The sequence below is a fragment of the Falco biarmicus genome, chromosome 9, assembly GCF_023638135.1.
Source record: "Falco biarmicus isolate bFalBia1 chromosome 9, bFalBia1.pri, whole genome shotgun sequence".
NCBI classification, from domain to species: domain Eukaryota; kingdom Metazoa; phylum Chordata; class Aves; order Falconiformes; family Falconidae; genus Falco; species Falco biarmicus.
This window is the reverse complement of record NC_079296.1, coordinates 7,412,232-7,484,088: the sequence shown is the minus strand read 5'-3', so window position 1 is coordinate 7,484,088 and position 71,857 is coordinate 7,412,232. Positions and strand designations below refer to the sequence as shown.

Here is a 71,857-nt window from a genome sequence, read left to right as displayed (position 1 = left end):
AATTTGTCAATAGGCTCTGGGTTATGAGATATATGAAAGATATTCTACACAGACCAGAGAGTTATGAGCTCTCAGGCAGATGAATTATTTAAGTTCTTTTCACTTCTATACAAAATAAATAGAGAGATGGCCAAAACAGATGCCATAAATCGTGGTTTTGATGTAGGATTTCCATTTTCTTGCCTGTTCTAAAAAGCCTGGGGTCTTTGTACTGAAAATCCTCCTACCGTTTGCATCCATGCAGGGAAAGACATTATTATACACTGAAATAGTGCCCCATGAACCAGACTTAGAGGTGAAGACTTACTACGCTTAAAAACTGAGAAGCAAAAAGTTGCAGTTCTGGCTGGAATCTGGAGTCTTCCCAGGTTGAAGCCCTCTCTTGTTCAGGAAGGGTGGCTTGCGACCCAACATGGGTGTGCTGCTCTCTACAGCGAAGTAAAAAGCACTGTCTTCTACCAAAGAACTCTGGCAGCCATCCCCCAGGACATTGCAACAGAAAATCAGGAACAATACTACTTCCCAGGACACTTCTGGCCCCTGATGTGTAGCCCAGGGAAGGGCTCCAGACCACCAGTGCCAGCCCAGCCCAAGCTGCTGGGTCATCCAGGGAACTGCAGCAGCTGGAAACCTTTCACTCCCTCCCCCTTGCTCTCTCCAGAAAGACTCACAGCTCCTGTCCCCAGTGTACCACAGCCAAGGAAAAGGCAAAAGGGCAGAGTTTACCTTCCATTTTTTCCTGACAAGCTCCCCCGTCATCCCTGCCTCTCTGCCATAGTCCGGAGATTACCTGTCCCCATGAGCTATTGTAAAGAAACCTCAGCAAAGGAAACTGTAATTCATTGCAAATAGACATGAGTTATTTGAGAATACAATAAAACCTGTGTAATCCAGACAGAGAGCTCTTATGTGCCCATGGTTTGAAATCTGTCCTCCAGCCTGCCCCTTCTCTTTGGCTTTAGTAATTCTCTCTAACCCTCACACACCAGTTCAGCAGAGTTTTCTGCCCTACCACTCCACTCTGACATGATCTGTTATTTATTCTTAATATGCTCCATGTAAGTCATCAGCATATTCAATATTTTTTCTTTTTTTTTTTTTTTTCATTTACACATGTGCTCAGAAGAGCCAGGGCAGAGAATGGAGCCTCTTTGTTGCCAGATGCTGCAGAGACATTTAAGCAGAAGTGGAGTTCTTACATCCAATCTCATGTATTAGGATATTGCTTCCTTTTCCCCACCAGCATGTGCATGAAGCATTCTAAGACAGCCTGCTTTGCCCTTGCTGTTTCCTTACCCAATCCACTCTAGTTAAATACCTTTTTCATAAGGAGTTTTAAATTATAAGTCTAAATGAGGCCAATAAATTATGCTTCATAAAATCCTGTGCACATCATTTTCTCGCAGAAAAGGCTCCAAAGAAATATTTTCCATGCCACCACCTATGTTCCCATCCCTTTGCAATATAACATTTATTCTAATATTAAAATGGCAGCTGCTCTATAAATTGTGAATCATTAGCACTCTTCATTGATTTTTCCCTTGCAGCCTGCAACCCTGGGCAGCAACTGCATGTGAATATCAGTCTATTGGATTGAGATTCATATCCTATTTGAGGGTCAAAGACCGAGACCTCATGAGCTTGAACTTCTATCAGCCTAAAGCTGATCAATACTTGGAGATATATTTGATCCTGGCTGCTAGCACAGATTAAGTGGCCATAAATACAATCAAAAATGTGAGGCTGCTGGGATAAGTGGCTGGGGAATGAGAGCACAACCGCACACGTGCCAGCTCCAGTGGGCTTTCCGGGAGCAGGGACAAGCCTGCGAGTGTTTCCTCAGTACAGCACTAGGTTCTGCACTTCTGGGGAGGGGGCTGGAGGCTCAGCTCAGCACACAGCACCACCGATGGAGGAGGAGGAAAGGGGGTTTTGTAACCTCAGGGACCTCAGAGGCAGGATGCCACACTGTTTTCCAAGACTGTTGTTCATGCTTCAGCTTGGGAATCCTTCAAGTTCCCACACAGCCTGCATCCAGGGTATCCCAGGAGGTGAGGAGGAATGCCATCCTCCTGGCGTGGATCAGGGCCAGCTGCACAGCCACCACTGCACTCCGCTTGGCTTAGGCACACCATGAGGATTAACTTGAAAACATGAAACTGATAAAAATAAGTTCCTCTTTTTCTGTCTTCCCTCTCATCCTCCTCCTCCATCTCCAAGTAAAACTTTAAGTACATTTATTAAAATGACCTATTAAAGAGGAGAGACTCATTCCATTTGAGTATATTAATAGTGATTCCGTGCTGGCTGAGGAAGGAAAAAAGTCCATAATCATAAGCCTTATTAAAGAACAATATCCTTCGAGGGCTTTTTGTTTTCCCCTTTAGATAGTGTGAAGCTTTGAAAAATAGACATAGAAACAGAAAGAAATAGAGACATTGTGTTGCATTGCTACAGAGACCATGGCACTCGGGGAAATTACCTTCCTATTTTTAGGCATGTTTACAACATGCCTATTTGCAGCATTACCTTTGATCCTAAACTCTAGTTTAAATGATTCTTTTAAATGCTTGGGAGATCCAGAGTGGAAATAATTAGAAGTGACATGAAGTCAACATGAGTCTTTGAAAAAGCGACGGACTAACTCTCTGCATAAAGTGGTTGTAAGAGGTGTTGAAGTAGGGTGTAAAGGTGCCTGGACAAGCAAAGGGCACAAGCCGTGCCTCGCCACGTGTCAGGAGGGTCCCACCGCACCTCTGGGGCATGCAGAGGGTGCAGCCTCCTACACCAGCACCTCCTCAACTGACTTTAGGAGAGAAGCCACTGTCTAGCTACAGTCAAATGCAAGCTGGTGTTTATGTTTACATGGCTTCATGTCCTTGTGGTGTCCTTGTAGGAAGAGACTTCATTATCATAAAGAATATGTTTTTATTCCACTACATAAGTACTACTTATTATAGTCTCATATATTTTCTGACACAACCAAGGGGTCTTTATTGTTGTACATCAAGGTCACTGACAAGTAATATATCCAATCTATTAAGTTATTAGGGAGATAAATAATTTGGATGCAAGCTGAACTCTGAACTTTTACCTTTTCCCCTGACAGACGGGTAGTTTCTTGGCATTCATACTAATCTTGCCTGTGCTTGAATAGTAATTCCATTAGGGTTATGACTGCAGCTGTACATATGCAATGACCTCAAATACAATTTCTTTATGGACATGGGCAATAGGAATATTAAAATTTTAAGCCAAAGAGGATGTAATGTAACTTTACATTATTTATTGTAGACACAAATCCTTTATAATATTAAAGGATAAAGAATTAATAAAAGAAAGATCCCATAAACAATCCATAAAGTCAAGTGTAGTTCTTGATTTAATGCAATTGCTTTTTAGTGTCTTCTGGTTACAGACTTGCACCTCATTAAAAAGTCTAGTCAAGAATCAAGAGCATCCTGACTAACTTCATGGTCCCTGGGTGTTTTTGAAAGTAGCTTTTCCAACCCTCTGGTTCTGCTCCTATCCAGAGATATCAACTCTTCAGCACGTTTGTAACTGATCTTAATCCAGACATTCCAGTTAATTAGTCCCTGAAACTTGGACCTCTGCACATACTAAACAAGGTATCACTCCCTGCGGGACCTTGGAACAGGCCCATGCAGGCCAGACCTTCACACTGTCAGGAGACCTGGGGGTAGGCTTTAACCTGGCAGTGCCCCAGGGAGTATCTCCGGTATTTGGGAGCTGTGATTTCTCCCCACCCTCATATTCTACCAAACAGTTTTCATTCCTGATAAACCTAGCTGCAGAAACTGCGTGTCTTTGAAATTATAATGCGTGAATGTCATGTGCTCAATTCCGGGAAAGAAAATGAAGCATCATCCCTGAACACAGTAGCAAGGAGGCTGCTTCCACATCAACACAAAACTCACTCTCTGGGATGCAGAGGGAGAAGCCAGTCACTCTCCTGACATACCCCAACTCAGCCATGGGTTTTGCAAAGGACAGAGAATAGAGTGCCAGATGCCCTCACCTGGGAAAAAAACCAAAAACCAAACACAAACCAAACAAACCCCAAAACCCAACAGCTAAAGTGAGCACCACAAAGTAAACCCCTATCAGCCTGAGTCCACCATGGTGCTGAGCTGCCAGGATGGGGTTGGGAAGGGCAGGTGCAGGAAGCTGGTGCCAGGGGAGCACAGAGGGTGGCTGCAGCAGGAGAAGTCATCCTGCCTTGTTCAATCCCTGCTGCTCTCCTCCATGCCTTGGTCTGACACCGGGGGAGGCCTGCCAGCTTCTGAGCCAGGCTGTGGAAACCAGTTGCACTTTAGAGTTTTAAAGTGGGATTTCCAGGCTACAAGGACTCCCATCACTAACATCTTTTTCTGGGCTGATGTCATATTGCATGAGATTGCAATCTCAGTATCAAGAACATCAACTATGCCAAAATCATATCATATATTTAATAGCTGTTGACAACCAATGTGTTAAAGCTGTTTTCATGTCAATTCTCTTTCTAATTTAGACTTACGATGTCAAGAGAATGTTTTCAGCAAGGTTTACATCGTAGTCTAAATAATTAACTAAACTTTGGAACAAGCTTTTCCTCTAATGAGAACAGAATCAAAGTGAGGAAAGTCTTATTGCTTTTTCCCACCGTGACTATTAATTTTCCTATTGCAAATACCAGTATATTCAAATATCTCCTTATTTTAACTAATAGACTACTTAGTTCAATGAAAAAAGGAATTTGAATAATGAAAGATACCTCATTAAATTCTAAACCCCCAGATGCTGTCAGTATGTGTCACCTTTTGCTGGAAATCCCCAAAATCCTATTGTAAAAATTAAACAAGAATTTTACATCCACGTTTCTAAGAAAGCAAGCTTGCCACTCCTCACATTCCTACAGCAGTTTTCATCTCCTCGCTCTTTGGAGGAGAAAGCAGAAACCTTTACCTGCCTGAAGGGTGCAGAGGTACCCAGCTGCCAAAGAGCAGCGTTACAGTTTTATTCCCACATTTTCTTCAGACTCCAATCTACTTGGTGCAAAAGCAGACACGTATCTGAGCCACAGCCTGCAGGACCACAAGGCAGGTAAAAATTTGTCATTCTCTCTGTGTTGCCAAGATGCTCGTGGGAACATGGGGCAGCATAGCAATCAGGGTCCTCAGCTCTACACATGAAATGACCTTCTCTCAGGGAATTTGGAATTGGGGTAAAACATCTGCAACACCGTTCAGGGGGAGCTTTGTGTGCAGCTGAGATGTCAGGCAGACGCCTGGTGAGGAAGAAGCCCCTGCAACCATGAGCATGGACAGTAAAACACTCCTCTTCCAGGCTATTTCCACAGCACTTGAACATGGCTTGCAAAAGGAAATTTCCAGGCATGAGAACAGCAGGTGGTTTTACTTGGACCTTAACACCTCTGTGGGACTTCCAGCAAGGGGAAAGCCAGGGAAAAGGAGCAGATTTTTAATTTGGGGATCACACCCTGGGCATGGCCCAGCTGGCAGACACCAGCTGGTGGTGATGGGGGGTGGGTCTGTCACCCCACACCAGATTGGAGCTCTCCCTGGCCTGGGCACAGAGACATAAAACAGCAAAAGCCACAAATCTGAGAAACTCCAGAGCCAGCGAGTATCCCAGCTGCAGTCTCATTCATGTAATCCTCAGCATCATTACTGGGTAGTCACATGCTGATAGGATTCATGTACTTGGTGCTCTAATATGAGACAAGAAAATAGCTGTGATTATTACTTTTTATTCTGTGTTTATTTGGCATTGGAGTTGTTTTTACACGAGAAAGACTGTTCTAATTACTTTGTGGGGTTTTTAGAACTATCACTGTTAACATGTTTTCTTTTTCTCCCCCGAGAACTAGCTGTGCTGATCCTGCCTCTTAATTGTCACGGGCGATGTTTTATTCCTACTGCTGAATACAGAAGTCAAACCCATCTGCGGTATAATGCTACTGCAGTCAGAGTTCAAGCACTTCTTTTCACATTCTCCATTCTTGCTTCTTTTTTTCCTCCTCCCTCATTTATCATCCCCTGCCCACACCCTTTCACCACTCCTCAGTGTCTTCTCCTGACTAGGAAATTGCTCAGGGGCTCAGAGCAAGTTGCTCCCCAGGCACCTGCAGCCCCCCACCCCAGCTGTCCCTGGGGAACCTGGGCATGAAACAGCTGCCCCGGTGCCCAGCTGATGAAATAATTACCCATTGATTATAAGAGACATTTATTGAAGATGAATCATACCCAGTATATTACACAGCTGTTAATCCTCCCCTGGCATGCCTTAAATAGTTAATTGGTGCTTACTGAACTTGCAAAAAGAGTCATTAAGTAGTTAGACTGCAGTGAAGCTGTTCTGCTCAGCATCGCTTTGAAGGACCAGTGGGCCCTTTCTTGGGAGCAGACCCAAAGTCAGCAGAGCAAAGAGCTCCAGCACTCTCCCACAGCAGCTGGTGCCTTACCCAAGTCCACCGTTCAATAAAGCCGCATCACATCCATGATGGATGGGTCTGTCAGGTGGACACAAACCCTAAATAACACCACTGAATTCTGTAGACTAGCTGTCCGGATACTCCCCGTGTCATCAGGATAGTCTCCAGTCTTTTCAAATGAGCCGTCCTGACCAAGGAACAGGTCTCCTCCTGCTGGGGTGTGTTGGGTTATTGCTGCAGCATCCTGGGGAGCACAAGCCCTCATTCTCTTAATGAGGGAGGGACACATGAGGGTTTAGCTTTGCTGTTGCAAATCAAAAGAATGACATGGATTTGTGGCCTATCATCTTTGACAGCCGCCTTTAAACTGCTTATTTTAAAACAGGATAAACAGAGGATTAATAACCTTGCAGAACACAGAGTCTGGTTCCTCCCAGGGCAAAGGGAACATGGAATCCTCTGCAGCATCCCTCCCTGGCAGCTGGGTAAAGACCTCATCCACCTCCTGCCCCTGCCCTGCACCCTAGAAATCGTGTTCCCAGAAGCAAGATGTGTCCCCCTCAGCCTGAAAAACCATTCTGCAGGCTCAGGGTAAGCTCCTGATTCAGTTATAGGAATAAGGCAAGACTGAAGCTTGACTTTCCTCTGCACTGCTTGAATGAGGCAGGGAGAGGTCTGTGTAGTAAATCAGAATTTTTTCTTAATGGAAATAAAAATAATTTCAAGGTCAAGCCATGTTTCTACACTGAGGAATAGAGTCTTTGCTCCTCCTACCCACCGTTCAAGTTTGCTAGAAATGCTCATTCAGAACATACTTGCAAGTTAAAGCTGTTGAAAAATACAGTTTCCCCACAGTAAACACAAGCACACATGTATTTACTAGTGAGTAGCTACATTGAACAGCATAGGGGGGTTATTTCATCCAAGTCCCCAATGCCACTCAGTCATTTTGGGGCAGATTTTCCATCCAACACTGCTGGACAGCCCCCCAGAGCCTGCGGGGTGGAAGGGTAAGTGAGTCAGGGAGAGCAAGAAGGTCCTTTCACACTTCTGCAAGACCTCGCTGACTTGAAAATGCCACATTTTCCGCAAAGCAGCAGCACATCTAATAAATCACATCTGTACACTGCTTTATTCAAAGGCACTGACAGTTTAGGATTGACGACACCCAGGGCAACCTAGTGTCAAGCACTCCTAATGAAAACTATCCCATTTTGCTCCAGTAGTAGCAGCTGCCAACAGACATAATCTACTGGCATATGGAGAAGGCCATGCTAATCCCTGCAAGGTCATTAACAAGAGGGTGAAAATTACATGCAAAGCACCAGCTGTGGCATCCCCTGCTCCCTCACACTTGATGTAGCAGGGGCAACAGAGGTGAAAAATGCAAGTACATCTCAGCAGGCCAAGCATTTCTATTAAGAGCACAGCTATTTTCACCCCCTTCCCCAAAGCAGGGTTCAGTACTGTTGAAATTCTTCTTACGTGGAAGAGCAGAAAGCCTTTCACAACGGTCACCTGTTTTCAGTCAGAAATGACTCCAGGGGCAATTAGCTTCAATTCAGCCTTGCTGCAGGACAGCTGGAGCAGACAAGCTAACAAGAAGGTCTTGGCCCACCTCGTCACAGGGGCTGTGCTCCAGCACTGGAGGAGGCAGGTAACCACGTCCCATCTTCCCTGACAGCCTGTCACCGCTGGCACTATTGCCCTTCGTGGAACAGACGTGGGGCTTTCCCTCATCAGGTGCAAAGAGCATTTTTACACCCTTCTTTCCAAGCATTTTTCTTAAGCCACACTGACAAGCCTGAACCTTAATTTTTAACATCCAGCCCTTATTTCCAAGGCCCCTGCTGGCCCATGCTCCTCAGATCAAGGGACTTCATCTTCTGTGTCCATGCAGCATTTTGTACTTGTATTGACACCTGGCAGGTAATAGGTGCCAAAACCCCGCAGCAGACCATTCGCATCCTAGTCAACCGGGACACCAGACAGACATCTGAACCGCAGCTTTGCATGGCTCCTTTGGCCTGGGTCTTTGCAGAGAGCATTAGCAGGTACAGACTTTCTGCCACACTGCCAGGTTCGCAAAGCACAGAGATCCAGATGCCCTCACAGCAGCGAGGAGCAGCGCTAGAGGTGGCTAAGGGGAAACCAAGTCTACAATCTATCTTGCCTCCAAGCCCTGATCTACAAAATAAGGACCCTGTCCCTTCAGGCTCACCTCTGGTTTATATACTTTAACAATTTACACGCACATACAAGCTCCGCTTCCATAATCTCAAACTCACTCCTCAAAGAATATTCTACCCTCGTATTTGTGTAGGAATTCAGGATGTGGTTTTGTCTTTTCATTAAATCATACAAACATTTGTATAAGCAATAAATCAAAACATCTGTTAAACCCTCCCAGCAACAACTACCTAAAACAAATCTTTTTCAATTTAAGGCCCAGCCTGCATAACGATCAATCCCATAAACCCCATGATTGTTAACATTACTTTGGGTAATGTTTAAAAACATTAATTTCAAAAAATGTAATAGGAAAAAAGCTTTTTAAATCGGCAAAAAGATAAATGGTCTTTAGCAGCATGACCTTTTTCCATACCACAGTGACATTGAATCATTTTAAAGTTATTTACATTTTCATTCTTCCTTGGAAAAATGTTGACAAGGCTTTCACAGGCCATAATGGCTACTCAGCAACATCTATGGAAAGTGTAACTGCATCAAGAGCCCTTCCTCAATTCCTCTTCACTGCTTCACACCAAGCAGCTTTAATTAATGGAGGAGAGGTGACTTCAGAGTGAACCTTCTCATTAGCACGACTGGCTGATCTGTGGGAAGTGACAGGGCTCCCCAAAACACAGCTAATGCAGCCTGCGGTGGTTTTTAACCACCGGCACCCTTCTGCCTTGAGCACGTGCACCTTCAACCCCGCTGCTCAAAGAGGAATTTCTCCTGCAGGCTTGTAATTGCCATCAAGCTGCAGGCTGGTCTGTGACAGCTGAAAAACATCCAAGGTAAGTCCTGGCTTTACTTTTCCAGCCAAAGCAGAGCATCCACCTGCTGCCAGCTCACTGGTGAGAGGCAGCTTTGTAGCACACACACAACCCATGGTACCGAGCATACACAGTGTATGTGTTATATATGATGCACTTGTAAGCACGTATGGAGCTCTAGGTATACAGCTGATAGAGCTCAAGGAAGAAAAATCTTTCAAAGACACTTGCACACAAGTGTGATGGGACACACGTAACACCCAACACATTCACAGGGTCTGAAGCAGCAGATGGTAACTGTGGCTCTGCCCTAGGAAGCACTGGTGCAAGAGGAGAGCTTTGCTAAGCCATTCCCTGGGGCAGGCTGGAGTTCGACACCTTCCCTGCACTCACTCACAGCAGGAGCAAGGATGGCCTTAAATAAAGACAACTCTGGTTTTCCCTTCCTCCAGCCTCTGCTGAGGATTTGGGTCTTTCGGCCAAGACTAGCAGAGAGTAAAGCATCTGCCTTGCTGGAAGCAGGAGGAGACTCCCGAGTGACTCCTGTTCCCACAGACACAGGAAACCAGGGGTGAGGGGGCCAGGCACAGTCCTGCCTCATGAACCTTCAACAGACTTCCATGACATCCCTGCAGCCAGGCTCACCCCGGGTGTCCCATTGAGCACAGCAGGGAAAGCACAACTGTATCAAGGCTCCATGCACCGCAACCTGATCTCTGCTTGGCTATATAATATTAATGACAAGTAATGTGTCAAGCCACAGAGCCATAAAAGCGATCATATTCCAGCTGGGCTACGCCTGAAGGACAAACACAGACTCACCTTAACTCCAGGGCCATGCCAAGGGCCCAAAACCCCTGCGAACACACAGGAGTGCAGAAGCTCCTTGCACCCGCAGCCCTGCCCCTGGCTCTCCACAGCACCAGGAGTGCTGGTGCTGTGAGGAAAGGAGCAGACAGCTCAGGTGGAGCAGGGGGACCTCACCCAGCTCTGCATCTGTCCACCAGGCATGGAGAGGCTTCCTGCCCCCAGGAAAGACAGTAGGGCACGAGGACATGTCTTAAAACTGCACCCCGCAGCCAAGCAAAAAAGTCAGAGCTGAGCACTTTGTTATTTCAGTGACAGCTCCTGCAAACGCTGCTTATTGTGGGGTTGCTCAGGAGCCCACTGCATCACGCTGCGCTTGGTCTGAACAGTTAAACTTGCACATTGAACATAACCCACTGTCCTTTATATTGAAGTAGGAATGATATATGCCACCTGATCAAAGCATGTCCAATTAGTATTCTTCTACGTTAATGAGATGCTTCAACTAACACAAGGGAATTAATTTCTGAAAATGATGATTTTCCTGTTGGCAAGTCTTGTGATAAAAAACTGCACAAGTCTGTATAGCAGTGAATCTGGGCTACAACTCTGTCTCCAGACTGACTCGTGTGGTTACACTGCCCTTGTTGCTGCAGCACAGCTAATATCAGCATCCCACAATTAACATGCAGCATATTAAAATAAGCAGGCCTGCTCCTCTAGTCCAGAAAAACACTTAGGGGACCAATTCTGTATTTCCAAGTGTATGATTAGTACAAATTAAAACCAGAATAAGTTTTAATTTTGCCACATCAGGCAGGTTCATCAAAACACCCTTATCCCCCAGAGCCAAGTCCCAATGAAGGCATAACAAGGGGTTGTTTCAACAAGAATGATTAGGATAGTCCAGGAAAATTAATTTTGAAGTTCATGGCAGCCTCCTGTCAGAAACAGGCCACAGTGAGGAGGGTATGTTCAGAAAATGAAAATGAAAAGGCTGTGTTAAGCGCTGCTGGTGGCAAGGAACAGAAGCAGGACCTGGCTCTGCTCCTTCCCAATCGCTCACATAAAAACCCCATTTAATATGAAGCCAATTCAACGTGATAAACTCAACAACTGGAGCCCAGTTCCCAAACATGGGGGTCTGCTGTCCAAATCCTCCCTCATTTAGCTAAAGGCTCCCCACGGCTCTCAATTAAGGCTGGTCGGAGCCATCAGAGCAGTTGCTGCTGGAGGTGCGCCCGAGGGGCTGCAGGCTGACCAGCACGAGCAGAGTACAGAGGACTGCACTGGATATTTCCCTTAACTTTCCAAAAAGCATAGTTACAATAAATACCTTTTTAACACTGCTACCACCACACCCCTGCCACCTCCTGCCAGCCTGGGGCTGCCCAGCACACACCACCTTGCTTTGCTCCACTGTTCAGAGATGAGCCCAGCAGGCACCATCCCACCGTACCCAAGAAAGCAAGGGTTGCGGCGTGATTCCCAGTGTTGAGGCCTTCCTTAGCCAGAAGGTAACCACCATCCCTCCTCTTCCACACACACAGACACAGTTTGTTTGGTCCCTCTTATTTGTCAGGAGCCTCCCATCCCCAGCACACAGAGACCCCCTCAGAGACAAGGCTGCAGCAGACCCAGGGCAGAACTGCCTCCAGGAGCAGGCAAACGGGAACTTCAGCATCCATTTGTTCCACCTTTCAAATCAGAATTCGTATTTGAGAAAACAAACCCAATCCAAAAAAACCCTAGTCCAACTTGGGGCACACAGAAGGAAAAACAGCCACAGCTCAGCATCATGTGGCCTCACAAAAAGGAACCAGCAGATAACTCCAACCCCTCAAACCCAGGCTGGGTTAAGTAAAGGCTTGTACATCAGGATGATATCATCTGAGGCTTGTTTTGGGTTTTTTTCAGTTGAGAAGAGAATCACATCTTAGGAACCAACCTCCCTATGGATATAAAGAAACACATACTGCTTAGTCTGTGACCCCCACAAATGCCAGGACAGATCCTGAGGAAACACCAAGCATCACAGTCTGGAGACAAGATCAACCCTGCATCCCATGAATTCACAACAACCTCTCCCAAACCCAGCCCACGCAACTGACCTTCAGCACAGAGGAAAAGCTCAATCCCAGGTCCCAAGTGGTCAATACAGAGCAACCCCATGATGTTTGAGGGTAGCCAGAGATCAGCAAAGACACAGCCCTAAGAAAGGAGCAGCCAGGAGTCATTAAATAATTCCCCTGGGGCCTCCCCTGCAGAGCCCAGGTGGGACTCATTGAGGCTGATCCCCCTTTACAGGCAGGTTTGAGTAAATCAGCTGTTTGAAGTGGAAATAAACCTTCCACCCCAAACCCTGCCCAGCCCTGCGTGGGGTGTCTGTGTGGGAGGGAGCCCCCACCAGCGGGGGACACAGCCCCAAGGGCCCCTGTTTTGCTCTGCTGCCTCACACCCCTGGGGGTTTGAATGCCCCCTGATTTACACCATGATAAGAGAGGGGAGCCTGGCCTTGCACCCCCTGTGCCCACCGTTAATAAGCATTCTGATGTGCAATTTCCATAGATGGAGAACAACATCCTCCATTGGAAAAACAGAAGTGATTCCTGAATTAATTTAGATTTCCCGCTGCCTTGTTAGACCAGCTGGATATGGCACGCTTCATCTTCTCTGCAAACAGTGCCGCCGTCCCTCTGGGACACTCAGCACTTTATAAACCTGTCAAGCCCTTAAAGCCAGTGACCGTGAGGCTTCACAACAAAACGTGTTGAGGTTTATGGCCACACACACACCAGCCAGCCCCGGAGAGGAGAACCAGCACGGATGGTTTTGGAAGCAAGGGGATGTTGTTTTGTGCTACGGTTTCATTTAAAAACAAGGAGAGAAAAAAAAACATGTACTGCATGATTTATTTTAAAGCATCCAAGCTGCTGCAAGCTGCAATGCTTTGAGAGCATATGTATATACATGGGAAACAGGAGATTGTCTCCAAAGTCATTTGCATTCGTTCCCCTCCCTCCCTCCTTCATGCAGAGAGTGTTTTTAAAAGGCCTTATCCTGGAGACAACTGGAATACCTGCAACTTCTGCGGAAATCAGAGACTTCTGGGTGCAGAGCACCTGATCAAGCTGGTTTTCATTTACAAAACATATTGTTCTGCCGGTCCCCGTCCCCCCCAGCACCTCCAGCGCTGGTTTATTTTCTCTACTCTTCCAACAAGCTTTTATTTTCTCTACCCTTCCAACAAGCTTCAGAAGATTTTATTTTTTTTTTTTTACACAAACAACATTGATCCAGCATCTCTCTGACCTGCCTCAGCACTCCCTCAACATGCAACTCCCAGCAGAGCAGCACAGGCAGCACGGGACCAACGTGCCCTCGCATCCCCTGGGCTGCTCCTTCTGTTTAGACCAATGCCCATCCCCGGAGCATCAGGCCACATGGTTGTGGGTTCAGAGCCGCAGGTTGGTCCCTGCAAGCTGCGCTCAGCTGGCCGACGCTGGCTGCCTCCCAGCTGGAGGGGGCTGCAGCTCCCAGGCGCTCCGCTTTCCTCCCACATGGCAGTTTGCTCAGCCTAACAAGTCAGCATCTGATGAAGTCTCTGCCGTTTGAGTCCCTCAGGGATTATAATATGACTGCAGCAGGTCCCAGCTATTCTCCGCAGCCCAGCATGTTGTTGCTTCATTAAACGCCAAATTGTTACATTAATTCTAACTGCCCTGTAGAGATGTAGCTGTCAGGAATGATTTACTCGCCTCCAGCTGACTCGGAGACTTTTTACAGGCTCCTGCATAGGAGCTGGAAGAGGCCAGTGCCCGGGTGGGAGTGGGACGCAGGACGTGTGTGCAGCCAGATACTGGCAGCAAGTGGCTCTGCCCTCCCCAGAGAGACAGAGACGCTCTTCAGACCGCAGTGGAAAAATAACCGGGGAGCTAAAAAAAAAGGTGCGGAGCTTGGTTTTGTCTGAACTGTGGGCTGCTGGTCACCAAAGTTGCCCGTTGAAATGCAGCATCTTTGCTGGAATATTTACTGAGTCCAAATCTCTGGGATCTCTCCATCCTACCAGGCAGTTCTGTCTGTGCTGCCGGAGGAGGCTCTGGGTCATATATATAAGTGTCAAAAAACATCTCTGGTGAGTCAGGACTGAGTCAGTTGTTGGCTTTCCTCTGTTTTCCCTGGGTTCAGAGCAAGGACCTCAGTGCTTCACACACAGCAAATCGGTCAGAAGAAGGGGAAGGGACCCAGGTCCCCTCCGTTTGGATACTCGTCCCTTGGGAACATCGCCGTTACCAGAGCCCCAAAACAGCAGTGAGGGGGTGTTGGCCAGTGCTGGTCCCAGCAGCATCACCACCTGGCCCCAGAGCCCCCAGAGCTACACCAGGTCTCCTTTATTCAATTGTTAGAAATTACCTGTAAAGAATACAAAATATCCTGATAGCAAAAATGCAGTTTTATTGCTTATAAACCAGAAAACACCATTTTGATAGCATTGTCCATCAGGGGATCACGGTCTGTGGTTTCTACAGGCAGTACATCCCTGACAGTCCTCACACACACACACACACACATATATATATATGCATGTGTTTATTCTGCAAGAGAAATAACGTGCAAAAACTGACTGCATTCTGACAGGGACAGGTTGTTTAAACCCAGAAGCTGTGGATATTTGGCTATTAAATTATTTTTCATCCCCAGATTGCAAAATGCTAAGCACAAAAACAGTGCTTTTGCATTCTAAATCAACGTTTTCCCCGGGCTCTGTTCCTTATCCACCACACCTGTATGCCAACAAACACACCTGCAGGTGTGGTTTAGTGCAAAATGCACTCACACCTAGACACACAATAAAGATGTCAGAAAGAAGTAAAAAAAACCCTAATTTAAACACCTTTGCTTTTCCCCCAACATATCTTTGCTAGCTTGGTTTTCTTGTCAGGTTTTAACAAAGTCATTTGCTGCCTTTAAATGTTATCTCAGTGTATAAATTGTGCAGGTCTCTGCTTTCCTGCCTTGTTCCCATGGACCTTGATGCAGGCAGGGAGAGGCATGGTGGGATATACGGGGCGGTGAGGGCACCTTGGCTCAGATGCTCTGACACACCTGGGAAAAGCCACCAGAGAGGAGCCTGAGGATGACCCGGCCCCAGCCACCTTCCCTGCTCCCCATGGGCGAGCAGTTTCACCTGGCCCACGTCCCCAAAGGGGCAGTAGTGTCCCCAAAGCAGCACTAAGGTCCCCAAGCCCCTTGCCCCAGGGAAGCAGGCTGCCCCCAGTCCAGCGGTAGCGCCCCAGCCAGTGACCACCCCCTTTCACCACCTCATTCCCCTGGATCAGGCTGGATAAAATCCTCATGTCCTGGCCCTGTTTGGCTCCGTTCACACCAGCTCCAGTTGTAGCTCTGGTAGAAGCAGTACGAGTGGAGCCAGGTGGATTAGCTGCCCTCCCGGCACATGGCTCCCGCTGGCCTCACTGCTCCCAGTCGGGTCCACAGGCGGTGGGTTACTGCCTCGGCCGCTGCAAGAAACAGGTTCCGTCACAGAGCTTGACACCCCCACAGAAGCCACAAAAAATATTTAGCAGCAAGGTGGTGTCTGTCCCTCCTAGCATGAGGGCTTCCATTTCGTTGGCCTGATAGAGGAAAACAGAATAAGAAAAAAATAAGTTACTTCTACTGTTTGACACAAAATCTAATCATTTCCCGTGTCTGTAGAGAATGCAAGTTTCGGCACAACTGTTTTCAAAAGAATGAATATGCTATTTGGAAAAAAAGATTCCTCCATTTGATTTCCCTCACTGAGAACACAAAAAATTTCCTGCCTCCCATGTCATGCACTCACGCAAATCAGCAGAGGCTGTAAAGCTCACCTGCAAATTGAGCCATGCAAAACCCCTCTTCCTAATTCTGTTTGGGTTTTACAAGCTGTCAGTCAGTTGGATCGTGTTAGTTTTATTTGCTTCTTCCAAATTGGTTTTCTTTTTAACGGGAAGAAAGCATTTATATTAATGGAATCCCTGAGCTTCAGCCCTGAAAGGAGAGGCTGAAATGTAATCTCTGAATTTTATATCAGGACGTTCACGGAGCTCTTCTCCACGTTCAGACGAGCACAAGTGCCGGCAACTTTCAGCCCGTTCTGCCTTTCAGAGCAAAGCACAAAGGCGGAGGGGGAAATTTCCATTTCGTCCTTTCTTAAATTCAGCCATCCGCTGGGAATTCCCAGGGTGAGAGGAACAACAGTGCTGGTTATTTGTTGGGAGGGAAACGATGAAAACAAGATCTATAAAATATGTGTTCAATTACTACAGTTTCTAGACACCGGTTTTATAACAGCAGCATTATCCTAAAATCAACTACATTTCTGTCTTTCTGTTGTTCTTTCTTTCTTTTTTAGGAAATACTAGTCTTTTAGAGTCTTTTTTTATTCTTTTATCGGAAAATATTATCTATACATTAACTGCCAAAATGTTTTGATGCAATACACCCCGGTTTGGTGAGTTTTTTCTAGAATATAAGCAAGAGATTAGAAAACATAGAATTTCTGAGAACACAAACTCTTGTTTTCTCTTTGGGTGAAGTTCCATAATCTGCTTTTTAAATATCCCATAATTTTCTAATTACTCCATAAATTTCAAAAAGGACTGTCCCTGCACTGTACCTATGGGCTAGCAGCAACAGTTGTCCCTTTATTATTCAGTTCTGCAGAAGGAAGAAAAAGCAGCTCCAGACTCTTGCTGCCAAGCCCAGCTCTGGGCTTACTCAGGAGCTTGGATGTGAATGAGGCAAATTTCTGCCTTGGCTGCCTTCACCTGCCTGAACAATCCCCCCTAGGAGCAGACACACCAGCAAATGTGCAAGCATCACCCCCAGGTCCGAGCTGGTGTGTGGTTTTACACCAAAAGCCCCATGGTGTCACACAGTGGGGTTTCTCCCTTCCCTGCTGTAGCTCTTGGACTGGATCTTCTAGGAAAAAAAAAAAGAAAAAAAAAGAAAAAAAGAAAAAAAAGAGTGAGTTTCACTGGTGAGTGGATGTTGCAGCACTGAGGCAGTGTGCATGCACCCATTTTGCTCTGGGCAGGCTTCTGCCAGCTCACCAAGGGCAGGAGCTGGGCATGTCCCCTCTCGCAGGGTGTAATGCATGTGTAACAGGAGGGGGCAAAGCTGTCCAGGTGCTTGCACAGCACTGATGGTTAATGAACGTTTTGCAAATTTAAATCTTCTTGCAAATATTGTCAATACCTCCTCACTTCTGGAGACGTTGGTATCCAACCCTCGTTGAGCAAAGGCCCAGGAGGCAGCAAGCGACAGCCACATGTCATGGCAAGCAGACATCCCCCCCAGCTGCACAACAACCAGGGTGGTTATTTCAAGGGACCAGAGACAACAGCACAGCCCCCGGCTCCAGCAGTGGCCCCGGTTCCAGCAGTGGCGAGGTGTCCTTTAGAAGAGGTAAGAAATAAAAGCCTGGACTTCCCCGGTGTCGCCGCCTGACATCTGGTGAGTCCCCCAGGCAAGGCGCCATGCCGGGGCCCTGGCAGCTCCCGGGGACACCACAGCTCTTCCCCTGGGGTCCCCTGCGAAGCGTGGGCTGGTGTGTGCCACCGCATCACCCATGGCACTGGGCACAGAGCCAGCTGCACCCCCACCCGCCACGCTGCCTCCCTGCCAAAGGGTGCTGCTGCTCTCAAATCCACACGCTCTCAAAGATGCTTGACGTGTGGAAGACCCTGGTACAAATATTCCCCAACCTCCCAGGGGAGTAAGAATCTGGAAGCCCATGTGCTTTAAAAAGCGTCTCCCACCCGATTCTTATACCAGAGACTTCAGCAAAGTGCCTCACCCTGCTCTCAGGAGCGTGACCACAGACATTTGTATACGAAGATACACATGTGCGTGCACTTCTCGTGTGTGCACACACACAGAATGCATATGTTCAGCCAATCTTAATTCCTTAGGAGGTTTTTTTCGTTTCTTTCTGATTTCTCTTTGAAATGGTCCAATATCTGACTTCTAGTGTTTCACGTGCACAACTTTCTGTTCACAGACAGACAGTATCAGACTTTATTTTCTGTTGCTTTATCAGCACAGATTCCTGCTTGCTGCTGTTCATCTGCTTCGTGATGAACGCTGAAAAATAACCATGACCCATCAAAAATAACCTGACTGTGATCAAAGTGTGTGCATGCGTAGAGCAACACTGATTTGGCTCTCTCAAGGATTGCGAGCCTCCAAAACTGTCAGGTTTTCTTATCAAAGCATCTTTACATCGGTGGGATTGCTCCTCCACTGAAAGGGACAAGTGTTGAATCACAGTGTTGAGTTTTGAGGGCTTTTCCCAAGTCTCAGGTATTGTATTTACCTACATGGATGCTTTTGATGTGAATTTAGCAAAAGACTATGTAAAGTTTAGCTGACAAATTTATTTGTAATCTTGAAGTATTTGATCATCAGAGAGAAAGCGAGAATATAAATAAAAGACACTGGACATTCACATAATCTACAGTAAATTCAATAATTTTTACAGAGAACAATATACATATTGTCTTGCCTTTCCTCACAATCAGCTCGCACTATATCTGTGGAAATACACAAATGCCTGGAACAGAGAAGTGTCACCAGGAAAGCGTGTGCTCGCTCTGACACGCTCCCAGCAGTGCCTGGAGAATGGCTCAAACTAAACCAGCCGAAACCCTCTGCTGAGAGACGCCCCAGGAAGGGATTTGGCAACAAGACATCAGGGTGATTTCTGAGACACTTTGCAGTAAAATATTTGCAAAGGAATTTGAAAGAAAAGCATAAGATTCACAACCCAGAGCTGCTAGTCTTCCTAGGTCAAGAAAAATCACCTCTTGACCTTGTGATAAATGTGTAGTTATTTGGTAATAAATACATCTATTCACGGTTTAATGCTTATATGGAAGAATAAAACTAGCAATCTACAAATTAAAAAGATGAGAAGCAGATTTAAAGTATGATTTTCATTTTACAAAGGAAAAGTGTTGTTGATAAATGATTGGCATATTAAAGACCATTTCATTTTAGAAAAGTTAATGTAAATTCAAAATAAAACAAAAACATACCACATCTGTGCGCTTTTTAAAAAATATGCTGGAAGAACAGAGAAATTTTCTACCATGGATTTCTGAAGTGATTCACTATTAACATTTCTCCTATAGAAATATAGACATTGTCACACCTTTTACCGTGGATGAGGACTTTATTTTCTCTTAAAAAGGTTTCAGTGTGGATGGGTGATGAAGCAAGTCCTTGCTTTGAAGAATGTACTGACAACAGAAAGCAAAATACCTTATATCAAATCTGTAAAGCACAAGTCTTGGTGTTTAGTAAAGACACAATAATCAGTTTCGTTTAGATGCTCCGTATACTAATCACTGTGGTGCGACTGCCTTTGCCCACCGTCCTCAGTCAACCTTGGAAAGCATGCCCACTCTCTCCGTGTCGTCACGCTTTCCTGCCCCACTCAGCTGTCCCAGTCTGTCCATCCTTCATTCCCAAGAGTAGACGTTTAACAGCACCGAGTCCTTTCCCTTCCCACTGCGTGGTGATGGAACCTGTATCAAAACTGAGCGTGGTCGACTTCATCCAGCCAAGAGGCTGGGCTGGCAGGGAAATCCGGGTATCCCCCGCTGCTGCCGGTGGAGAGGTCGGAGCTGGGTCCGTTCCCAGCCAGGACCCTCATGGACTGGGGCACACCTTGTCCGCTTTGTCCCATGATGCCCAAGCCGTTGTCTGGGTAAACCAAGCTGGAGATTAAAGGCTGGTGGCCTGGCAGTGCTTGCAAGGAAGCTGGTGACTGGGGTATCCCATAGGGGCTGTTGGATCGCAGGTCGTGGTACTGGTCCTGAGCTGGGATGCCACTGTGATCCAGAGCAAAGCTCCCGTTGGTCCCAGGCTGTCTCCCCAGAGCAGGGGACGCTTCATTGAGATTGCTGTAAATCCCATTGGAATGGCTCATTTCAGACATAGAGGGCTCATCTGAAAGGGAAATGGACTGGTTTTACTGGGAGGGCAATGGTCACGGCTGGCAGCGGTTGCATGGGAATGCCTGCAGGCTCTAGGTATAAATAGATTAGATGGATGGGAGCTGAGCAGCCACACACTGGCCACTTGTAATTCCTTATTACTCCCATCCTTGTTGACGGCTCTTCATAGAAGGCCACGGGATTATTATTTTTTCTGAGTACAAACATCTAATACATTTTGGATTTTAAAAATGTGCATGAAAATTACATATTAAAATATAAGACTGGGATTCAAAAATAATCCTTTACAGGGGAATGTAAGTTCAATGTCTTTTTACCTTTTATTCTTCATTTCTGTTTGGCTTTGAGGTTTATCCTGAATTTTTATATCATTTTTAGGAGCCACCTAAACACTCACTGAAGCAAGAAAAACTCTCCATCGCTCAGAAAAAAATATATTAAATCTCAGCAGTATTTGTCTGCTCAGGAGCAGGCTAATGAAATGTATTTGTGTGACTTTAAAACACTTCTGAAAAATGAGCAATATTTTTCAAGCTACGAGCAAAAATTGTTTGCATTCGTTAGGGGCTCTGTGGACAGTGAGAGCTGCTCTGTTGCCTAGGATACAAACCTGTTTGTGGCATCAAGCTATCAATAATTGTTCAACATTTTTTAGTTATTATTTATAGTATATTCATATTTAATGATGCTGATGCACAGTGTGTATAAACAGACTTGAAAATCAAATAGTTTTTAGGAACACGGGAGAGAAGCTAAGACGCAAAGCTGAGTGTGTGTATAAACATACGTGCATTTATAGACCTGTGTCTGTCTAAATATGTACACGGAGTTTTGCATTTCAGCTTTTCTCCTGTATTCTTAAAACCGATACATGCACACACACATGGGCACGCACATTTGGGCTCCGCACTAGCACAGACCAGCCCCCTTAGCCCTGGGGCAGTTCGGGGCCGTGCAGAATGTGCCCCCGAGCAGCGCTGCAGGCACTGACCTCCGCCCCCCCCCCCCCCCCCCCCCCCCCGGGCACAGGGCCGTATTCTGCCTCTGCAGCGGCTGCCGTGGGGCTGGAGAGTGCAGGATAAGAGCTAGTGGAGGTGTCTCCCTGGGTTAGGCAACAAAAATCTCTGCTCCAAAAATGAGACCCTCGGGTTCAGAAACCTCCCACCACGCAGCAATCTCCCTCTCACAGCACGGTGGGGAAGTAACAGCTCCCACAGAACCGGGGCGTCTTAACTAGTAACTATGCAAATAAAATCACCCCTAAATAGGATGGAAAAAAAAAAAATGTTATACTTTTCCCCACAGAAACGTTCAGTGATTGTGGATTCTCTGATTTTCTTATTTCCAAGAGCCCCTGGACAAGGCTGTGTATGAGCAGCGGCTCTAACACCCGCCGCGCCTGCCCGGGGAGCTCTCCCTGCTCTCCCCGCACCTTTCCGGACCTGGCACAGGCCCCCCCCGGGGGAAAAGCAGAATTTCCTCAGCCCCGGCTGCCCCCGCAGCCCTGCCAGGGTTTACCCCGCGGTAAATCCCGGGGCTCCGCGCTTCTCCCGCCCCGGACACTTGTTGTCACTCATTCCGTTACGGCTGAAAATTATTAACGTGGCCCGGGGTGTGTGTGAAAGCAGCCACGGCACGGACCGCAGCTCGGCCGGGGGGCACGGACCGCGCTCGGCAAAGCCCTGTCTGGCACCGGGGCGCCGGGGACCGACCTGTGAAGGAGACCTCGGCATCGCTGTCGGGCCCCTCCTCCTGGATGCTGTCTTTGTCGGACTTGGAGGTCCCCCGGGATCGCTTCATGTTCCTGAAGTACTGACCCCACCGCTGCCTCCCCGCGTCCTTCTTCAGCCTTTTCTCCTTGGCCCTGCGGTTCTGGAACCAGACCTGCAAGCAGGGCAGGCCGGGGAGCTCTCTCTCCGCGGGGTCGGCTCCCTGCCCGCCGCCCCCCGCCCCGCAGCCCCCGCAGAGCCGGTGGGGGGCGAGGGCCGCCCCGTCTCACCTGCACCACCCGCATGTCCAGCCCCGTCTCCGATGAAAGCTGTTCCCGGACGTGCCGCGCCGGTTTGGGCGAGTTGTTATAAGCGTTTTTGAGGGTCTCCAGCTGCTTGGCCGTGATGGTGGTGCGCGGTCTCTTGGCCGTGGACTCAGCCTCTGCCGACACGGTGGGAGTTAAAGGTGAAGTTACCGCGGAGCGGCCCCAGGGACATGGGACCCTCGTCCCCCCTCCAGACACCCGCCGACGGCAGATACTTCCGGCCCCCCTTCCGCCCGGCCCATGAGCGTGTCCCGGAGGGCAGGAGAGCCCCAGGCCGCATCCCTCCTGCCCTCAGGGGATGCGAGGGAAGGCGCAAGGGGTACCTCTCTGCTTGGCCGTCTCGTAGTCTGCCTTGCAGACCAGCCTGCTGTCCTCCATGAGGTAGAACTCGTCGCCGGTGGCCAGCTGCCGTTTGCAGACGATGCAGGCGAAGCAGTGCAGGTGGTAAACGAAGTCCTGGGCCCGGCGCACCACCTGGGTCGGGGGGATGCCCTGCTGGCAGGCGGCACACTTCGTCCCGAAGCGCCTGAGCGGGGGGGGGGGGGGGGGGGGGACAAGCGGCGGCCGCTGAGCGCGGCAGGGTGGGCTGCCGGCCCGGCCCGTCGCTGTCCGCGGTGCTGAACCCGGCCCGCGGTGCTGAACCCGGCCTGCCGCTGTCCGCGGTGCTGAACCCGGCCCGCGGTGCTGAACCCGGCCCGCCGCTGTCCGCGGTGCTGAACCCGGCCCGCGGTGCTGAGCCCGGCCGCCGCTGCCCGCGGTGCTGAACCCCACGCGTGCCCCTGACACCCACCCGCCCCGGCACCCCCCGGCTTCTCCCCGGCCGCCCCCGGCCCGGCCCCACGCACTTGAAGAAGTCCTCCTTGCAGTACACGCCGTCCCCGCGGCTGAAGCACTTCTCGGCCAGCTGCGTCTGGCAGTCGGAGCATTTCAGGCACTTGCTGTGCCAGTGCCGGTCCAGGACCTTGAGGATGAACCTGTCCACGATGTGCTGGTTGCAGCCGGCGCACAGCGGGATCTCTGCGGGGAGGCAGCCCCCGTCAGCCACCGCCCCGACGGCCCCACCGCCTCCCGAGACCGGCCCGGCCCTCCGCCCCCGGGGTTTGCTGCCGCCCGACGGCCGATCCGAGGGTGGCCCGGGGAACGGCCCGAAAAAATGAGTATTCGTTCAAATTCGTTGGCGCGGCGCCGGGGGAGCCTCTCCCCGCGCCGCAGAGAGCAGCGAACCCCCGGGCCGCACACCGGGGGAAGCGCCCGGGAGCAGCGGGGAAAACAGGCAGGGAAGGGATGGGAACAGAATTAACCCCCGGGCCGAGCCGCCGGCAAAGTTGCAATGCAATTATTCCAGGCTCTTTTTCCTTTTCCTACTCTTTCAAAATTCACCTGCAAATAACGGCGGGGTAGCCCGGGCGGGGTGAGGAAAGAGGCTACCAAAAATTACGAGAATTGCACTGAAAATAAAAGCGCAGTAGGCTTGTCCCATCGCCCTGCAGATATCCACAGAAATGAAACAGAAAGAGATGATACAAGGACACAGATACAGAGAAATAGAAATATAAAAATAAACAGATACAGTAGATAGAAAACGAAATGTACAGATATATAGACATAAATATAGAGAAATCGGCATATAGGTATAGCTATTGACAGGCAGGTAAAAACGTAGATATAGAGGTACATAAATATAGATACATCGGGATGCATACAGAAGAGACATCTACAGACAGGGCTGTATAGATATAGATAGATGAAGACATAAGGATATCTATATGTAAAGATAACTATAGAAAGATATATAGAGATGCATAGCCGTGCGTAGGGGTAGAGATGGAGATGATATCGTTATACGTATTAATCGTCCTCTCAACAATTCATCGCGTCCAAACAAATAACCCAAATAACGGCACCGCTAAAGGCAGCGGCCCAGGCCCCGGGCTGCCCGGAAAGGACAGGGCACGGCACGGCACGGCCCGACACAGCACGGCCCGCGGCTCTTACGCTGCATGGCGGCTCCGCGGGCCGCGGCAGCGCCGCTCCCTCAGGCGGGCCGCAGGCACTGGCGCATCTTCCGCGGGGCCACCGCCCCCCGCCCCGTCGCTGCCGGGGCCGGGCCGGGGGTGCGGAACTGCTGCGATCCCCTCCCCGGCCCCCCCAAATCACGGCGGCAGCTGACCCCCGGCCGCTGCCACCCCCGCGGCGCCGGGGATGTCGCTGGCTGAAGCGGGTTATTTTTAGCACCCGCCCCGCCCCGCCGGTGCGCTCTGAAGCGCCGGGCAGGGCATCGCCGCGCGCTGTATTTAACAACCCCCCCCGGGGCCGGCGGCACAGCCCCCCACCCACCCCGGCCGGCCACGGCGGGAGGGCGCCGGCTCCGGGGCGCCCGGAAACGAAACCCGGGCGGGGGCCGCCCCTCGACGGGCCCGGCGGCGGGCGGGGGGTTCAGCCGGGGGTGGCGGGGGGGCAGCGCCGGCCGCTGCCCCGAGCTCGTTGCGAGTCGCAGACCCCGGGATTTGCCCCCGGCCCGGGGAAAGCACCGCGCGGCTCGACCCCTCGCCGGTACGAACACCCCCGCCGGGCCTGGTCCTGCCGCCCCCCTGCCCCGGTGAGCCCCGCTGCTCCTTTCCCGCTGCCTCCGCGGGCCCCGACGGAGCCCGGCCGGGGACCGCGGGGCCGTGAAGGAGCGTCGCGTCCTGCGGGAAAACGGCGTTGTCGCGCCGCTCCCGTACCGGGGGGTCGCTTTCGGCGGTGTCGCCTCTTCCCCCCGCAGAGCATCTCCCGACTGCCCGGTCAAACGCGCAGCTACCGCGGCTGCGATGCCCGCACCGCGGAGAGCCCGGAGAGACAAACCGGGCGCTAAGCCCGGGGACACCAGCCCGACGGCGCGGGGGGGCTGCCGGGCTGCCCGACCCGCGGAGTCGGTCCCGGTCCCAGTGTCCCCTCGGCCCCCGCGCCCCGGCGAGGCGCCTGCCCCGGCTCCTCGTTGTTTTGTTTTTAAGCCGCCGTCGGTCGCGGTCGATGCTGACGAGAACCGGGACGGCCCCGCACCGGATCCGGCCCCCTGCCCCGGCCCCGGCTCTGCCAGCCCCGGGGAGAGCCCCGGAGCTCCGGACACGCCAGGGCAGCGCGGGCCGGTTCTCCTCGTCCCGGCAGTGCTGCCTCCGTTCGTTAAACGGGAAGGAAAAAAACCGAACGCGTTTAAGAGAGGAATTAACGGGAGTTTTTCCAAAGCGGAGAAAAAGCCGGGGCGGAGCGGGGCGGGGTGGCGCAGGGTGTGCCCGCCGTCGGGGGGGAACCGGCGGGCAGAAATTCCCCGTTCCGTCCCTGCCCTCGTTGCGCTGGGAGCGGCGGGACCCCGGGGCAGGAGCCGCCGCTCCGCAGCGCCGGGCAAAGCCGCCGCCGGGGCCGGGCAGCGGGGCGAGCCCAGGGCAGCCGCCGCCTTTCCTCCGGAAGCAGGCGGGGAGCCCCAGTCTAGACCCGATGGGCCCCGAAGGGGCGCCCGTAGCAGGCGCTGGGCCGGCGGGGCAGGCTGTGATGCGGGGACAAGGCAGGGAACAGCGCGGGGCGGGCGGGACGGACCGGGACGGACCCCCCGGTGCCGTCGTGCTGCCCGCGCTCCCCTGCAGCCCGCCCCGACCGCGGCCCCGACGGCGTCCCGGGGAGCGCGGAACGGGCACAGGCTGAGGCTCCCGCCGGGGCTCCCAGAGCCGCCACTGGCGCCTCCGCGGGGGGACGCGGAGGTTTCCGCGCACCCACGCCCCTCACCTGGGCTCCGCGGGAAGGGGCAGAGCTCCGCTGCCTTCTCCGAGCCGGCGCGGACCCGCTCCAGCAGCATCGCGGCCCCCGCGGGCGCGCCGGGCGCCGTCCGAGGTGCGCGGGTGGCTGCGGAGGAGTGGCGGAGCGGCGCGGAGGGGAGCGCAGGGAGCGGCGCGGGGGCGGCCGCCTCCCGGGGCGGAGCGGGGCCGGCGCGGGGGGGCGGGCCGGGGGCGGCACCGTGCCGTCGGGCCGGGCCGCAGCTGGGCCGCGCTTCACCGCGGGGCCCTTCAGCATCGCGAAAGCGGCGGGGGGGAGCGTCGTCCCCCACGGCCCACGCGTGGCCAGGGCCGCCGCGCCCCACGCCTGGGCTCAGGCTGCAGCCGCCGCCCTCGCGTGTAAAGCGGCCCCGGGGCCCCCGCAACGCCCCGAGCGGCGGCACGGTGGGAGTCAGGGGAGCCGCCGTCGGTGGGAGCCTCCTCCCGGGCCCGGCCGCCCCCCGCCCGCCCCCGCTCCCGGATTTCGTTTGCCCCCGCGGCGCGGGTCTCCGTCGACGGCGGCCGCGGGGAGCGGGGTGGGGGGGGCCGCTTCCCTTCCAGTAATTAGTTAATGAGAGCGGAGAGGTAACTGGTGAGGACTCGTGTCTGACCCATGGCAATCAGTGCCCTGCGGCTGGCAGAGGTTAATTGCACTAATTGAGGATGGGGCGGACATGGGATGGGGGTTGCATGTGTGTTTTTGCATGCACATGCGGGTGCATACAGGTGTGCATGTGTGTATTTGCAGGTGCATGTGGGTGTGCATGTGTCTATTTGCATGTTCATGCGTGTGTTCATGTGTGTATTTACAGGTGCATGTGGGTGATTGCAGAAGCACATATGTGCGTATAGGGGTGCAGGGACATGCATACGCAGGGCCGTGCACTTATTCATACGCAGTCTGTGTGTTCATTTGTGCGTGCAAGGGGTGTGTGTGCCAGCCAGTGTGCCCATGTGGGTGTGCAGGTTTGTGTGTGTGTGCACCCGCAAGTGTGTGTGCCTATGTCTGTGCCTGTGAGCTTGCGCTCTGTTCCGTGGGTGCTTGCGTGTTTGTGTGTGCAGGGACGTGTGGGCACATTTCCGTGCGCTTGTGTGTGTGTGTGCACCGGGGTGGAAGCCCCGTGCGTGTGCACACCGCTTGCCCCAGGCAGCCGGAGCTGATAATTGTGGTTGTTACTGTGAGCCCGTTAATCCCCCGAATCCCTTTACCTCCTGCTCGCAGGGGATTACAAATTAATAAAAGCAGCTTAGGGGCGGGAGCCTCCAAACACACATATGCTCCTGCCGGGCGGCAGCACAGGGACTTTCGCCCGCCCGTGGGGGCAGTTGGGGAGCCCAGCACTGAGCTCCCGAGGGCCCCAACTTCATGCCACCTGCACTGGCCCAGCACCACTACTGAGCACCCCTGGGTGCCAGGCTGTGCTCCTGCCTGCTCACCTCCCCCGGGTCCTGCGGGGGCCAGTGGCTGGGTCAGGACTGTCCCCTCTGATGGTTCACCTGGCCAGGGACAGGTCCCAGCCTGGGGGCCAGCTCAGACCTCTACGGTTGGAAAATAACACAGGGAGACATCATGGGGAGCAGGATCTGGGGTCCCCAAATAAAGTACCTCGAAATGTCAGGCTGGAGCACAGCTGGGTACGGGCAGAGCGCTGGCACGGCGTGACTGGTACCGTGCCCCAGTAACACCGGGTACCACGGCGAGTCCTGCTGGGTACCGCCAGCACCGGCTGTGCTGGGGCACCTCCACCCTCCCCAGGGCCATGAACAGCTTCTGGGGGGAGCAGGTGATGACCCACAGAGTCTCTTTTAAGCTCAGTTTTATAAGTGGATTTTTAGTCTGATCCTCTAAGGAAGCAGTTTAAGAAAGCGTGTGTGTGTGTGCTGGTGCCTGTCCTGCCAGGGCTGCGGCTCCGCAGGACGCGGGGCAGCGGGGACCCGCTCAGGGCCACCAATGGCACCTGCCAGCCCTGTGCAGCCTTGTGTTTTCAGCCCCAGGGTCACACACCGGCACCATCGCAGCAGGTTTCCACAAAAGCCCCTTCGGGTGCCCTCCTGCTCGGGTTGTGGCAGGCATCAGGCCCTGCCCGCAGGCTTACTCACTGCTTCTGCCACCATTAAAAAAAACCACCACCAAACCAACCAAAACGTATCTTTGTTACTTTTTTTGTCTCTCTTCCCTGGTTCAGAAGATTGCTTAGCAGCCCCCGAGAAGTCTGAACTTAAACACACTCCTCTCCCCTTTCCCTTCTGTCAGTTCTGCAGACAGACCCAGGGGCTGCACCATCCCTCCTTCCGAGGAACCTGCGCCAGGTTTGCTATGACAGCCCTTGTCCCCACCGCCGCGACAGCGGAGCATCAGACCCTGCAGCGAGTTCCCAGGACCTGGAGCACCTCTATAAAAGGAGGCAGCAGATGGATCAGGTTTGGGTGGGATGGTCAGGGCACGCCTACCCCTGCCCCAGCAGGGACCATGTCACATTCCAGCTTGAGACATTTCAGGCGAGGAGCCCATTCTTCACGTTCCCTCAGGAACATCACCGTTTTCCAGGCAAGATCGCAGGGCAGCTGGGAAACGCACATTTCCCTGGAGAAGCGAGCTGCAGCGCCCAACTTCAAAGAACCGTATCTACAGGTTTAGAAATCCTGCAGGTTTCTAAAGAGATCTTGGAGTACTTCTGCAGGGAGGGTATTTTTAACAAGTCACCCATCCCACCACCTCAGTGGCACTGCGGGTGACAGCGGAAGGATTCAGGAGCATTCAGTGGAGCTGGCACCAGCCTGGCCACAGAAGAGATGTTCAAGTTCAAGGGGAAGGCTCAGAAATCACCCATTTTCCCATCACTCCTCACCAACATTTTATGAAGTTATGGGATAACAGTGAAAGAAATGGAGCAAAGTTTACCTGGTACGTTTCAGAATTAAGTACCCACATAAAATGACTGATACGGTTTGAAATGGATGTGTATACAAGCTATCCTTGCGATACAGTTTTTACCTAAAAGTAACTTGAAAATACAGGTAAAAAGCCAATACACACCACTTTGCCCAAATGTTTGCGATTTATTTTAAACAAGCACATTAGTTTACAATTTAGTACAAAACACTCACTTTTCCTTCCTAGAGAGGTACCAGACTGAGTAAAAAAAACCCCAAAACTAAACAAAACAAAGCAAAACAAACTTGAAAATGTCAAGTTATTGAATTAAAATAAATAAAACATTTAAATTACTGAAATGGTATATTCACAATTTTCAACACCTCATATGCAATGCACAGACCTACACAATACACCTTGGACCTTCTCTTAAGATGGTAGTTCCCGTGCAGTTCTGAGCCGAAATAGCTAAAAATGGAAGAGTTCTCAGGAAGAACTTCATTAGGTTTCTTTAGCACTTGCAGCTTTTCTTTCTCTGCTGGCATATTCCACAGCACTCCTTTTATTTTCTGTGAAGGTTTAATAATTCCCCTTTAAAAATATCCGAGGAGCAAAGAAGGCTCCATGAATTACAAAGGGCAAAAAAATCCTTCTCGGAAACAACTGCCACCAATACGGTACAAGCCACAAATGACAGTGGAATCGCAGAAGCTTCTGTGGTACAACACAGCACAAATAAAACCTCCAGGACTGAGGAGATGGTGGTTTGAGGCAATTTTGAAAAAGGAAACACTTTCTTGTAACTCACCCAACCAATAACACACCACAGCAAAGCAGCATCACACATTCCCCAGCAGACATGAAGTATCTTTACGGTCAGAGTACGTAAAAGGATATAATTTGTCATCATAAAGATAGAAAATAAGAACAAGTAAACCAAGATTTACAGAACCAAATTCAAAGTCAACAAAACTTTTCCAGATGAGGTCACTACCGGCATTAGAGTGAGAGACTTGGCCAGTTAACTGGCAACAGAATTAAGAGCACCAACATGGATAATCCACATCCTTATTTCACACTTTTACACTCCTAAGAAAAAACACTCGAAGTTTGAGTATCCGTTTGTTTTATCATGTTTCCAGGAGGGTCACAGCAACATGAAAGTTAACAATGTGTAGCAAACCAAGCCAAACCTTCAATCCAAACCCACATTTGCTGGTGTCCTAATGGCAAAATTATCACTACAAACCTTCAAAGCCTTCAGAACAAATCAAAGCTAACAAACTGGGGTCTATAAACATGGTAAACTGCAGAAGCAACAACCAGCTTGAAATTGTGCAACAATACTGACAGCGGGAAACTCAAGTCCCACAGAAACTGGCCAAATCTTCCAGATCCAGTATTTGCTATGCTGTGGGTTTGGGTTTTCAGTGTTTGTTGGGGTTTTCTGCATTCGATGTCCTTGCTTGTTGGCTGACATCAACATCTCCCCAGACTAGTCACTTAAAAGTTGCCTGATTTCTAAAACTAAATGTGGGAACTCTGGGCTTTCCTCTGAACAAGCCTCCTTCTGGGACCTCTCACTGGATTCTAACACAAAGCAAGTGGCACTGATGAGCCAGCCCGGGCCACCTTCCACCACGAGTTCACTACCTTTCTAGTTGTTTACAAGTTGTTTTAATATTCATGCCCAGGTGCTACAAAAATAATTATAGGGACTCTTCTAAAGAAAACAGCCCCATGATCGCTCCTTGTGCCAGAACTCTTGAACAGCGAGGGTCCTTACAAAGCACGGACTGACTTAATTTTGGTATGAAGTCGGTGGCATTAAAGGCAGACATTTTTGTGTCAGACCACAGGCAGGAGCAGCTGTCCGCAGGTGCTCCCAGCAGCTCTCGGAGCTCCAGCTTCACGGAGAGAGCGCGGAGTCAAGTTTCTCAAGCAAGCGCCATCGGCTGCACACAATAAACAGCGAAGGCGGCTCAAGAAAACCCCAGATAATGCACCTCTTCATGTACATCAGACTAACAGTATCATGTGAATGGAGATTTATTTTTTTTTTCCCCCTCTGACACATGTTTACAATAACCGCAGAAGGCTATTTTACATGTATGTTATTTTGATAAAATAAGGAATGAGGGACAACAAATCTTTGGAGCTCGATTTTGTTATTCCAATTGGAAGCAGAAGAAACTCATGTCAGAAACACTCAGTTTTGTGAACAAACAAAACTTTATTATGAAAAAATATCCCTCTTGAGTTTTTGTGCTTTTAGACCACTCTTGTTGCTAGGCTTTAAACTTGTTATGCTAGGGTTTATCATGGAAATAAGAGCAGGGCACACTAACAGTACAAATACAATGAATTGGCCAGGGACTATTTATTCCTTCTCATGTAATAGAAGAGCTAGCAAACGCTCAATTAAATTAAAAGTTGCAAATGTAGAATTGAAAGGAAAAGCCTTTTTATATAACATAAGTAATCTGTAGAACTCACTGCCACAAGAAAACATTGAGGCCAAAACCTATTAGGATTAACTAAAGATTAGGTAATGGATAACTAGAACATGCTCAATTACATTGGATAGGATTATAAACTTCACTATCCAGGACGTGAGTTATCCCCCACAGCTAGGATCACAAAGGAACTCCTACTCTGAACGGTAATTTTATAACTCTTCGTGGTTTCTTCCAGTTGCTGCCAGCCAGGACCCCAGCCAGCCCTGTGAAGGCAACTAACTGCTGCCGCGTCCCAGAATGGAGCGGCGCTCTGACTCAAGCGTTACTTAAACCCTTCCTGACCCAAACAGAGGAGCACTCCAGCAGAAGGGCAAGAGAAATGGGCTCTTCTCCCGAGTACCGTACAGACAACCTTACAGCTAGCACGGGATACTCCAGGTGAGCTCAGAACTGGAAATACCAAGTGAAGTGTTTAGCCCACCTTACAAGAAGATATATTGTAATGGAGTTATCCAACATCGTAAGAAACTTAGTATTTTCCAGATCTGTAAATGTGTCTGGCATGCTGCTGCACATCTCACTGTCCACTAAAAGCACTGTTTTGCTTTACTAGAGTTCACCAGAATTGACTTCCACCTGGATAACACAATTAATTACTCAGCTACTTTTCTGGGTCACAAATGCGTAAGGCGAGTTATCTAACACTCCATTAACACATCCAATACAGGAGCAAGTAAAGCACCAGGTCCAAGCCCTTGCTTACGTCTAAACTCCATTAGTTAGACAACAGTGTTAGCAATCAGAATCAGGCTGCTTGTTGAGATACAAACTGCCCCAAAACTATCGTCCTAAGAGAGACATACACATCCTAGGCTGGAACACACAATGGAATGCAAGACTTACTTGAACATGTAGTGCTTTCTACTTCAAATATGCAGTGTAAATAACGTTTCAGAAAGTCACATAGGTTTAGAATTGATTTAATCAGAATAGAACTCTTGTTTCCTGAAAAAAATATCAGAATTCTTGCTTCCCCAAATGAAGCAGCCAAGGTAACAGCATAACCGTTCAGTACTCTGGCAGGTAAAATCAGCTCCAGATAAATTAAAATAAAACCCAAGACCCTGACTGGAAGTACACAAAACAATATCCAATTTCCTTCTAAAGCAGGCACAGTTGATTGCATAATGCAATGTTTACTCTGAAAATGAGTAAAGGATGTAGGTGGTAAGTCACGGAAAAATCTTAACTGAAAAATGCAATGCTTCCTTCAGTGGACATTTTATGATAGCACTGTGTGCCTCAGTTAAAGATTAGGGTACTTACAGTGAGCTCCATACATTAAGCTAGAACACTTGTGAAATTACTTGGGTTTTGAAACAAGGAATACTGTATATAAAATCCCTGATCATAAATATTAAAGCTGTATCTGGTACTGAACAGCCATGTACAATGAAAACTTTGTTTCCAATTTAAACTTCTATACAGATGGACGGTAATACTTCACTTTCCACCGTTTAGATCTCATTCGGAAGAAAAAGTACATTATCATTAAAAATAAAGATGATGCTACATACAGGATGACACACAGACTCATGTCTATGTTTGAAAATCCAATCCCCAAGAAAGACACAGCTTGCTTCGCCTCTTTAATGTTAGCTGATCCACCTGCACCTTTGCCGCTATCTTTGACAGGTCCGTGATTTGCTATTAGCTTATTTAACACCTTAGATTCTGAATCTAGTATGTTTTCTTTATCCTGGACCTTATTCTCTCTGTTTCCACTCGGTTTCTTCAGCAGGCTTTTGTCTTTCACGTCTCTTGTATCTCCCTGTTCAGTTTCACTGGAGTCAGTCTGGCTTTCAGTGTATTTATACAGAATATTTTCACTTTTATAGTGATACTTCATGAACTGTAAAACTTGGGCTTCATTCCAGCTGTGTAATCCTTTAATTTCTTCATGACATGCAGGACAAATATCTGGAGTTGGCCACTGAACTTTGGGAAATTTTGGATCTTCAGTCAAATCACCTAATTGGGAGGAGAAAAAAATAAAAATATCAGAAGTGAATGAACTAGGAAAGCTGAACCATCAGACACTTCACTGGAAACCACAGAGAGTACTTTCCACTTACAAATAGTGAGACTGGCAAAAAAAGCCCACAACGCAATAATGTTTTTATTAAACTGAAGACAATCATGAACAAATTTGGAAACTCTTAAATTTCCTTATGGATGCATCAATTACGTTCCAAAGTATCACTTCCTCTTCCAAAACACACATGCTAAATCGTAATTATTTTCCTTTTCTCTCAGTAAAAGCTGTAGTGTTCGAATTCTAATACAAGATACTGCAATTGCTATGGTTTTAGAAGGCACGAAAACCTCACCATCTGGGCCTTTCAGGGGTTAATTTGAATTATGGTTCAAAACAAACTGCTCTTTTGCACTCAGTACTCTTTTAATCCTGAAGCCTGGTTTGCAGCAAGAAGCTTCAAGGCCGAAGAGTTGCAGATTTTTTTAGTGTTTCTGTATTATGAACCATTCTATTCTAAGCTTGCTTTTTCACAGCTTGCACTATTACTATAGAAAACTATTTTCAGTACTTTAAAACCATTACTGTATTTAAGATTTATTTTTCAGCTTGCTTGTTAGCATTTTATATATTTTTATATATATATATATAATATATATATATATATATATAATGTTGTCTTGAACTAGATCCAATTTTAACATTTCAGCTGCCCATAGCTCTGGCCACCTTTCTGCCTTGATGGCAAAGAGCCGAATGCTACAGCTACTGTTGCACTTTGCTCTAAACCCCAACATTTTAAAATGTGGACGCAGATTATTTTTACAACAAAAATCTCTACCTGGTAAAAAAAAAAAAACAACTAGTTTATTTAGCTGATTTTTATTAGTACACTAATGCTTAAAGTATTTCAGAAATAGATTTTTATTTTATTATTTTTTATTATCCTTTTTAAAGGCAGAAAACTCCCCCATGATTTTGAGCAAAATCATGTTTAGGGATGCAAAGGATCCTTGAAAATATTTGTCTCCTTGATATTCAGAAGTAAGAGAGCAATTTGCATTTCAGATATCTTAAATACTCAGTAATCAATTTGTTTCAGTAGAGAAAGCAGAAACAAAACATCTTATGGTAAGATTACAGACAGAAAGCTTACTGTACTTCATGCTTTCCTGCCAAAGAGAAGAACGCTATAAATTCTGTACATTCTACAGCAACAGGAAAGAATTAAATAGGGCAGAACCATATAGAACAATCTCGTGACCCACACTTGAAGGCTGTGCCAAGGTGTTTTCATTGACCAGTCAAAGATCATTTCTCACTGAAAGCTATATATATTACCAGAAACACAGATGCAGCTTTTAAGGTTTAAAATCTATCACTGTCCCAAAGAGAAATTTTAGCAAACTTAAAAAGCATAATTTAACATTATTATTTATTCCAGTACGTTTATACTTCTTACTAAAAGGGTATTTTAGCTGGCTGTTGCATCATCTAAATCAATATCCATGTGAGTTTTCCAATAACTTAATGTTCTAAATAAGTATATTGCTCCACTACTTAGCAAGTTCGAGTCAACAGGACTACCTTTTCCTGTGTTCAACCTGGCAATAGTAACAACTATTAGGGGATGTTTTTATTAAATATCTCAGAATTTACTATTTTTCTGCTTGGAGAAAAGGGAAAAACTCTTTATACTCACAACAGTATTTAATACTTCATAAAATTTGGGAATTCAGCATAACAATAATATAAACACAATATAGCATATTTAAATTGTAACTAATGTTACATTACACAGATCCATAACAGCAGACAGGGATTTAGTGCAAAGAGAAACCAATTTTCTTTAGTGCTTTAGTTACTTGATATCCCCATAACAGAACGGATTAAAAACAACCAGTATTCTAACGGTACTTTTAGTCTAACTGAAAACATAGCAATCTAGCAGGGGAACAGATTTTCTTCATTCAGTAATTTTATTTTATACAGCTGCTGATCTGCTAATAGTTTACGCTCTTTTATCCTGAGAAAATCTCTGGTTCAATTATCATTATTTTCTATACAGCATAGCTCCAGAACAAAATGAAGACAGGATTTCACATCTATTTAAACTGCTACAGAAAGATGTTTAAGTATTTTTATCCACTGATAAGTAGCTGAACTTTATTGCTCGTTTTTGAAAAGGCTTTGATTTGTACAGCAGAAAGACACTCCCATCAAGAAACAGGGGAAATCTCAGAAGAAACAGTATCTTTGAGAATGAACAAGTTTTTTCGTTATATATCCTAAAAGACACTATCCTTTAGTAACGCAGTTATATCGCAAGCGTGTGTTTCTCACTCAAAGTTAACATGATAGTCTTTAGTTATAGCTGATTGGGATGCTCCAGATTTTGCTCTATACACAAGTAGTATCTTTTCTTGTACGCTGATGTAAATACGGAGTCAGCCTTTTGAAGTCAGTATTTCATCAAAAAAATGTCAAAAGCAGGAACAACAGTTGCTTTAGACGGTTGTTCTAAATTCATATTATGGAGCCTTGTTTGCATCTCCCTGTTCAACTATAAACCACGCTGTATAAAACGCTGTAGCCTTGTTTTTCAGACACAGCTACCTTTGGTGGGTTTTCCCAAGCATGGGCTTCCATACCTGCGAGCCTGTTGTTGACTACGTTGTGTTTCTCCCAGAGCCAGAGAACAGCCTCGTCCAAGGTTTTAATGGAATCCATGGACTCTTTAGCCATTTCTTCAAAATGCTGAGCACAAGCCCTGCACCCAAAAAAGTGCTGAATGTATCTTCGCATGATCTGAAGTACTGTTTGGGGACTGTCTTCAAGACCTAGGAAGACAGAAGGTAGATGCATTTAGCACCATCTAGACAAACAGCTTCAACATACACTTTAACACATGTAAAAGTGAACTGCAGGAAAAAGGAAATGGTGGTACCTTCTGGTTCCACGCAAATTTACACCTCCACCTTAGAGATAAGAAAGTAGCCACTTTTCTAATTCAAAGATATCCATAGCACATGTGCCATCATACAGAACCTAGATCTCAGTAAGCCACAAAGAGAGGGATTAAAAACTTCACACAGTTCTTAGAAGAAATACCCCTCCCCAACAAAATACATATATAATATTGTCACGAAGTAGTTGAGGTGAGACATTTAGAAATCAAATTACTTGTCAATAAATAATGTAGAGTTTAAAGTGATATCCAACAGTACGTTTCAAAACATAGCCTTTTGAAAGGTTGTCTGGGATATCAGGCACACCTACAGGGGAATGATTTCAAACGCAATGAAGCTCAAAAAATGCTAGGTGAGCAACAGGGTTATTAAAAATGCGAAGTAGCTATTTATACCGATACATACCAACACATCCAGCCTATACAACTGGGTTCAAAGTTACCCTGAACAACATGTTAAGATAAAGAGTTAAAGGTCAAGTGTTCCTTACAGTAAAATTTCTCCTTTCAAAGAATATCTTACAATCTGAGGGGGGAACAAACTTAGCTAAATGAAAATCAGACATTGATTATTATTTTCTTTTTCCAAAAGCCCATTATCAAGAGAACATTTTGAAATTGTTAAAACATGCCAAGACTACACTGTCTATACTTCATACAGTTCTTCTGGAAGTAGAACAACTCCTACATCTTGCCCAATAACTAAATGAGTATTTCTGTTATGCATTCACCGTTTATCCACAGGCACTAAAGTTAGAGTGAACTCACTACTGAAAAACCCAGAGTCAAAATGCCCCTGATAAGTATTTCACAAGGTGCCTGTGATACCTGTTTGTCACTCCATAACTCTGAGGTATTACAGACTACCAGAATCTCATTACAGTTTTTAGTTCTATGGCTTTTTTGGCAGGCACTGAATGCAAACACATAATAGCTACTTAGCAATATTTGAACTTTGAGGAGAAACTCAGGAATTCCTCCTAAAATAAACACAAACACATTATTCTGTCTCTAACATTCACACTTTTATACTAAAGATAATGCAAAAGAGTAATTTTATTCAGAAGTAAGTTAAGGTCTTCATGGACTGAGAACTCTGTCCTGGGCCTTTACTGTGACTGCAGGTAGTCCCTACATCTGCAAGTGGCTTGAAAACCTGATATAATGTGTTGAAATCAAATCATTTCATCTCCGTCTCACAGGTCTTCTGATTCATGCTTAATTGACCTAGTAAATTATGCCAAAACGTATTTACAAATGTACTATACGTCACCACAAACACGCGCTTGTCAAACAACACACATTTTATGATGCAGATTGATTAAATTACTGACTCCTGCAGCTGAACACCTCTACCACGAGTTATTTACGATGCAGGTTTTGTAGGTTCTGTGGTAAAGGGTTACAGTACTTTGCTCGCTGTCCTGTTCTAGTAGTAACAAACTCTTTGGTAGCACATACGCCCTCTATATATGCATTGTTTTTTGGGGAAAAAAATCCTCAACAAAACCTATTCAAAACCATCACGGTACTTCTAAGTCATGTATACAAGAAATGCATGAAGACTGTCATAAACACCTTTAATTTAAACAACATGATATTCTTAAATATGGCAGCAAAAAGGAAGCCTTTAAAGCCAAAAAGAAATTATAAAAAGCAATCAATCTCTAGCCAGACATTCAATATCTGTGATTGAATAGGCATGTATAAATGAAAGATATGAGATTAAAGCAGATTAAATTACAGTATTAAAAGAAAGGCTGAAAAATAATTTTGGAAAGTTGAAATGAATTCGGGCAAAACAGTTTTACCACATATACTAAAATACATATTTAGAAAAAACCCAAACAACATACACAACAGAAGTAACTACTAGCAAATAACCTCTGAAGAGAGCATGAGAGATTCATACACAAATTTAATTGTATCTCTTCTCCTGTGTAAGGTTACACTCTTGAAAATTCATTTTCTGGGGAGGTCTTTCAAATTCAGCAAATCCACAAGCCTGTCTTATTCATGCCAATAGATTCTATTACCTAAAACCACATTTCATATAATTAAGCATGCTCGGGACTAGATTTCTCCAATGATTTTATATATCCTTGGATGTGAGCAGTTCTGTTCAGAGTTCCTTTGGATTCCCTCATGCTGATCCCACTGCAGGTTCAAATTACACCATTCAACATTAAAATGTGTCAAATAGAAACCAATAAAACCACTGTATCAAGAAAGCTATAGCAAGTTCACGCTGGCTGCCAGACTCCGCCAGCAAAGGAAACTATCAAGAAAAATACAGCTGCTTTAAAAAGAAAACAATTGCAAAATGGCTCATTTTGTTTTTCTTTTATCAGCTCAGAGATGAATCTTCTATTAACATCTGCCATGTATCATCGTGTAATCCCCCTTTTCTCTTTCCTCCCAAACTACTGCAATTCAGGGTAACCCTAATCTTTAAAGTGGACAAGAACCATAAAACCCTACCTGTGGTGGGAAGGATTAGGGAGTACATCATGCTTTTTAGTAGATGGGATTTAAACAAGCAATAAGGAGAGGAAAACCTCCCAAGACATAATCCGACGGTCTCAGACTGACCCAATTCTTTCGCCATAAGAAGTGATCATCACATATCTGTCCCGATTTAAATCGATGGTTAAGTGTGCCAAAGAGTTTTCAGGTTTTACAATGTATTTTTAACTTCAGACTGACTAGACCTCATGCTTGAAACATGGGAACAATTTAAGATGTAATTCTGTAGAGTTAAACATTAAGAACATTTTTACATTTAATTAGTACACTTTTGGCAACTGGGACAAAAGGGCAAATTTAACTTATGCATGATCCTGGTGAACAGCTAAGACATCATTCAGTGCAAAACCCCCTCAAATTCACCAGGCAGAGAACAGTACTAAATGAAAGGGATTCAACCTACTGTCCCATGAGTAACAAACAAAACAAGACTCAAAAAAAGAGAGAAACAAAAATCAAGAGGATTATTAGCCATCCAAAAAAATCCCTGTTCTGCAGGAGATTCAATATTAGAGAACTGAGAGATTTTTGCTGTGATTGCAAGTAATGCTGAACAAATATATGTATCCATAATTTGAAATAATAAATTAATTTTTTATATACTCAGCAACTGTCGAAATGCAAATTTCTGAGTTTTATCATCTAGTAACAGTCCATCTGGAATTCTTAAATTCCTTGGAAAAGACATTAAAAAGGCTTTAAATGAAAATGAAATAGAACTATAACCAAACAAAGCACTGTCCGGGCAAGAATAAACCCATACAAAGGCCAGTATTTTAGCATCAGTAATTCTATTTCCATTGTGCAAGGAAAATAGATTATATATCCAGCACGTTCCTTAAATAGGAACCATCACCAGAATATTAACACTCTGCTTCACAAAATGCTGCAAGTCAAAAAATAAGCAATTTTACAGAGTGCTTGCCAAGTAGTATATCACTGCAGAGATTAATGAACACTAGTTACATTCGGCTGAAAAAAACACCCCAAACAGTCATAACATTTAAGTCATAGCATTTAAGAAATAACGTTACAGGAGGATTGGCTAATGGTTGCACATCTTTTATAGCCAGTAAACTGTATGGGTAAACCTCATTCTTCTCAAATTAAATTAGCAGTGCAACCTCAGGTAATCCGAATTACCTTCATCCCTTTTCACGCAGTTCAGAATTTCTTTGTTTGAAACTCTCTCCTTTTTCTGCTTTACTGCACACGTCTTTAGGGCTACATACTTTATTTACCACATTTCTGAACAAGGACAAATGGACAGCTTGCTTTGAAAGCCTTGCGGCTGCAGTACAGCTATGCTCTGACCCCTGCTGGCACTAGCCTGAAAGCTGAGCCTCGAAAGCCACTATCCACCAATTTATTCGTTGAAATATTTACACACACACACACACACAAAAACCCTGCTCTCATCTTTTTGCCATTTTCCTATGGCACAGCAGAACTGCTGCAAGTATTTGCCTCGTCCGTCAAGTGCCTCACTTTGCTGCTTACCTGTATTTATCAAAGCTTTTGGTTGCAGTGCAGCTTGAACAGTTAGGGTATGAAACAGCTTCCAAAGGGAACAGGTATAACCTCTCAGCTCTGGTCTTGTACCCTGACATCCGACCCACTGAACTTTCTTAGTGAGGAATATCCCAGAAATCTGGGGAAAAAAAAAGTAAAAATAGTTAAGATATATGCAGGTTTGGGACCTAAATGCACTACTGAACATATCAGCAGTCACAGTTGATCCTACCTTGAAACTGAGAAGAACCAAGGCTATAGCAAATGATTCTATAGAGTCACTTACTCTATAGAGGCACTTGTTGCTAATGAATTCATTAAACTTACAACAATCCTTAACTCTGAGATACTCTGATGCACCATTGTAAAACTCATCCCTCTTGCAAACACATCACATGATATACAACGTACAACTGATGTCAAACCTACTAAAATGCACATCACACGTCTCATTAGCCTGACAGAATACATTAAGTAGCTTAACTTGTACAGGTTTTTTTAAGCACAGTATGTACACAACACACACACACACACAAATACTACCGTAAACTCTGACAGAGCTACAGTTTCCCTGGGCACATTAAAAATTCCATATTACTCAGCAAGATTTACATGACTTACAGCAGCAAAGTCTTAACAGGCTAAGATGTAGAATTCATTATTATTTCTTCTTAAACCAAGGCCACTACTTGTTCATTGTATTTAAAATCCAGTGCAAGATTTTCATTTCTGAGACTTCTCTCTCTGCTTCCTAAAACACACAGGAGGTTTCCACTTCTCAGATAGCAATCCCATTTCATGGGAAGAAGGATCCATACTAACTTCTGTACACAGGTGGTCCTATCATGGCGCTTCGCATCACCAAAGTGAGATGGGATTCCTTTACTATGCCAGGAAATTGAAGAGTATTTGGGGAAACTCTTCAGGAATAACGCCCATTTCAGTGAGTAGATTTCCCATCACTTCAACTCTGACCTTCAAAAGAATCCTGCTGACAGCAGGCACATCAACTCAAAAATATCTGCTGGGAATCTTGCATAGTTTGAAGCTGATGTTAGGGAACACGTGTATGTTTGCAATTGCTTGCTCATTATAAAACTGAAACAGGATTGTTATTTCAATTCCCTCAATTCCTTCATGTGGATTTTTCTTCTGGTAATGATTTCACTTTATTTTCATTTTAACCTTCTTATAACTCCATTATGACTGGAGGGACCATCAGTAAGTGATGTCTTAGATTTATATAGAATCTTATCCTTTACTAATGCTGTATTTTATGCTGGGAACTAGTAACAGCTTACCCGCATTTTGTTGTTGACCAGATCTAGGATAGCATCATAAGGGATTTTGTCTAATGGAAGGCTCACCAGCCACTCTTGCAAGGTCTCTAACAACTTTACCACAGGCTGACGTCCAGGAAAAAGCTGAGGGGAGGAAAAAACCACAAAATGGGAAAGTAGAAAAAATACCCATATTTTAAAGCACAGGTCTCATCATCAGCAAGACACTTATTTTTTATCTAGATGTGCTTTTCCTGTCTTTTCTTCAGATTCTTTTATTATAAGCAAAGTAATTACTTGTTCTGCTTTCAATAAAAAGCCAGCTCACACTAACTTTTGCTACAAAATTTAATAAATTGCACACACAAAATGTTAACCAGTAAAATGAAGCTACTCAATAGGAGGCAGAAATGCTACAGAAGAACTTTTGACAGATTACACAGAATTTCACATTAAGGTAATTCTGTTCAGAATGAAGCATAAGACTTAAGGCTGAAATCATTCTCACTCTTCAAAGACTGATCACAAAGACTGATCACAAAAATTAGTTCTTATAAAACTTTTGTTCAGATTTCTGTAAATCTAGAAGTTGGTCATCTAGAAGAGCATTTTCCTTTTCATATGTGTAATAGTGATTTCCAAAGTGATTTGGAAATAGTGACTTCCTTAAGTAGATGTAGTATTTTGCTTTAATGATGGTTCTAATTACTGTAGAATTAAGTAGAGTATGCATACCATCCTCTAAGTACTCTTCCAGAGGGAGCAGCATTTCAACAGATGGGGAAATAAAGTCCCTGTATCTGTTACATTAAATACATAAAGCAATTTATGACATAACATGCTATACATATGCTAGTCATTCTGCAGCCTTTGTCCAACTGTTGATAGTATCTCTAACTCTAGACTGCTTAATTGATACCATGCAAATGTAACAGGTAGGAACCGCCTTTTGCTAATTGTACAGCAGCTAACGCCAGGGGCCCTGGGCATTGTTTGAATTCGAAGACAACTCTTAAATAGTCTGCAAAAAACCAGCACTCCTCTGAACTACTGACTGCATACTATAATTACATTTACTGCTCTAGGACCCCCAGAATATCACACATTACTATCTAAAAGGCCACAGTTGCACAGTATCTCAGGTGGGCATTGGTCTCATTGAGGATTCAAAAAACAATGGACTTCTGTATTGATCGCCAGTTTTTGATTTTTAGGTTTTTTTAAACTAATTCTACAACAAGGAAAATTTGCCAAGCAGGGAACCAGAGACCTCTGTGACTTTGGATTTATCATCACTACAAATGCTGTTAAACAGGAGGGTAGTATAAAAAGTTTCCTAACAGAAACAGCTGAGAATCATGAATGAGAACTATGAGGAAAGTGTTACGTGACAAGAAAATGGACAGCAGTCCCCACTTGGGTAATGGCAGTCTGGAGATGAGCGTGCAACTAAAAGAGAGCATTCTCCATTTATGCACTAATAGCCAGGGAAGCAAATGACATCAGCTGGCCACGAGCCATCAGCAAGAACAGAGGATGTTTTAGGGATAATATGATGGAAAGATTACCACTACACTTTCTTAAAGAAATGAGGCCAGCTAGAGATTTCTGGCCTCTGATGGCTGTGGCGGGGGCAAGAAACTGTCTGTCTGATTTTCAGATAAACCCAGATATCTGGAAATGTTCATATAGGCCTTATTATTCCCTTAAATAGCTATTGATTCACTTTCTTTAAAATAAAACAATGTGTTAGCTGCTCAGTAAGTAAATATAAACAGACATTGGTCATTTCAGTAGGTTGACAAAGTTATATTATTCCAATTTGTTCAAGTCAAATCACATTATATTACATATATTGTCCTTTCACTCAAATGTAATGTGTAAACATCTTTATTTTTTAAATACTCAATTATATTCATTACCTCAATTATTTTGAAATACTCAGTTAAACTCAATACCTCAATTATATTCAAAGTTTAGACAGAAGTTACAAATATCTCTAAATAGAACACCATTTATCAAGTATGCATTAACAAAATTCGAAAGTCAAGAATGAAAAACAAAGGGTTTTTTAATCCCACTCAGTTACAATAGCTACTTACCCTGAAAATCTGATAAATGGACTATATTTACAGGGTTTGTTCAATATGCTGCAGACTACTTAAGCTTTATTTAATTTCGAGCCCTCTAAGATTAAATTAAAATGCATCTCAGCCCTACAGGTATGTCAGAATGGGATAAATAACTCAAAAGTAACATTTAAAGAAACCCACAAAACTATTTTTTAAGCTAGTGAGGAAGCATATATTTAAACATTGTGAAAGACATTTTGAGAGACTTATGTCACATAATAAATTTTATGTTAGAACCACTTTATTCTTACAAATAATCAAAGACTAGAAGTGTATACCTTGGCAGAGACAGTAACAAAATCCTTGAAGGTCTTTAGCTCAGCTCCCTCAAGTGTCTTGTGCGTAGCAAGCTCTACCCTGAGCAGGTAATGCAATCCCGATTCAAGGTCAGCCATGTACAGCTTAGATCTGAAACACACATATATAATGTTATCAAGTGGCAGGTTTCTTTCGCTCATTTTCTCACCAGTCATAAAGGTAAAATTGATATATAGTAGGTGTCATTAAAACCTCAACATTTGCCACTCTACAATGATTGCAGTATATCCTACACCAGTATGGGAAGACACAGCAGTTACTTCAGGTGCTCACTATGGTGAATGTCAAGTCTAATGAGTTTCACCATACTCTTTTAAAAGAGTAATTTTGTGTCATTTTGTTCAGAGTTTAGACAAATGAAGCATAACCACACACACAGGATTTTTTTATATTTGACTAAACTTTTTTCTTGCCAGCCAGCTTTACCTTGTAACGAAATTATAGCCCTGACATTGTCAGCAAGGAAATAGCCAGTGTAAAGAAATTATAGCTTCTCCTCAGGACTGACCACAAACAGAAAAATTACATGCTATGAAAAAAGGGAGACTTTTCTTGAACAACAGCACATTATACACAGAGCAGGAGTGCAAGCAAGACTGAAAAATGTCCATGTTGGAAAGAACTGTATCTAGAAATCATAAAAACCAACCTCTACTCAGACATTCAATATCTGTGATTGAATTAGGCGTGCTAATAGGCATCCCGAATGCAGCAGTTTTACTGTAGGTTCTTTGCGTACAAGTTTAGCAGTCAATTTTAATCACACCAGCTCTTAAAACAGAATTAGGTACCTTACGACAGGTACAAGTAAAACATGTAAAACAAATGATTTTAAGAATTCCTCCTCACCACTGAACACCTTTACAACAACAAAACACAAGTACAAATGCATCGAGTAAATCACTCTACTTTCAATGCTTTTAGAGTACAGACTTCAGACAGTATGACACAGCAATGTAACTGAACAAACAGAAGTTCACATAGTAGAGTTAACACTTCCCCTAAGACTTCAGCAACACTATTATTTCCAAAAATAATTTAAAAAAATCATTCAAGAAACTGGCTGCCCCCATCTCCTAAATAACATGCAGGAAATAACGTATTAAAGTACAGAATAATCTATATTCTTAACTCAAACTGCAGACTTATTCTGAATTTTATCTCCTTAATTATTAATGTACTCACTTAAATTCTAAAAACCAGCAAAATTCTGCTTCAAGTTTCTTAAATAAAGAGACATCCATATGAATGCATGAGGTTCTCCCAAAGGATCCTATTTGGAAGATACTTGGACTGGAGATTCATATCAACAAGATTTTGTCTTGCTGGAAAGCAGCTCAATTTAACTAAAGTTGTTTTGGTAACAGAATGTTTCATATAAAGTATTTTATAATAGTAATTGAAAGAAGATGACACTAATAGTGTCTATGAAAGGCAAATAAGCACAAAATGAAAGCACTCAGTCCTGCATCTTTTCCATCTAAAGATGCTGAGGGATTAGCTCTCTGCAAAGCCTTTGCATCCTTTTCTCAAACAGACAAAGAGGGAAAGAGGGTGAAGATAAACCTTACTGGATTTGGTATGATAAACATCTTTTACAGTGACTTTAGTATTTTCTATTATACTTGCATTTGACAAGCACTTTTTAGTGGGCGCTGCTTCAGTATTACACATACAGGGAATTCTCATTTTCTACGTAAGTGTTAGAGCTTGTTATTTTACCATTTATTTTTTCAGGGACAGTGATTACTTGCTGAAGTTTTCCAACAATTCAAATTGGTGATCTAGATACTTCAGGTAATGGGTAATAAGTCCTTGGTATTTTTAATTCAATTGCATATTTAACAGTACTTTTGGAGAAAAACATTCCTTCCATAGCAGTGCTGACGGTTGCTGTTAAAAACAAAATACTGGCAGCCCTTGATAATTTCACCTCTGAATTGTCTGAAACACAGCTCACAGTTGTAAAGAAGTTGTAATCTTGATGCTGGAACTGAACTAATTTACAGGTGTTACTTGACTATACCGAAAAATGGATGAAGTTGAAGCAACAGCTGAAAGCTTTGCTCTCAACTTTGATGCCATAATTTCTCCAGTATTAAGCACAAACGCCTTAAATTTTACTCAGCGGAAGAATGCAGATTCAGTAGTGATCAGCCTAATTCAACTCAAGGTGCATCATCTGGGATGGAACGAAGTAAAATTTTGAACTGCACTAGAATTTGGTAATAAATGACAGCACAGCTTCCCATGCGGCAAGAAAAAACTGCAAGCAAATTTTAACAACCAAGAATTGATCTGAAAATCAAGGTTATCACTCACTTATCGAACTCTTTCCACACCTTGACTTCTGTACTCTCCTCTTTGTTTTCTTGAGCGGGTAGCTGAAGCGGCAGAAGAAGTTTTTTTCTTACACCTGGCAGTGACTTTAAATACGAGGAAAAGAAAGACCGTAGAGGCTTCAAACTGCATATAAATGGACAAAGTAAAGATTACTTTTAATCTCAGATTAAGTGAATAACCAAAGTAAATTAGTATATTTGTAAAATAAGATATTCACTTTGGTTTATGTTTTATAGTTCTAGTGAAGCATGTTATGTTTTGATACAAAGGGAAATGACATAATGTTCAGTTTAGGAATAGTAATAACAATCATTTGGATTAGTGGCTTAAAATTCCATTCAAAATAAGAACATAACACGTTCATCAAAAATCTCAGTTTGCCTTACACAGGCAATGTTCACATGGAACAAGAATTTTAACTTAGAAGCAAGGGGTTTTTAAGAACTTTGATGCTTCCTTAATTTTTTTTCCACTTCTAAAGTGTTTTCCTTTCAGAAGTATCACAGTAATAGGTTAAAGCCATAAACAGGGAACAGTTGTAAGCAAAAGCAGTATTAGGCCTCATTATTAATACAGGTAATGCACAACTTCAGCCAGTACAATGTATTGATTACATGCCATATCATTATCTATATGTAAAAGAAGGTGACAGAGTAAATTGCTTTGTATGAAAGGAAGCTATGGAAACTGTTTTTATAGCTTAAGTGAACCTCCTCTTTTTCCTCAGACACATAACTACTTACATGTTAATTAATCCATGGGACCCATTTGGATGCATCAGATAGCATGAAGGGACTGAGCTAATACCAAGTTTCTCAAGAAAGGGCTTATCAAAATTCAATGCTCTCTTTACAATGATGTTTTCGTACTGGATCAAGTCTAAGATAACCTGGGTAATGAAAAGATGACATGAATTATGCATTGTTCGAGGAATATCCAATCCTGTAGGACAAGACACATAAATAGGTGAGGTGCATCATCCTTTAAGGGTATCATTAAGCTGTTCACCAAGGAAGTACATCTATGAGTATTCTGTGGACACTAACAATTTCAGTTAAAGATGATTTATTCTTCCCTGGAAATTATTACTCCTATCTTCCATTTTTCCCTTGGTCTATCTGAATCTTTGCCTTTTGAAGTCTAACATCTGAAGAAAACATGAGAATGAATGATAAAATGTCCTCATAAAGCTCAAAATAGCCCAGAGGATATTCCACAGGCACCAACCGGTTTATGCTTCATGTTATATATCTAAGAGTCCAAAGGCAAATTTTCAGGTAGTGAAGAAACATTGGTCCCACCACTTTATGGTATTCTGATGTCGAAGTCCTAGATGTCAATGACTTAGAAAACAATTAAGGGCTCCACAGGAGCTAAGGTTTTGCCTGGCAAGCCCTGCCAAATCAAGCTGTGTAGTCTGCGGTGTCACAGCACCCAGCTGTCTGTTCAGCTGTTTTTGTTTACCAACCCTGGAGCAGATACTCCATATAAGCATAGGTGCCTATATCTCAAGAGTTTCAGTTCACAGTCCAGCATCTGAGCTCAAACCAATCTTCATCAGCTGTTTAAACACGATGCTAGGCTTTCGCACTAGAGCGGCTAAGAGCGGGCACTGATTTCTTTGCAAAGTGTAACATTCAGCAAAGGGTGGAGGAGGCAGAAGAGTGCTAATATCAGGACATCTCAAAGATCTGCCAGGACTCAACTACCAAAGTTCTTTGCCAGCTACAGCCAAAGCTGCACCTAAAAATATGATGACTCAGATAAAAATAATGAAAATTTGCCCTTTAAAAAAAAAAAAAAAAGCTTAAACACTCCTTTCTTCCCTTCTTAAATCATTCAAGATCCCACTGTTAAAGGCATCCTCTTTTGCCACTCTAACAGCCACAGTCCTCACATCCTTCCATTAGCCTATGCTCTTACACTACCATTTCAAATGTTTTATTCTTACCTACAAAGCCTTCCATGCTTCCACCTCTTCCTACATTTCTACTTCTCATTCTTTTACCCCTCCCTGCCTCTTCTCTATCTTTTTCCTGCTGTTAGTTTTCAGTTTCCACTATACCTTTCCCTTTCAGGTGAATATTATCTTTGCTGCGTTTTCCCTCACTTTCAAACTTGTAAGTTAAGACAATCTTCCTTTCATTAGTGATAAACTCATGGCCTTCCTTTCTTCAGCCCTTGTAACTTCCATTAGCTTTGTCCATATTGTCTTATACTGTAAACTTGAAAACAATGTTATTTTCTATTTCACTAAATATTATTTTTTCGGAAAGCAGACTCCACTTTCTGTTAATCAGATGACACTCGGTCTTTCCCTAAAACAGCAGGGAATAAAATTAAAGCAAGTGTGATAAAAAGCTGAGGAACTTTATAATCACCACATTTCTTCTCTTCAGTAATGCCCACTTGTATCGACACAGCAGCTTCCAGAAAACAAATGTTTGGAAGCAGCCTGCTTCTCAAAGTGATTCTCACTTTTGGCAGCACACTCACCTCCACTTATGCAACTGGGCCATCTCAGCATCAAATCTAATTAGAAACATTTCACAGACATTGGATGTTTCTACACAGATTATGCCTAGATAATTATGCAATTTATTTTCTTTACTTATCCTAGATCTTGGCAGGAAGAGAAAAGTAACAGTTGTCTAAGCTAACAGCAGGCTCATTAGGTGGTGAAATGATGCCAAATCAAATATTTTATTGGGGGGGTGGGGGAAGCAAAAAACCAAAGACTTCCACTTCCTCAGTGCCTCAGAGCTATCAAAGTAAAGTTATGCTATCACCTTAGTTTAGAATGTGATTTCCTAAAACCTATATGTGAAGAAAGAGAACCAGAGCATGTAATTATTATAAACAGTTGAAATCACAAAAGCTGCCCAGAAAAATGAATGTTATGAACTGTTCTCTAGCAGTAACAAAACATTAACATAATCTGACAGCATTTTTTGTTGTAATCTTCCAAATCTTGAGAGAAAAAAGAATTGTGGCAACAATGAAATTGATGAATTAATCTTCTATTAAAATGTGAATGGAAAAAGATAACATGACATCACATTCATTTGTAAGCAAGTTGCTCTGTGTGTCTACATACAACAGCCTTGTATAATCTCTTGACTTTGTGATATCTCAAATATGCACGACCTGCTCTTTACGACCCCTTAATTCAGTCCTATAATCAGAAAATTTGTTGTTTGGCTAAGTAACAAAATTTAGCTCTGTTACAATAACATTCATTCATAGGTCATACATTACCTCTCGTCCAACGTAAGAGTTATTACTTTCAAACACAATGGCAGTATAATGATGGCTGTTCTTGTCAAAAAGAGAAGTAATATCACTGGACCTTTTAAGAAAAGAAAAGCTATTTAGCATCGGTAGAATGCAAGACACCCACTGTTATCGATGGAATTTCCTTTTACAATCTCATAGCAAACTGGTAAGAAAAAATGCTTACTTTGTCTTTAATAGGACCTTCTACATTTTATTTAACATAATAAGCATAGAGCAGCTGTATTTTAAACAAGGAACATACGAAACTGGATCCAATGGTGGGCAAGCAGGCGGTCTCAACTCTTGGGAATGGTTCTGTAAGAAGTCAATCATCATCTGACGAACTGTTTGCAGCTCTCGATCTGCTCCTGCTGAGTACAGGTTACAAAAAATTAGAACACTTCAGAAAACTGGGAAAAAAATGCCTCACGTACAGGTTTTCATACACTGTCATGCTTTTCTGTGTCAGGTTTTTGTTTTAAGTTTGGATGTAAAAACCAGGCTACTACTTGGCTGAAGAGCAGGGACTAAAGATTTAGTAGTAGAATTTCATTTTAACATGGAGATGAGATCATATGTAAAAGCTGTCAGTCCACCCCAAAATTAATAAAACCTCAAGACTTTTCCAAATCTAACCATCTGCCTGCCTTGCTGATTTTCCCTTCAAAAAATGCTTCATTAGAGATATGTGCTCACTTTCACAGTAGTTGGTGTGGGCAATTTCAGTAGCTTTTTTGCAATAAAGATATTAATCATACATTAAAAACTGCAGAGGTGTACCATTATTACCAAACTTGCCAGCTGAGGTTACAAAACCAAGTTAACAATATGAGGAAATAAATGAAGTGTGGGAATATTTTATTTACTTTAAAAGAAGTAAATTAAAAAGCAGCAACTCTCACGTGCCAAAAAGTAGCAGGTACAACTGCAGTCTACTTCTACATTAAGGGTTAATGGTGCAGGTGGTCTCTCTTCTGACCTCTGGCCTTTTAAATGTTAATCCATTGAAAAAGACAACATTACTTTTGTCCCCAGACAAACCACCTCAAGCTGTGATCCTGTCAGACACACAGGATAAGCCTGTTTTCAGTTAGTCAGCATCTGAATAGGGGTTCTCCCAGTGAGATTCAGGATGCCTGGAAAGTGGCTGACAGATCAAAAAGCACCAGAGTCAGGATTGAGCAAATTGGATCTCACGCTGATGAGATGTGTGGTAGAAAAAGGCAATTTAAAAAAAATTATCTAGCCATTTGTGAAAGTTAAGAACTACATTTCAAAAAGATGAGGAATGTAAGTCCTAAGTTCTTGAACAAATGTTTTGCCTGTCTACAATTCTGCCTGACATTGCATTTTCATACAGTACTTGTAATACCATATCTTAAAGAGCCATTTAGTGTCCATCTCCTCTCTAGCTGTCTAAACTAATTGACAAGCAAAGGGATTGTGCTTATTGTGTGACACATTCCTGGCTGATAGAATAACTGCTTTGAGGATTTCTTACAGTAGGATATTCTTACCTTTGTAATTTTCTCCAGTAGTAAACTGCTTTGTAAATGCTTTGAAGTACTATGTGGGAGAAAAAAAAAAAAGTATTATTGCTTTGAAAATAACTCACTGTATCAGACAAAAGCTCAGTTTAGGAACAAAAATGGCTTTCAATTTCTAATTACAAAACATTTTTATCTACCTGTTCAGAAGACAGGTCTCTCTCTTAGCCTATGAGTTCCAAACACCTGCTTCTCAACTACATGATGGTAGCTCACATGTACCACTCAAAACTCTTCATATATATATATATACAATAAAGCCAACTTTTAGAGGAAAAGTACCATAATGCATAATTCAATACTGTATATCGATCCACCACTGCAAACATTAACCCAAACACAAATTACCTGATTATCAAACCAGTACTACTGACTGCGATTATACTTAGAACGCTATTCACATTTTCTTAACTCCCTCCAGTGGTTAAACAGGATATATTATGGAGCTTGACTGTCTTCTGCTATAAACAATAAAATAAAGATTCAATGTCGACAGTGCACTCCAATTTACACCCAAAACTTTAGAGATATAAAAAACCCCTGTTCTTTCTATCAGGGTAGAACATCAAAAATTCTACAGTGAAAAGTTTCCTCAATCCTCTCCACCCATCACATTCAGCTCATATTATGGCTAATAATGTGATTATACAGATTGACAAAGACAGAGAAGTTAAAAATTGCACTTAAGACCTGAAAATGAACAATGATAGATACTTTCAACAAACACAAGATCCCTTTTTTAAAAGCCAGTTTAAACAAAGTACGACATTAATTAGAAAAATAGTGGAGTCAATCAAAGGTATATTTTTAATTGGTCATGAAATCAACTGATTTCATGACACAATTTCAGTGCATTACCTTTACTTCCACAGACCAACTAATGATCATGAACACCTGAATTTGAAAAACATTTCTACAAATTGTTATTATCTAATGAATATATTAAAACTAGGTGTTACATAAATGTAACAACATAGTACTTTCTAGAATGGTATCTTCTTTCAATAAGAATTTTTTCAGATTCAGAACTGAGGACTAAATTACTGCTATAAATAACTGCATCAGCTACTGCATTCATCAAGAACTCAAATTAATCTTTTATCAAGTCTGCAGTTTTCTCAGCAAAAGCCAAGTAGAAGTCCAGCTAAAGAACAGCTAGTCACATGTAACACGGTGCAAGCATCTTACTTACAGCTTTAATTACTATAAAGCATGCATCATTTACCTAAGGCAATATAATATGCCACTTACCCTAAAAGTTGGGTAATAGTGAATACCATATTCTTTGCACGTCTCATAGTTCTCCTCTTCCCCACAATCCAGCACACCAACTCTAATTGCAGATTCCCAGTCTGAAAACAAAGATATCTTTCAATTTTCAGCAGATTGTGGATCCCAGCTGATGGATTACCCTGCTTCCCATGGAAATCAACAGCTGAACTCCGTTAGATTCCAATGGCATAAAAATCAAGACCTCAGTCGATCCTCATTTGCTATTCATTTCTACCCTCAAGTGTAATACAGTCTCCTGATTTTTAAAATAACTAAAACCTCCCTGTTTTCTTTAGCTGCATCAGTCTTTTCAATATACCTAAATAAGAAGCAACACAACATACCATGTAGCAGTTCCAGAGCCGAAGACGTTTTATTGACTCCAGGAAGATGAAAGAGGAGCCAACCCAACGCTTACAACTTACCGGACTGTATTCCCTAGCTTTTCCCATTAGCTAAGCTCATAAAATAAAGCATGCAGAATATATATAACTGAATAAAATTAATCTAACAGTTACTCATCCACATGGTTGTCAATTACAAACCCATAAATTTGATGCATCATCTCGTATTATAGCTGTTCTAACAAGGACTCACTATTTACTGAACTTATAATTTTCTCAGAGGTCTCCAGAATTGCACATAACCCAAGACTAACATATTGTCTACTGAAAGCTGTCTTTATCTTTTAGTACTGTTCAGGAATACATTAGATATACTTTAAAAAAATATCTGAGTTTTAACCAGAGTGCTATATAGTTGGGTTTGAACATCACTGTAAGTTTCCTTTATAAATGTTTCATAGCAATAACCACAAGAGTTCAAGTATTTCTATAAATATGCTTATATAACTTCAATAAAAGGTTTCACCTCATTTATAGCTTTTTCCTTCTCATTTTGCTAGGAACTTATCTTTTTGAGCCATGCTCCACTGCAGCAATCACTTTAAGGAAGAACCGCTCCAAAAGACTCCTTAGACAGTTACTTTTTAAAGCTAAGCTAAATCAAAACAGCTGTGGGCAGAATTTGAAGGTATACCACAATTCCCAAGTATCAATAAAATGTGAAAAGCACTAAAATTAAACTTGCTTTTATAGCAAAGAGCATGAAAGCTTCATCAAGTTCAAGATCTGATTGACAGTTGCATGCCTAGCTGTTTTTGAAATTTAGCTTGACCTTTATTTGTCTTTGGAGGAGGATGGGGCGCTCATGGAGAATTTCAGTTGCACTGAACATGCCAACAGCTGAACAGGCACCAGGAGTAACTACAAGCATGCTAGAGCAGATGGGCACGTATTCACAGGAGCACAAAAGATACAACAGTCTATTTCATCAAATAAAATGCAAAATAGAAAAAAAAAAAAAGTTTGGCTTCTGGGTATCTATCTCATTCAACTTTCACCACTCCTCCTCTTTTTTTCCACCTGTCTTGATCCTCCTCCATACAATGAATAGAAGCACTATGAACCTAATGCAAATAGCCTACTCACAACAATGCAAACCCATCTCTAGCTAAATACTTGGGTTAAAGAGCACCAGCTGGGATGTGTGCTGCTTAGCATTTGCTTCTGCTTAAAAAGGAGTTTTTCCTTTCTAAAGGATGTGAAAGTTGCCGGAGCACACAGCCTAGAATGCGTAAGTTTACAGTGGCACTGTAGCCTGGATTGTTTTTTAAATGCTGATGAATTTTAAATGAGCATTAGTATTTTTTAAATACTAACTCACAAACTATTTGAAAGGGGTAGATGAGTAATACCGTATTAACCAACACTATTTCCTGTTTATGTTAAACAAGTTCCAATGAGTGACATGAATGTATCCGACAAACTGGAAATCCAGCAGGTTGGTCAAACCTCCCACTTAGGAAATGCTAAAGAATACCGACATAGCAGTCACAGCGTATTACAAGGAAGATACTTTCTTTGATAAACCTCGTGTATTCCCTCTAGCAGGTAGATGCAATGCCATGTGTTATTTCCCATTATGAAGTTTCAGTCAGGGAGATGAGAGATTCATACAAGGAACCTCTCCCTGTGCATTACTTGAGTTACACGCTGCTTCCTGAATAATGACAAGGTTTCTGCAGTTCCCCACCAAAGAAAGAACAATTTCTAGAAGGAAATCATTACTGCTAGATTTGGAACATCCAGAGGAGCGGATTGCTTCTGCATATAATTCAGCATTTGTTGTATATGGGATTTCCAAGGGTTTGTTACTTCCACACAGAAAATTACTACACATAATGCACACCTACAGGCACTTAGGTGGATAGATTCAATCATCTTTTAAGACAGAAAAAGTATAATTAACTATAATGGCCACTCTGGACACCACTGTAATAAGACTAAATGTGTGATTAGGAATGCAGCAGCAATGACTCCAAGCTTAAAGCCTGTTCTGAAAGAAGAGAGAGTACCAAACTCAAAACATACATTACACAAAAGCAAGCACCACTCCTATTTTTCAGGAGGATTATGTTCTGCTATGAAGTTTGCAATGACAATATTGCCAAGATTTAACAAATGAAAAATGAAATAAAAATTAAGTATATTAGAACAGACCTTTCATGGACAAAGTAGTTGTACTGATTTAACTGGACTACGTATCAAATTAGCAAATACAACACAGTGATCTAGGAGCCCTCCAATGTAGATGAATCTGCATCCTCAAAGACAGCTGTAATATCCCAGTAGATGAATACATGTTTTTGGAAAATAAATGCTGAGACAGCTTAAGTGGTTCAAACAGTTTAGGGGTGGTTTTTTTTTTGGATGAAGCTACCAACAAAAAGTGTGACTGTTCTCAGTCTCCTACTAAAATCCATTAATTCCAACTTTTAAATAAAAACATTTTGCTGACAAATAACACCAGAAGCCAATTGCATTTGCTGGTAGTGCCAATGTTCACAAACATAAAAATCCACTTTTTAAAGGAAAGTCTTCATAAAGACTCAATGGATTAAAGAATAAGCCTTTAGCTAATTATAGTAATACAAGTGCGTAACATCATTTGCAGTTACCATGACTGCAGATGAGAAAGAAAATACATATTTGAAGAAGTCATTACAAGTTACAAAAAAATACTGCCTACAAAGGTATCACGCTGCTGTAGTTATATATAAACATGTCCCTGTCTTATTTTGACAAAAGCTCTAGACAGTTCAGACTCTTCATGATCTTCACTGCAGTGTTCAAACACCTACTTGTTTCTTACTTTTCTTCAAGAAAGAAGAAAATCTAATACTACTTTGGCCACAAGCAAATCAAATCAGAAGGTGAAAATGTTACGCAAAGAAAACAGAAAAAAGCTACTGCTTTTATAAACAAAAAACCCGATGCAAGTAAGAGGCCTTTGAAATGCTCTGAAACCATTACTGCTCTGTGTTTCTCAGTTCTGAGTTTCTGCTCGTCAGTCAGCAACCCTCAGCGTGTGACAAGTTCATCGGGACCTATTTTTGGGTAGGTCTCCATTTCCGTTTATCTAAACCCACGTACACCTAATGCTGCACCTGCATTTCTTGTTATTAATACTTTTCACATAAAAGGCTGCCAGAGAAAAGCCAGAGCTCCTCACTCCCTCTCCAACTGAAACCATGTGAATGTATTAGAACTGCTGTCTCCATCCTAGAAATGTCTCTTGGGTGAAATGCTAAATTTAGAGTAGTTTAAAAGCTTTTACACCACTATATTAAGCAAAACATTTCCTACAAATTTGACCTCAGCTCTTCTCCCCACCACAGGTATTGAATTTGCCTGACACCCGCGGGGCCTGTTTACTTCCTTACCTTAGATCTACAAACAAGAGTAAAACACTTCAGCACCCGCGAAGAAAACGGTGCAGGCTGTCACAGCAAGGCAGGTCTCCCTCAGCATAAACAGCGGAGGTCATCATTTCTTTTTGTCACTATTTGATAAACCTGAAAATCTGACTCTCACTTCACTTGATTTTTGTATTCTCTCCTGGTGATCCTTTTTGCTCTTCTAGTCCATTCACACTACACTGAATTTGCAAGATATAAATCAAAAACATGCACCGGCCTCTCCAGTACTGCAATATTTATTTTTCATTTAGCTTCTAGAACAGGCTAGTTTCTTTACAAAACATTCTGGAGATAAAGATCTCACCTCAAAGAGTTTAGTCTAAACATACCTCTCTCAGCACATCCACTCCCGCTGCAAGCAGAGACTCCCGTGCGCAAACCCGCAGCTGGATCGCTGCACGTGCGAGGCAGTGATGGTTTATCCCTGCATTCCTATGAAACCTTTAATTTGGGGACTGGCTACTATCACCCACGCTTCGTGGCGCCCTGTGGGCCACACTGGCACCAGAGAAGTGAGAAGAGGGATGATGCTCATCCACTGCAGCCCAGGCACAGCATGGCCACAAGTGGCACAGTACCACGGTGCTCATGGGTGCCAGGGCGAGCCAAGGGCCCGCCGTCACCCACGGGCGCCGGGGCGAGCCGAGGCCCCAGTGCCACCCACAGGCGCCGGGGCGAGCCGAGGCCCCAGTGCCACCCACGGGCGCCGGGGCGAGCCGAGGCCCCAGTGCCACCCACGGGCGCCGGGGCGAGCCGAGGCCCCAGTGCCACCCACAGGCGCCGGGGCGAGCCGAGGCCCCAGTGCCACCCACGGGCGCCGGGGCGAGCCGAGGCCCCGCCACCACCGCCCACAGGCACCGGGGCCAGCCGAGGCCCCACCATCACCGCCCACGGGCACCGGGGCCAGCCGAGGCCCCACCATCACCCATGGGCGCCGGGGCCAGCCGAGGCCCCAGTGCCACCCATGGGCGCCGGGGCCAGCCGAGGCCCCAGTGCCACCTCCACCCACGGGTGCCGGGGTTCTGATGCTGCCGAGCGCCCCGCGGGTGACCAAGCACGTGTGCCGAGGCACGACGAGGCTCCGGTTCCGGCACTGACGCGGAGCCCGACGGCCGCGGCCCGGTGGACCAGGGGAGGCCGCGGGGGCGGAGGGCGGCGGGCCAGGCCCGCGGCAGCCCGGCCCCACGCCGGAGGGCTGCTGTGGAGAGCCGGGCGGCGGCGGTGAGCGCTCCCCGGGGACCAGGGACCGGCCTGAGCCCGCCGCGGGGGGGGCGGCGGCGGCGCCTCACCTTTGACGTCCCCCGCCAGGGCCCGCCAGGTGGGGGCGAAGGCGATGCAGTGGCCGCAGGACGAGCTGTAGAACTGCACCACCCAGGCGGCCGAGGAGTTGAGCAGCGCCTGCCGCACCGAGCCGGCCGCCAGCACGGTCAGCGGGTCCTCCCCCGCCCGGTAGAGCCGCGCCGCCGCCGCCGCCGCCAGCAGCAGGGCCAGCAGCGCCAGCCGCCCGCTGCCGCCCGCCGCCGCCATGTTGGGACGCCAGCGGCGCGCGGCGAGGGGCGGGGCGGGCCGCGCCATAGCAACGCGTCGGCCCTGGCGACGCGGCCTAGTGCCCGGGCGGCCGCCGCGCTGAGCCGTCCCCGCTCGGCGGCCTGAAGGGGCCGCAGGCCCGGGCCCGCTTCCCGCTGAGGCGAGCGGGGGTCCGTGTCCGAAGAGAGCGGGGCGGTGCCGCCCGGTACCCCCAGGGCCGCAGCGGGCACGGAGGCCGGCGCGGCCATCCCTCGGGGGGGGGACGCGCCTGTCGGCAGCCGCCCCGCAGCGGCGCGCGGTCATGGAATCGTTTAGGTTGGATAAAGCCAGCAAATTGGGTTGGATAAAATTAAACCGCTGACCCGGTGCCACGGCCTCGCCCGGGAAGAATCCCTTGCTCCTTCTTGGTGCCCAAGTGTGTTGCCAAACCCGGTGACAGGGACACACCGAATAACCCCCTCGCCACAGCATTTAGAGCCGCGTTTCCCTCGGGGGATCTGAGGAAAAAAGGTTGAAACAACGGAGATGGCTTGGTGGACAGTTTCATGGTGCAGTCTATTATAGAAACCGAAATGTCAACGTCATGAAGCTTCTCACTGGGAAGAGATTAGAACAGCACAGCCATCCCAAAGCACGTCACTCCACGGGAAAGAGCCATTTCTCCTCAAAACTGGAGGTGCAATAAAAGACTGCACGTAGGATGCTGTGAGCAATAAAGAGGATGTTAGAAACCCTGCCCTTGTAGTAAATTCAGGTTGGTTGTGCACTAGTCATGGATTTTAGCATCTTTTATAGCTATAGCCACAGTATGAAAGTCTCCTTTTCTTTGTAAATACAAAGAATTTTCATTACATTAACAGAGGCAGAAAATTAACAGAGAACATATCCCTAGAGGGCAACTTCAGAGTAGTTTAAAACTCAGATAATGACAGACTGTGGTCCCTGAAAAGATAATTCTGTTACTCACAAACACTTCCTTTAATCCTTCAAGAACAAGTAGGAAACAAATGGGTCCAGATTCTTACTCAAGGCCCACCAGTGTGAATTCAGAGGTTAGAATCTAGTTATCATTGTTTCTGGCCAGTAATCCACAGACAGTACAAAGGTGGTAATCTTATAGACAGTAAAAATCTTCTGCTCTGAGAACTGAGTAACAGATTCTGCCACCTTTGCCTTTTCCTGATCCTTTCTTTTTTCTCAACTATTAGCATCTGGAGTGGTTCAGTCACATATCTTTTGCATCCATATCCACAGCTCTAAGTTACATGCTTGCTTGCATCATGTCCCAGCTGAGGAGTTTTCTGTCTCTGTTTTTCCTGGGTACTGTAAGCCACAAAATGAGATGGTTACAATAGTGGAGTCCAGCTGCTTCAAAGATTGAAAAATCTTGTGGAAGCTGCTAATTAGGATTTTGAAAATCTGCAGTGCCAAAGATACTTTAGGGTGCATTTTATTCAGAAGAATTGTTAAATGTATGAAGATGAAAGAGATGGATTACAGGAAAATTAAATGTAGGGTTTAACTGAGAAATAATCATTTTCTATGAAAGATAATGACTCCTCTTGAGGCTAGTATCAAGATTTATTGACCCAGGAGGTTATTATTGATCAAAACCAAGGCAAGCAAAATATTAGACCTTGAAGGAGAGTAATCTTGATATTGAAGTCTTGCCACTGACTGAACAGGTCAATATATCTGAATGCCAGAATCTAAGGTTTTGAACACAGAATGGTGGGTGATATTAAATATGTCTGACATGTTCTGTGTATACACTTTTTTATTCTCATCAGCAGTAGTTACTTTATAGCTGTGTCCTTCTCTATATAGCATCTTGCAAAGGTTCAGGCTTCACTCACAAACCTAATTGCAAATATAATGGTTATCTTCCTCAAGTGTAACATATAGCATAACATAAGGCACCAGTCTGAAATGAGTCCTTCAACTATTCACATATATAAGTGATATTTTAAATAGCTTTCATTCCAAACACAACAAGGATCCTGCTGCTGCTGCAAAACCATAGTGACAAACTGAAAAACTGTAGTGCTTCAATATATAGATTTGTCATTGTATCCAACAATTTGTCCATAAGTCCAGGAGAAAAAAAAATAGAGTTAAATTCTGCTATAAACTGACAACAAGAAAACATTAATCTTAGAACAAATAACTTATCTGGATTAATTAATCAATGAGGATAAAAGTCAGAGGACTTAAGAAAATGTACCACTAGGGACATGAAAATAGTTTATTGGATAAGATCAACAGTTAATGCGCTTGGGGCAGAAGCTGCCTTTTTATTTCTGTTCATATGGCAACTAGCAGGAGAGGGCTTTTTAACGGCCCCAGGAGCTGTCTGCAAAACAACAAAACTACTCCCGTTAACGAATGAGAATAGCAGTGTATACAATTTAATCTGCAATTCTAAATGTTTTCAGTAAAAATACATAAAAATGAGATAGGCTTTATTTTGTTTATTCAGAAAGCAAACAATTCAATATGAAAACAGTTAAGCCATCAGTATTTTAAAATAGAAAGAGAAAATGTATTTCTATTTTCCCCACTAAAACTAACTGTAAATATTGTGATTTTAAATGGAAGTTTATATATAGCTTATGTTTAATTGTCCTGCTTTTAATTTTGTTTGAAAGACACCCTGAATTAATGAATAAATCAGATCTACTTATATTCAATTTTTCAAAAATTCACTGTAAGAAATATTTGCACAGTATTTATTTTTTTAAAAAAGTAACAAAAATTTAGTATTGGTGTTCTCAATGCAAAATAGGTGGGACCACAGCAACATACATAGTGAACAATTACAATGATGAGGGAATGCTTTTTTTTTTGGTTTTATTAAAATCTTGACCTTTCCAATTTTGGCAATACAAAAGAATAGGATTATTAACTAGCAAAACAGAGGACAAAGTACATCCTCCTCAGCACCCTGTATTTAGATGTTGTAAGAATTCAAAGGGCTCATGTGAATTGCATGATAAATAACCTAATCACATGCACATACTTCATTTTCAGAAATTTGAGTTACTGATAGAAAAGTATCCCATTTAAAGTGCATTACATTGGTATTTGTCTCATTTACATAAAGTTGTAGACCTCAAAACTGAACGTCTGGCTCTAGATCCTGCCAGGGCAAGACCATTCCATGTGCCACATCTCTGAAGCCAACTCTGGCTACTTATAAGCAGTTCCGCAGTGTATGAAAAATACGGTGCACAGTCACCTTTAACTCTGCTGTACCCATCAGGAGCAGTTTTATACTTGTTGCAGTTAGAAGAGTTTATTCAGACTACAGAGGTCTGCAGCAATTCAGTTATTAGGAGATTTAATTCTATCTGCACATTTATGTTCTTAAGACAGTCACCTACAATTTTCTGAACATTATTTGCAAAAGATTATACACTTACCTATCATCATTCACCACCTGAACATGATAACAAAGAGTAAGATAATTTACACATAAATTGGATTTGAACCCTGTTTATAGAGACTTCTATACAATTTGAAAACACGTTGTGCTCTTAAAATCCATAAGCAAATAAAATGCTATCTTGACAAAAAATCCCAACCAGACAAGAATAAAATTTCCAGCCTTCAGATACTGTGTGGCACTTATCTAAGATGACCACTGATCTCAATGAGAATTCCCAAAGCACAAAACACAAGGATAATATTTTGTGTAATATTTTTCTGTCTGCCTAATCTCTGCTTGCATCTCTTCTTTGTAAACATGAACAGGCAAATTAGGCCAAGGCCACACTGGTATTTGGTACAACATCTGAATTAAAATTCTCAAATCATGCCTTTCTTGCCTAAAAAAAATTAAAATATCAGAGACTAAAATTCCTCCATTAGGGCCTTTTAGGGAAGACTTCTAATGACAGGCTTTTCTCAGGTAAATCTCATTAAGAACTCTGATTGTATCAAGAATCAAGCTATCAAATATTTCTTCAGTCATTCTCATCTTCACAGTTAATTCATCATCATCATAGTAAGTCCACTGAGATTCTTCTTTGCGGAGCTCCTGAATCTAAAATATAACATGAATATGAATGTTTACTTTGAGAGTAAGAGCATGATCCATTCTGAAAGGTACCAAGACACTGTACCTTATCCAACAACTTTATATATGCATTGTTCATTTATTTAATTTAAACCACTCATAAGAACTCAAAATGCTGGATTATTATTGCAAATGTACTGAAAAGGCAGGCAATAGCTTGAAGTTCTGAAGTTATTTTAAGTAAACACGATTCTCACAAAAGCATGAGAATTTCTAGTTTAGACCTAGAGAAAGTAAACAAATCTCCATTTGGAAGTCTGCTTACCAGAATAAGGTCCACTCTGTCTCTCTTACAGTTTCTGTACTTGGTCATATTAAGGAATTTTCTTTTCATTTTTAAGTCATTCTTTTCCAGGTTCATTATGTTAATAATTTCACCCTGAACAAATGTCTACAAAATAAAAAAAGCTGAAAAGAATTCTTCTTATAGTAATTCTGTCACTGTGAAGTTTGCAGATGAGTAACAGGTACCAGTGTGAAGGTCCAGCTCTAAATCTAGAAACGTCCCAAAGTTCAGGGAACTGATCTAGAAGTAGCTGATCAACACTGGCCAACCAACACATTTTAAACATAAGATTACTTCAGAGATTATGCCCAAGATAGTCATCACCAGGGAGATTTTAAAGCCCAATTCCCATTCCTCCACAGAACTCCATCCACTGGGAATATTTAGACTAATCAGCTCAGTCTGTATTTATTCAAGCATTTCAGAGCAATGCTGTTCTCTTCTCTAATAACCTCAGTTACACTGCCATAACTCTCCCAAATTTCATGGTTTTGTCTTTTTGCCATTGCAATATCTGCTCTCTTCACTAACTCTTGTTATTGTACACTTTACATTCACAGAACATACCTTGACATCGTTGACATCTGTTCTTCTGCAAAGATGCCTGGAACAGTGAGATCCCAAATTGTCTTTCATCCATGGGTATGTATTTGCATTTGCAGTCACTTGATATTTTGCACATAGCAACTCATGGGTCAAATCAAATATAACCTGTAACAACAAAAACACAGGATCAACATACTGTTAATTCAACCAAGTGAATCTCTCACTGATGCCCTTCCGTAAGTTTGCTCAGCACTTCTGAAGAATGTTAGGCTAGTGACAGCACAGATTTGCATCTCAGTGCAAAATTTCCTAACGTCATCTGCATTGCTGGTGGTCCTACAGCTGATGTCATGATGACCGTTGTCTGAAGAGCATGTAAACCTGGTACAACAGAAGATAACTGGGCAGTAATGTGTGAACATTCACTAAGTATGGATGGCTTATACAAGAGGCCCTGAGGGGACCCTTTAATCTCCTCAGGCAGACAGAGGTCCACAAAACTCAGTAGTTTTAGGATGCTGAGGAACATGATGATCTGTCCAAACTCAGCAGGACATCCAAGGCAGGAGACTTGGACTCTTTAGTCTGCAGCTTTGCAGGGAGCTTGGTTTTTTCTGAACGGGCTCAAACCAGTCACTAGGCTAGGTGTTCAGGATCTCATGATTGAAGAGCTCTAGCAAAAGGCTTGTATCACAGCAAGGACATCTATTCTAGCAGAGTTATTTTGCAGTAGATTACCAGAAGCAGTATTCTGTAATACCTCTTTCAGTGTTCCTTTAGCTATGTTTAGTGTTAGCAGCTAGAATAATATTAAGTACTAGCTAATATGAGTCAGCCTACAGAACACTAGAAAAGTTTAATAACAGTTAGTGCTTTAAAAATACCTGATTATACATCCTCTTGCTTTCCGTTTCCAAATCATTTCCTGGGAGATCGTTACATTCAAAATACTTTGGCACACTGATTCTCCTGAAATTTGAATATATGTTTTCTGGGGTCCATAATTCTTCAATAGCATATGCAGACAATTTCTTAACGTATGAACTGTAATGTGGTATCACAAGAGGAGCTTCCACAGTTTTCTTCCAAGGAGCTGAGTGCCACTGATCTAATTTGTACAAGTATTGCTTTTGTGTTTGTCTCACCAGCATGTGTTGGTCAGAATTAGGCTGATCAAAATCTTCAGAGCTTCCAAAAACACCAGCATCGAGGATTTTTATAAGGAACTTCAGCAGAGAGAAAAAGAAAAGCCAGGTGACATATTCCATATTTCCCCACAATTTTTAGAGGTATCGAGAAGATTAGCAACTGATTAAGGTTACGCTTAAAACCAGCTTCTTACTCATGGACTCAAGGAAATGCTTACTGATGAGTCATAAAAAAAAAATAAATACCCATTTTAACTGTATTTGGCAGGTTTCAGAATTAGAAAGAAATCCAAATCTGGAGTTCTATGAAAATTTTTGACACTTTGAAAGATTTTTGTTCTAAATCGGGACTACTCTCCCCACCACCTCAAAGCAAAATTTTTTTTAAAACAAACAAACAAACAAACTTATCTGGTAGTACTTCCTGATGGACTATTTAAGAAGTAAAAATTAAACACTGTGGGATTGGAAGCAGCAGGCATCAAAAGCTTCCACTTCATTTGGCGTTTTAGTCTGCCAGGGGGCTGAAAAAAAAGTAAGAGCCTGGCAGCTCTGACTCTTGACTTTGCTAGAAGCTGCTGTGGAGCTAATACAGAATTAGAAAGCTGAAGGTCTCAGAGCCAGAAGCTGCAAAGGAGTGAGGCAGATGAGCTGAGAGGTATCTAGGCTTGCTCTGAAATTAATAAACATTAAAGTTTGTGCAGAGTTATCAGTTTTGACTAACAGACAAATTCCAACAAAAGAGCTCCATTTGCTTTGTTTCGACTAGCTATAGCCACTATCCTCATGCTCATCTTATCCTTGTCCTCCATACACACGCTATCTATCCACTGGCTGCAGGATAATTCCTTAAATGAGGAAATGGTCAGATTAAGTGAGCAATCTGGTTCCAAATGTTGGAATGATGCAATTTTTATGGATAATGAAAGGATGATGAAAGACTGGGCAACATAAATGCTTGCCTATGTAGATCCAGTTTTAGGTCCAACACTTTAAACAAAAACTTTCTCACTGTACTTACTGGCAAAGTGGATGGAGATGTCTCTGAAGATAAATGAAACATCTTGTCTGCTTTTGATCCGTGTTTTCTTTTAATTTTCTTATATTCTTTAACTGCATCATCTATAAATTTAGTTACAATTCTTTCCGCTACTGTGTGACAACCATGAGCACTAAGCATATCAAAATCACACAGTAAAACCTCAGAAACCTTTGCTGATTGTTCAGATAAAGTAGCAACTGGATTTTCTTTGAGGAGAAACAGTTTCTGATTGTTGTCTTGTTTTAGGCCTTTGCCATAATTCGTCGGGCAGTTTTCAAAGGCACTTTTATATTTGTGATGAGCTGTTTCAGAAAAGGCAATTAAAGCATCAAACAGAAGTTTTTTACTGAGTTCACCTGCAATATCATCAGCAAGTTTATTTCTTTTCTGATCCTCTACCAAGCAACAAATATTTTTGCTTGTGTTTACCTCTTCTGCATTACTGGTCCTGCTTTTCATTGGAAGCACATCTGCAAGAACCCTTTGTTTTATTTGTGTCAGTTCTGATTTTTCTTTATCTGGTCCCAAGCACGTCAAGTTATTTTGACAGAGAAATTCATCACACTTGCACTGGTCAGAATGTGGAAAATTTTGCCCTTTTCCAGACAGCAAGGCAATGTGTAACCTACACTGGTTTTCTTTCACTTGTGATCCTCCTGCACTTTTTGATTCCTCTGCTTTCTCCTCTGTAAATCCTGTTCTCTGCTTATCATCTTCAGAATATTTGCAGTCTCCTTTGAAGGATTCATCATCACAGAAGGAGTCAGAGTCTTCATCCCCAGTGTAACTGGAACCATTTTCATTAGCCCTCAAGAGGTGTGAAATCTCGTCAGGTCTGACAAAGATACCACAGTCCTGAGCACACTCAAAATACTTCACTCCTTTGTAAGTTCCAGCGTTATCACCTTCAGCTTTGTCAAGTGCAACACCAGCCCAATGGCCACTATCAAAATAAGTCCGTCCTTTGAACATTAGAGTTCCAGGTTGGGTCTGCTTTACTAAGACTCTGTCCCCAATTTCAAATGATAGTAATGGGTCATCACTGTCCTCCTCAGCTTTGGGCGGTGTTAAGTATGTTTTGCATTGTTTCATCATGAAGTCAGGACTTTTACCATCCTGACCAGAAGAAACAGTGTTTGACACAGGCAGAAATTCCAAATGTTGCAAAGATGTCTCATGGTCTCCATGTTGGTATTCTAATAAGCCCTTATTTGCACTGTAAATAGCTTTAGCTAAAGATTGTTCTGAGAGGCTACCATCCTGAGTTGAAAAAGCATCAGTTGTCTCTTGATTGAACAGAGGAAATTCTTCAGGCACGATGTTATCAGGTAATGGGGGTAACACATCCATTTTCAGTGATATATCTTCATCCATACACTGTCTAGTCTCTGAGACTGTCATTTGTTCTGGTGGAGATGGGAAATCATCCACACTGAAGCTAGGATCATCATTTTTCATTGCATCTGCACCTAAAGGGGGAGGAGGAAGATCTTCACTTGGAAGTGACAAATCCTTTTTATTAGAGGATGGCAAGTCAGCACTTCCATAGGACAATACTTCATCAACAGGAGACAGTATTTCTGACAAGGTATCCTCATCAGCTGGAGGGAGACACTCATCACTAATAAAAGTTGTATCATCTTCACCTTTGGAAGAGCAGCTCTCGGCTTGAAACAATTGCTTTTTTGAGGGGACAGAAGAAAACAGTCCCCTCCTTGCTTCCTTTATAGCTTGTGTTTCATTTGTTGAGTTCTTCTGATTTCCTGTGGCCACCCTTTGCAAAGACTCAAATGAGTTGTTTTCTGTATGGACTTCCTGAGAAATTCCTGGCATGGACATGGGCAGAGATATAATCTTATTGAGTTTGCTGGATGCAAGTCTCTTGCTCAAAGGCTGTGCATGATTATTTTCACCTCCTGAAACTGACAAGTTTCTTGAAGATAGATGTGCCATTAATTTGTTATTTGCAATATCTTTGTCAGGTGAAAAAAAGACAGCGTTCCTAAGTTGGTCAGTAACTAAATCTAGGTGTTTTGAAGAACCTGTCAGCAGAAACCCCGTTAGGTCTCTATTTTGATCCACAAATAAACTGTTGGTTCCACCATCCTTTTTCACACTACTAGTTGTAGAACTCTGTTTCTGCTGTTCATAGAACTTAGGTGGGTAAATGCCATCCCTGCATGAAGAGCTGGCAACTGCATCTTTACCCTGTTCTGTGATCTCCTGAAAACAAGTTTTGTTTCTACCGTAGTTTTCTGAGGCATCCAGATGTGGTTGGTCCATTCCCTCAGCAGCATTATCAGATCGGGAGGAATCTGCTGAGTTTGTTTTGGAGTCATTGGCTTTGCCTGATGGAATGAAAGAAAGCAAATTATCAGTGCAGCCATGACCTGAAATATCTTCAGAGTATTTCTGGGTTTGTGATGAAGTCTCAGTGCTGTTATCTTCAGGCACTTCATCATGTTTATCACTAGGTAATGTTTCCTTTCCATTACTTATTGCTATTAGCATCTCTTTTGAAACATTAGGAAACACATCACCATTGTCATAGACAAACTCTTCTGGGATACAGACATCTGTGTCCTTTCCATTTTCCAGCTCTAATTCAGAGTCTGAAATGGAGCTTTCTGAGATGTCAATCCAAACTGCAGACACTTTCTGAAATTCGTGGAGTGAAGAGTCTGACTTGGCACTTTCAGGTCTCAGAGAGAAGTAGTTTGACTTGGATGATGATTCAGTGGAAGCTAATCCTTCAGAAAATGCTTTTAAATTTAGTTCTTCATCAGAAGCTTCATGAGAGACATGGTCTAAATGCTTCAAACACTGACTACCATCCATCTGATGGATCTCGTAAGGGACAGGCACTTCCACTTCTTTAACTGGAACGTTTAAAAGAAATTAAAAAAAAAAATAATCAGCATTTCAGAAAATATTATTTTATAGAAGAGGTTGCTGACAGGTAACAGGATTCAAATCCAGTAATCTTCAGCTGTAAATTGCATTCAGAAGACAGTAGCATTAAATATACAGCCAAGATTGGGGCTATTTTTAATAAAAATACTAGACTTAGCAAATAAAGATGAGGAACTCAGTAACGTAGCAAAGAAGCCAATACAATAGTGTCCAATGTAGCTGATCAGAAGAGTTTGAATGCAAGATTTTCTTTAAGATCCCTATTATTTTGGCCCAATATGTAGCTTTGCTACCTGGTACAAGTAGTAGGTTATTATCCTCAATGGACAAACTCCACTAAGAAGTGTTACTCAGACTGTACGTTAAATAACTACAGAAACCCTATTGGGAAAAGGTGTTTCTTACCTTCTAACAAAGGGATTTCAGAAGCTGCTTTTTCATCTACATGTGTGATTTCCAGTTTTCTGTCGGAGTCTGTGCTAAATCTGAAAATACAACAGTATAGTTGGATTAAACTGAAATTATGAACTGTATGGTGTGCATTGTCATTCAATAACATCGAGTAGAACATTAGATTTATTTGGGTATATTAGCTACCTACAGACAGCATAATGCAAACTGTTTTAATTGTTATTTCAGATGCTTTCTGTCTAGCCCAAGGCCTTCTGAAGACAATTTACCTCCCTCCTGATTTTGGCACCCCTTCAACTGAACTGCAAAGAATTAGATCACTTTTAAGAAAACTTGGCAGACAATGTTTGATGAATGTGACAAGTATTATGTCAAACTTTTATAAAAGGAGTTTTTGGAGGGGTGGCGTTTGGGGGTAGTTTTTTTGTTCTTCAGTGGTGGTTTGGGTTTTTTTTAAGGTATACAAGAGGAAAAAAAATCCTAGGCTAATATCACTCAGGTCTGCCTTCTCTTTCCACAAGAGGACCACAACCATGGGCATAAAACAAGTAAGGCAAGTTTGACATGTAAGCATTGGAAAGTAAGATCGAAGATTTCAGCTTTGGCAGATACAATACCTCTCTTCTTCTGATGACCTTTTTCTTAACTGGTTTTTCACTAATGTAGCTTCATTTGAAACCAGCGTTGATCTTCTTTCCTTATTTTCATAATCGGAAGAAAGATCCTCCTTCCTTTTCCCAGCCTGCAGAGTGTGAACAAGAATCACTGAATAGATAGGAAACCTGAAGAAGACCAGTGAATTGCTACTGGACTTCCCTCAGACTTAAGGGCAGTATTTTAACATGGTACAACAAAGCCTCAATACATCAGCTTCTCGGCCTGCAAGCTGAGTTCCAAACACAGTATCTTCGTGACAGTCAATACTGAGGATTTCTTCTGTTGAAAACTTGTGTGAGAAAAACCCAGTTAAGATGAATTATAAGCTTGCCACATGCCTGCAATGGACTGCAGGGATCCTGCTCTTCTCTTAGAGTTTTATTACTTCTCTGCTCCTTGTGTACTTTCTCCACTATCAGAGATTCTTTGTCTAGATCTTCTAAGGATGATATAGCATCACCTGAAATACACAAATTATTCAGATCAGGAGGCAATTTTATCTCAGTCACACAAAGTAGCCATGACTACAAGGATCTAAGTCTTGCTGCTAGCGTTTATGGCAGTGGCTACGCACTGACACTCTAGGTTATGAAACGGCACAAGACTCCTTGCCAAATATAAAAATGAAGTCAAAACACTAATGGTGAAATTGTGGTCCACTGAATTTCATGTAAATTTTTCTTTTTTCTTAAGGGACAGGATTTATTTCAGACAATTTGACATCCATCTGCTCAAAGCTAGGCTTGAGAAACCAGTCAAGGTGCAGCCTGTGCCAAACTTCTGTGACCAAGACCACTGTTTTTGAGTCTTAATTACTCAGATCTATAGTCTCCCTCACATGGTATCTAGGAGCAAATGCAGAAAGACAGTTCATTAGAAAAATAACACAAATACAAAATATTGCTACAATATGTAAATTTTTATAATACAGAGATTATGCATACCCGGAACTATGCAAATGATATAACTGGCTCATATATAAACAGTCAATTTTATTTTTTACATGCCCTGCTGAGAGCAAGAAATATGAACTGAGGATAAAACCTGGAAACAAAAATAACTCCAGCATGTCCTGTCGAAGTCTATCTTCAACTGATCTATGTTCTGTTAAAAAGAACACCCTTAAATTACTGAAAAAATGCCTCAAAAGAGAGTAAATTGTTAATGACACAATCAGAATAAGTTATGATTTTGTTTTGAGGAAGCAGTATAATCATATCTCATAATAAACCTTTGAGACATCTTCACCATCTTGCCTAGCAGTGATTTATATATTTGGTATAGTGAGCAAGACACTTAGGTAATAAATAGGAAGATTGTCTCTCTTTCTGTCTGGATTGAAGTTTGATTGAAGTGGTTGAAACAGATTGGACATAATAGCATTAAATATGATTTACCAGTTCCTTGAAGAGTATTTTCTGCCTGAACCAGGCATAAGTTACACAAAGCAGAAAGCATCCCCAAGCCTTTCACTGTGAACTTGCTGTCACAGGGATTAATATCTTCATTGTCTTTAGGATCTATCTTTGAGTTTGAAATAAGTGCCTTTTCCTCCAGCACAGATTCCTAGAATGTAAATATTTAAGAGACAAGGTTCATGTCTTCAGGGAAGAGGACTTTGCTGACAGAAAGAATAGTTAAGAGATCAGAGATTAAATCTACATGTTCAAACTAAGATATACAAACTCATGTGGACTCCTGTGCCGATATACTGATGTTGTGGCTGTGTCACTGATGTAGGAAATAGGAAGGGGACAAGTCTCTGCAGCTGCTATGGGCAAATAATAGTTTACTGCTCCAGGGACAGGTTTAGTTTCTCCGTGAGCAGCACAGCACTTATCCACGGGAGATGGCTTAAACACATTGTCACCAGTTAACAGAGAAAATGGAAGGGAAAGAAAATCGTGGTAAACCAGCCTGTGTCAAAATTCAGCCTTTAGCTGAAGTGTAAATAATGAACACAAGGCTGACTTTTACTTGATGTTCAAAACTGCCAAGTAAGTCTTGTGATGGTCCTAACTTAAAGCAAATATAACCTGGGGCACCATTTCTTTAGGCAGAAATGGAATTCCAGAGGTGATCCTTACCAGAAACACATGCTTCTTGCTTTCTTTTGTAACAGGTGTGGATATAGGTTCATCCATTCTAGCTGAATTTGCATGTTCCAGCGGTAATAAAACATGATCCTGAGCATTGAGCTCTGAAAGGTAAAACACTAAGTTACAATGTTTCCAGTGCTGCATTTTTTTTTAATGATAATCACTTGATTACAGCTTTTTCTTTAGCTCAGTCAAAAAAGGCTTATTTAAAGATATTTATAGTTGAGTAACATAGTTTTGCCCTACATATTCCTTGTCACACCAACAGAAGCTGAAATGACCAATGATCTTATCTACCCAATCTACCTTAGGAATCATTCAGTGACACGGCAGCAATTGTAAAGCCCACTTCCAGAAATTTCTAGATTCTGTCTCTTTCTTCCTCTATGCATAGCTGCTACCTCAACAAAACAACTTACACCTTTGTTACACCTTCTTCTTGCTAATCCTGAACAGAACCAAACCCCATGCTGGAGGTAACCAATGAACAGATCAACATCACAAGCTCTCTCTCATGGGCTAATTAGCTCAATGGTTCTCTTCTGAAAGATCATTTGAAACTGCCCAAAGAACAGATAAGACTTCAACTTTTGACCTAAGTCATTCACTTTGAGTAAGTGGTCAAACATGGTTTGCTACAGAAGTCTTCTTTATTGGGTACCTGTGTTTTTGCAATCTTTAATCATAAAGACTGAGCCTGTGG

General features: G+C 43.6%; 2 protein-coding genes across 6 annotated transcripts; both read right to left on the bottom strand.

Moving 5' to 3' along the window:
* Positions 1–18,666: 18,666 nt before the first annotated feature.
* LHX3 (LIM homeobox 3) lies at positions 18,667–26,200 on the bottom strand. 3 transcript variants are annotated; one of them, XM_056353073.1, is made up of 6 exons: positions 26,059–26,200; positions 23,145–23,316; positions 22,623–22,825; positions 22,264–22,415; positions 21,977–22,148; positions 18,667–20,256 (listed from the first exon to the last, which is right to left on the bottom strand). In XM_056353073.1, the coding sequence occupies exons 1-6, from the start codon at positions 26,126–26,128 to the stop codon at positions 19,838–19,840; spliced, it is 1,188 nt and encodes a 395-aa protein (XP_056209048.1). In that variant the 5' UTR covers positions 26,129–26,200; the 3' UTR covers positions 18,667–19,837. The 3 variants fall into 3 exon arrangements, with proteins under 3 accessions (XP_056209048.1, XP_056209049.1, XP_056209050.1); XM_056353074.1 differs by lacking the exon at positions 26,059–26,200 and adding an exon at positions 24,295–24,588; XM_056353075.1 differs by lacking the exon at positions 26,059–26,200 and adding an exon at positions 24,295–24,585 and having other exon boundaries at positions 22,623–22,773.
* Positions 26,201–32,382: 6,182 nt separating this feature from the next.
* On the bottom strand, positions 32,383–57,998 carry QSOX2 (quiescin sulfhydryl oxidase 2). 3 transcript variants are annotated; one of them, XM_056352164.1, is made up of 12 exons: positions 57,737–57,998; positions 52,607–52,707; positions 51,326–51,374; positions 50,071–50,179; positions 49,791–49,881; positions 47,276–47,421; positions 46,512–46,655; positions 44,150–44,279; positions 41,761–41,883; positions 40,448–40,598; positions 36,105–36,293; positions 32,383–33,449 (listed from the first exon to the last, which is right to left on the bottom strand). In XM_056352164.1, exons 1-12 carry the CDS (start codon positions 57,972–57,974, stop codon positions 32,899–32,901), a joined length of 2,022 nt encoding a protein of 673 aa, XP_056208139.1. In that variant the 5' UTR covers positions 57,975–57,998; the 3' UTR covers positions 32,383–32,898. The 3 variants fall into 3 exon arrangements, with proteins under 3 accessions (XP_056208139.1, XP_056208140.1, XP_056208141.1); XM_056352165.1 differs by having other exon boundaries at positions 50,071–50,176; XM_056352166.1 differs by having other exon boundaries at positions 50,071–50,173.
* Positions 57,999–71,857: the final 13,859 nt, after the last annotated feature.

Excerpts from the sequence above, each read along its gene's own strand:
- QSOX2 (XM_056352164.1), bottom strand. The coding sequence starts at position 57,974 with ATGGCGGCGGCGGGCGGCAGCGGGCGGCTGGCGCTGCTGGCCCTGCTG. Across the intron at positions 51,375-52,606 it reads ACTATTACCCAACTTTTAGG|TACTTCAAAGCATTTACAAA; the intron begins GTAAGTGGCATA and ends TCTCCCACATAG. Across the intron at positions 40,599-41,760 it reads TGGTCAACAACAAAATGCGG|ATTTCTGGGATATTCCTCAC; the intron begins GTAAGCTGTTAC and ends TTTTTTCCCCAG.
- LHX3 (XM_056353073.1), bottom strand. The coding sequence starts at position 26,128 with ATGCTGCTGGAGCGGGTCCGCGCCGGCTCGGAGAAGGCAGCGGAGCTC. Across the intron at positions 23,317-26,058 it reads CCCCTTCCCGCGGAGCCCAG|AGATCCCGCTGTGCGCCGGC; the intron begins GTGAGGGGCGTG and ends GCCTCCCCGCAG. Across the intron at positions 22,826-23,144 it reads TGCAAGGAGGACTTCTTCAA|GCGCTTCGGGACGAAGTGTG; the intron begins GTGCGTGGGGCC and ends CCCCCCGCTCAG.